The following is a 72,089-nucleotide window of genomic DNA, read 5'->3' as shown; positions in this document are numbered from 1 at the left end:
TCTCGGGCCTGGCTCAAGCCCCTTACGTTGTAGTTGTTGTGATTATTATTCATAAAGACCAAGACGTATTTGCTTCGCCATAAGAGCTAAAGCAGAAGGAATGTGAGTTACATCTGTGTTGTGCTTCCTGCCGTTCCAAAGCACCTTGTCTTGCCACGCAGCTGTGTAAAAAATGAGGACGCGCCCCATGAACTGATGTAGAAAGATTTCAAGGATATTATGTTAAAGGAAAAAGCAAGATGCAGAAGAGAAACAGAAGTCTGAACTGCACATCTATTTGCGTGTATTGGCATAAAAACTTCTGGGCGGGTGGACAAGAAGACAATAGAAATGTGTCTGTGTGTCACCACAGTACAGAGCAGGCAGGATTCAGGGGAGTTCCCATTGCTTTTATTCATTCATTGATTGATTTTGTACCCATTTTAGAGCCTTGCAAACATAAAGGAAGGAAGGAAGGAAGGAAGGATGAAGGAGAGGAAGGGGGGGGAGGAAGGTTTAAGGAGGAAGCCCGACAAGAGGGAGGAAATGAATGAAGAAGGAAAGGACTCCTCCTGTCGGGTTCCCTGGGCGACGATAGTGCCCACAGAGCACGGCCACTTCTAAACAGCTTCTGTGTTTCCTGCACCTACATTTCATGCATGCTCTTCTTTCTAAAAATTCTCTAATTTAAAAGATGTTTTACAAAATATAAAACAAGAAGCTATAGCATTGCTCGTCCGCTTATTCAGTAATAGAGTTATAATTTCAAGACCAACTTTTCAAAATGATTAAAAGAAAGTGTTTTCTAAAATGCCATTCAGGAGATATCTATGCATTGACAAAAAGTTGAAAATATAGCAGCAGTCATACTCTTTAGGAATTCTTCTGAGTATAAAAGGAAAGTGATTTTATATTTTAGTTGTGTTTTTTTTTTTTCTTTTTGCGGTACGCGGGCCTCTCACTGTTGTGGCCTCTTCCGTTGCGGAGCACAGGCTCCGGACGCGCAGGCTCAGCGGCCATGGCTCACGGGCCCAGCCGCTCCGCGGCATGTGGGATCTTCCCGGACCGGGGCACGAACCCGCGTCCCCTGCATCGGCAGGCGGACTCTCAACCACTGCGCCACCAGGGAAGCCCTAGTTGTGTTTTTTAATGCAGAAAAAAAGCTACAAAGAACATATTATGGAGAAATGGCGGTGTGTGAATATGGACTCTGAATTTTCTGATGTGATTGAAACCCTAGTAACTTACTTTTTTGTTAAAATTACTGTCGGTTTGTGTAGGGTTTTTTTGCTCCCTTAGGAAATAAATGCTGAGAGGTTGAGGTGTGAGTAGCTCTGGCACCTACAACCTGCTTTCAAAAGGCTCAGGAGCACGTGTGAGCCTGTGAGAGAGCGTGTGTGTTGTGTGTGAGCGTGTGTGTGTGCGTGTGACTCATGTGCTCTCCAGCACTAAGCAGTGTGTGTACTACGGCCCATGAAGGCACAAGGCGACTTCTCTAGATCCATTTATCATCTTAAACATTCATTTAAAATGTTACATGTTGAGAGCAGAACTCAGCATCCCCTTTCCTATCTAAGTAAAGATAAGCTGTCCTTTGGGTGGAGTTTTCTGAGCCTGGCTCCCATTTCCCCCAGGGAGGCTGGTTCCCCGTCCATCAGAGCTTCATCCCTGGGGTCACCTGTCGGGCAGTGACCACCCCTCCACAGCGAGACACTTTCCAAGGCCAAAGCATTTCATGACAGAGCTGCAAGTGAGCTCTGGGTACAAAGTACCCTCTCACTTTGCATTGACTTGTTTAGTGCCTGATCAAGTAACATAAACTTTATACCAGGAGACTCATGATAATGTGTATACGTGGGAATGCAGTTGTAAAGGCCCATGATACAGGAAACTCCTCCTTTTGAGAAACAGTGTGTGTGCTCTCCTGAAAATTTTGTCTGTCGTCTATAAATAGCTTATCTCTTTCTTTCATATGCTCTGAAATCGCTAAGCAAAATGTCAAATTTTTGTGAGTACTGTCTTTCTTTTAACTTATTCTCACACAGAAAGCAAAAGGAATTGTTAGTCGTTGAGCACTTCTTGCACTAATGGAACCATCATGCTAGGCCTCCATCACAGGAAAGTAAACAGAGCAGAAAGAGAACTTGGTTACCTTGGGGTCAGGTGCCGGGGTCGGGGGGAGCAGGAACCCGCACTGATGCCGTGATGCCCGTGTACTTTGTTCCGTGATGTACAAGCCACCTGCAGTCACACAGGGTGTAGAGTGAGGCACAAATGGCCCCAGGAAGTGATGGCCTGGAGAGGAGTTCGTTCAAAGGATGTAAAAACCAAACCACAGGAAAGAAGGAATGAAGGCGGGGGAGAGGACGATAAAAGATAAAAATACGAACCTGATTCTGTAAGGAACAAACAAACAAACCAAATCATTTACCTTCATGACCTCCAACACTCAAATGGTGTTATTGCACCATTATGATAAAGCAAAACAATTACCCCAATTAGCCAAATTTATCAAGAAAGGCTAAATTGTGTTCGCTATTCTGTGTTCGGTATCCATAGGAAAATTATATACAATGTAGGCTTATATCTTTAAATGATAAAAATATGTGCAATGCTGTAGAAATACATTGAGGTTATATTTGCTACATTAAATGTTAGCCGGCCTATGAAAATCCTTGAGGGGAAAAAATTTATGTCTCTCAATGAACAAGATAAGCAACAATGTTGCTTTTCTTCATTGATACTATAAAATTTATACCTGGTCACAGTTTCTTCTTTTTTGTGCTTCTCCGCTGGGCCCCTTGACAGGCTGAGCCTAAGGATGGCAGCCCAGGACGGAAGCGTCATTTTGTTTGTGTTGTTCGGTGTTTTACTTTTCACGACTACAAGCAGATGATATAAATTCTATCTCAGTTATAAATCTTTAAAATTCGTTGTCAGAAATTTTCCACTAATGATTTGCTCTTACGGAAAATACAAACAAGTGTGAGTTGGGCAAGTGGGAGGGTGGTCAGCACCTTAGAGGCGGCTGGGAGGCTCCCGCCCCCAAGAACTGGTAAAGACGACAGATCAGATCAGCCCAAGCGCCTATCACAGCAGAAATATGCAGCCCAGCCTGAGAGTCATAGAATGTGTCCAGTGACTGTAACATGTGCTATCAGCTGAATTAGTCAGGATGGACCAGGCTATTTAACAACTGAGTCAGGGATAAACTCAGGAAGCATAACGCGATAGAAGTTTATTTCTTGCTCCTATCACAGCGCTGATGCAGCTCGGGCGGCCCAGGCCCCTTCATTCTGTGGCTCTGCCATCCGGAACCTGAGGTTTCCCGGCAATCAGTGGGGCCTTGAGAAGCACAGGATGGGCGGGGCCAGCTTAAACCTTGCATTACTTGGAGATCAGATTCCAGACCCCAGTCCTGCCTGGAGGGGAGCTGGCAAGTACAGACCCCTAGATGAGGACCCAGCCCTGGGCCCATGCCCTCCCAGGGCAAGTCTGCAAGGCAGCAGTGACCGGAGCCCCCGTGCACACAAAAATGTGCGTCCCACCAGCGTCCCTTCCCTGGTTCAGTTCTGTCCCCGGAAGTGTCACTGGTACAGTCTGGCCTCACAGGTCTGCCTCCCAGGGAGGGGCATGGACTCAGATCTGAACGTCGTTTCTGTCTCCCTCAGATGCGCTGCCTTAAACGCTGTGAGCTCGGAGCTTGGTTAACGCGGGTTGGTCCTGTGGGTAAACAACCCCGAGAATGTCTATTTCTGAAAAGACAGGCATGGGTCCCCGGCCTTGAACTTCAGCTTTTCAGAGTCACTCCAGAACCACCGACCTTGGAATCACCTGGGGTGATTTTTTTTCTCCATAGATTTGCGATCTCCGTTCGTGACCTATTACATCAGCGAGGGCCTGGGTGACCATTTCCAATAAATACCAACAGATTCTTATGTGCGCTAACGGAGTGGCTGTCCTCACACAGCCGCTCCTCGAGCTTGTGGGCCCTCCTCGCCCTGCCCTGGGAGCCGCCCTGGACGCTGGCGGCCCACCACCTTCCTGCTTCATAGCTGTGGGCCCAGTGAGCCTGGTTCTCTTTGCTTTTTGTAAGTCTCATTACCCATGACCTGGCGAATATAATTACTCATCCTTCTCTTTAACAGCTCTTTTTTACTTTTTATCTTTTTATTATGGACGATTCAATACGAGGGGCCAAGCTTGCTTCATCTGCACCCCTTCGGTCCTGCTCTCCCAAACACGGGTGACTTTGAAGTAAAGCCATGTTAGTGTGTAATTTTATCCAGAAATCCTTCAGTATGAATTTTTCATGTATAAAGTTTCTCTTTTGTAAAAGCATAACCACCCATCAAACCTTTCAAAATAGTCTTAATTATCATCAGATATCCGGGCAGGATTCAAAATTCCCAGATTGTCTCACATGCTTACTTGTACTTATGCGTCTGAATCAGAATCCAAATACCGTCCACAGGGCCTCTTGCTGGCATGGCTGGAGCCCCTCCTTGGACCCCCATAGGTTTCCCTCCCTTCGCCACATCCACACCCACCTCTTGTAACCTGCTCGTGGTGAAGCCGGGTCACTTGTCCTGTAGAGGGTCCCACCATCTGGACTTTGCTGATTTCATCCCTGTGGTGACATTTATCATGTTCCTCTGACCCCTGTGTTGCCTACAAGCGGTGGCTGGATTAAAGGCATCATCAGTTTCTGATGTGACTCGTGTCTTCCTCCTTCTTCATGAGAGGGAAGCATGTAAGGTCTGCTGTCCCCCCTTCTGTGATGTTACAGTTGCTCGGGGGCCCCTAGTTAGCAGCCGATCTATCTGTCATCAAGTCACCCACCAGCTTCTCAGTCAGTGATGCTCATTACCCAGACTCAGTGACTCCTCAGGTTTACAAACTGGCGTTCTAGCATGTCCCTCCGTTGAGCAGCTAGAATGCTTTCATAAAGAAAGTTTCCTTCATCAACTGTTTGGCTCCTTTTGTATAAGAAAGCAAGATAAATGCTTCTGACCCTTTACCCCTTTCCCAAGCAATGATCTCCCTTCTCTTTTGATGAGGACTGTAAACTCTAAGAAGTGAAAAGGCGTTTATTAGAGGAAAAAATTGGTGTCTCAGGAGGTTTTCCGTGTGTTTGCTAAGCTTACATAGTTTGTCTTTTGTACACGTTAGTACCGATGAGAACAAAAATAAGAACTAATTTTTAAAAAATGATTATTGAAATACAGTTGATTTACAATGTTGTGTTAGTTTCAGATATACAGCACAGTGATTCAGTATATAAGAAGATAGATATATATATATATATTCTTTTTCAGATTCTTTTCCGTTATAGGTTATTACGAAATATTGAGTATACTTCCCTGTGCTCTACAGTAGGTCCTTGTTGTTTATCTACTTTATATATAGTAGAGTGTATATGTTAATCCCAAACTCCTAATTTATCCCTCCCCCACCTCCTTTCCCCTTTGGTAACTGTAAGTTTTCTTTCTGTGAGTATGTTTCTGTTTTGTAAATAAGTTCATTTGTGTCATATTTTAGATTCCACATATATGTGATATCATATGATATTTGTCTTTCTCTCTCTGACTTGGTTCGCTTAGTATGATAAGCTCTAGGTCCATCCATGTTGCTGCAAATGGCATGATTTCATTCTTTTTTATGGCTGAGTAATGTTCCACCATGTATATGTACCACATCTAATAAGAACTAACATTTAACGAGCCAGCAGGCCTTATGTGCTGTGTGGTTGGCACATGCATGATCTCGTTTAAACTTCTCCACAGCCATGAAGCTGTTGCTCTGATCATTTCCATCTGCAGTGAGGAATCCGAGGTGTGAAGGGGGGCGTTGCATCTTGTCCATGGTTGTCCACCTGTGAAGTTGTAGCCCCGGGTTCCGGGTGGTCCAGCTTTGAGCATGGCAGACTGTGAACTCGCGAGCAGCTTTCTGCGTGTTTGTGGGATGAGGAGAGAACAAGGATGCAGCAGATAGAAGAACGTTCCAAAGAAACACAAGTTTTCAGCTATGTGCTGTAGAGAGTGTAGGCAGCTAAGGTGGTAGCATCAGGGGTTTAAGGTCATCTGGTTGGTTAACTGGGCTGAAGTACAGAAGTCGCTCCTGGCTTCTCCAGCCTACCAAGGAACAAATGAACTTGTTTACAAAACAGAAGGTCGTGGAGCCCACAGCTTTGTGCCGGGGACACAAGCCCCACCTGCTGAGACGCGGCATTAAATGCCAGCTTGGTCGGCAGATGTGTGCAGGAGGGGAGCCGCCCGAATGCAGGCAGCTTCCCCGGCAGCACCTGCCTCAATGCTTCCAGAGCACCTGGGACCCAGAAGGGAAGCTCAGGCCCCATGCACACCTGCTGTGCAGGTGATTACAGGGCGTTTCCAATCCTTCCGCTGAACACCTCGCACCACCACTTCATGCACACCTGCTTGGAGTCTGCATCCCCAAGGGCTTCATCCACAGCGCCGGTTAACTTCCTCGCTGTGTCTGTAGTTCAGGGGGGCAGCAGGTCCATCAGTACTGTGCTGACTGCCCCCCTGCTGCCCCAGGTGTTTCCTGGGCCTGAGAGGACGGCTTTGCCTGACTCTGGGGTCAGAAGTCTCAGGGAGCATCTGCTGTCCCCGCCCTGGCTGTTTGCTATAGGAATCTGTCCTTGTTAATTGGAGAGGCAAGCAGGAGGACTCCACTCATGCTAACAGAAGTTCTTTCAGATGTTAGATTACACTTCTTCCACAATTAAGGCTATGTATTTCCCTGACACCAGTCCCAGTGCCATGGTGAGTAATAGAACACACTGTAGATAAGAGTACACCCGGGAGACCTTAGAATCCAAACACCTTCTCACCTTCCAGGGAGCAGAGACCCTGGTTCCACCTGCTCCATCCACCTGTCACAGGAGGACCGAGGTGATGATGACTCACTGCCATGGCTGCCCGTCCCTCCATGTCGCTGTTGACGCCTTTATATCTGGTTTCAAGCGTGTGTGTGCACACGTGTGAGACAGTGTGTAGCTGTGCATGCATGTGCACATGCTGTGTGAGGACAGTGGGACAGAGAGGGGAGGGCAGAGCCATAAATGAGGACAGAGCCCTGTGTGCTTACCCAGATTCCAGTTTGAACAGCATGGTGACAAAGCCTGGCTGAGGCTCCTGCTCTAGGCCTGAGTGTAAGGAAGAACACGACGCTAGGTGCACGTTTTCACAGGCTCTGCAGGCTTTGTGGGGAGCAGCCCAGGGAGGACAGCCTGGAACACAAGGTGCTGGTGAGGTGAGTCCCTGCCAAGCTGCTTCATGCTCCCCAGGAAACTGCCAAGCCTCTTCTTGCAGATTTTCTTCCAGAAGAAAAAGACAGACAATCAGAAGCTTTTTTTAAAATGCTGCCTGACGAGAGCCAAGACATGTTTAAGATCCATGTCACTGACAACTCTCCAAACTCGCTGGCAGGGAGACGGTGTGACCAGGGCAGGTGCCGCTCACGGCTCCGGCTCACAGGACAGACGTGACGCAGGAGGAGTGAACTGCGGGGGGCAGAACCACCTAAATGCAGCCGTCAGAGCTGCCAGCCCAGCCAGAATGTGAATGCAGCGCCTGTGAGGTCGTTGGAGAGCAAGGGCCGGGGACCGAGAGCAAGGACACAGGTGTGAAGTCCCATTCAGGGTTCAGCCTGTGAGTCGAATCTGAAGTCTTTATAATTCTGGAGATCTGCACGGTGGTTCCTTTGTCTGCTGTGGGTAGAAGTTTATGGAAATAAAACTCAATCTAGTTCTAAGAGAGGCCCTGACTTACAAAATCTGTAAAAAAAATCTGATTTTGCTGCTCACAGAATCTCAAAGAGTACCCAGTGTGATAACAATCTCAGCATGAAAACATATTTCTATAGCAACAGATATTTTCTCTTCAATTAAATGAAAGCAAAGCAAAGCATCCTTATCCTATAAGAAAAACAGATAAAGTTATAAGAAGGAAAACCATGGCATTTTTGCTCTCTTGGAATATTCATGAAATGTGTATGATTTTCTCAATTTCCATCTGGTGTCTTTTCTCATATATCCAATGCATATGTCATCTGAACTTCTCACGGGCTTCTGACTTTGTCAATAAAAAATATACTAAAAATAGTGTTCTTTGTGAAAATTGTAGTGAAAGTGAAACAATAACCATTAAACCAGTATTAATTGCAGCTCCACCCCATCCCCCACCATCTCCCTTAAAAGTGACAGGAAACTCTTCAGAATAATAAGATAATTTCATTAATTTCATTAAATGGTTGTCTTACGGAAGTCCAGTTCATGGGTATAAGTTTACTTAATTACTTGGTAAAATTATAAGCTACCTGATATGTTCTTGTTAAGCTAATGAAGCAAAGTTATGAATAATAAGAATGCTTCATATCTATATATACCACTTTTCCTTTTTAAAGTGTTTTCACTTACACTACATAACTTCATTATAGAGTTTGAAGAGCTGAGATAAAACCTAGGAACAAAGCCAATAATTATTCTTACGATTTTAGAAGTACATTCACTGATCTGCATTATTTTTTTTATTTTATAAAAATGTCTCTGAATTCCATGTTTCTGAGTGAGTGAGTGAGTGAGTGAGAAGTAGTAGTACGTAATTGGAGCAGGTACTTCACCAGCATTTCATCAGAGCACGTATTTTGCCAAACCAGATTGTACCATGACCAAAATTCTATGGTGCCTAGATGGACTTGATTGAAATGGCGAAATTTCCCCCAAAATCAATAGAAATTTGAGAAAGTTCAATTAGAACATGCTTGTTTTTCCTCATCTCCCCCCAAATCCTCCCACTGCCCTCCTGTCTCAGCAGGGACCATCCACAGCATCTTAGTTCACACCAGGACCATCAACTCTGCCTTAAATGGGGCCTCTCTTGTGCCATCAGGCGGTCCCGTGGCCCAGAAGCTGCCACTGACACCTCAGTCCCCTCCCCCCCACCTTTACTAATTGAAAGACAGACATCAAAGGAGGAAAACCAGCCTCAAGCTCCTTTGGGAGGGATCAAAACACTTTAATGGCCCCAATGAATCAAAATAAACCTGCAGTAAACCTCTAATCGATGTTTAATTTTTAAATTAGACTTTTTTTACACTTGCTCATGAGAATTGAATAGCCTGAGTTTTGCTGAAAATATTTTACATAAAAACATGTAATTTTCAGTTGATTTGCATATGCCTATATAAATGTTTGGGAGTAGACTCCTCTTTTTTTTTGGTCAAAGCACAATTCCTTTCTTGGGGTGCTCTGGGCAAGCAGAAGGCCATTTTTCCAGGAAACCAGATTTCTGCCTGGTGAACCAGTGCTCTGTGTTGGCTTGGCATTTGAGGATCTAGGTGGTAGCCACCCCAACCCTGAGACTGGTAACTATTTCTAGCCCCTACCATTAGCTTCCAAGACTACACTTTTCCGTAACACAGTCGGCTCCCGAGAGCACAACTGCTGAGCACATTTGCCTCCAGGTTGGAACGAAAGATACACACAGGCTCCACACAACCAAATAGATGTCCCGAGTCCATGAGTTAAAATTCAGAAATACCCACTTGGGAGAGTTTTGTAGCATGGTTATTCCAAATTTTTAAAATCACATTAACAGATTTTATATGCAGCTTAGAAATCCATTCTGCACTAAGGAGTAACACATTTGAAATAACAACATTTTGAAATTTATCTGTCTTCTCTGCTCCAGACACCTGCGAAGTGAGTCAATGTTTATTCCCATTTGATCACTATTGAGGATCTAGGGATAGTATCGTCTCCTTTTTTGTATAAAAAAGTGAGGTGTAGAGAGATGAAGTCACGCAGATAGTAAGTAATGGAACAAGGTTTTGAACAACCAGATGCCTGAAACCAGCATCACTGAGAGAAGTGAGAAAGGATATTGACAGAAAATAAAATTGAGTTGATCTCAGAAGTAGAACTCAAGCACTTTGTGACCATTGAGAGAGAGAAAATGGCTCCAGACGGCTCCACGAGGTGCCAGCAGAGGACGGGCAGGATGCCTGTAGGTACCAACAGACGCTTCTACAGTGTTCAGTGCACAACATTTGGTGTGTAATAAGGCTTGGAAACTGAAGGCAATATATTGCCTTGGAAAGATCAAGGGCTTTGGAGTCAGACAGATCTGGGTCCAAATCCTGATCCGGGACAGACCGGTGTGAGCGAGTGTCACTTCATGATAACGTGAGGGTGACCTGAGGATGCATGAGATAACATACCACCTTCCTGGTTTGGTGTCCACAGAGTGGATCCTCAGTAAGTGGTAGGTATCTACAGATAGAAAAATGTTTTCACCTTGCATTGCTTATCTTAAAAATAGGACTTCAGAAGGGCTTTTGGGTCCTGTCTAAGGGTTCTGAAGGTCAGAGACTGTACCTTTGTGGCCAGTAAGTCCCGTTCATGGTACCCAAGAGCTTCTAACATCCAACAGTGACATTTGGCCACTTCCAAGAGGGAAGTGACTTTTGTCGTGTACTTTAGATATATGGTGATTACAACACAGATGTAATTTTTTAAAAATTTACCAATTATAAAAGTGCATCGCAATATTTTTTGGAGAAAGTCATCCTAAGCTAAGAGTTACGAATCTGACTATAGTATTTATTTCATTCTTTAGGTAATCAATTGATGTCTCGTTAATTTCAAGTGCCAGAATGTGTTATTTTTAATTTTCCTAGCTATCAAGTTAATCAGTCTTAATTAATCTAAGTATTATTTAGGCAGAGTGGCTCACCCAACAGGCGGTGAACGGGTTTCAAACCCCAGGGCTAAGAAACCTACTCTTTGGAAGGTTTCTTCTTCCTCTGCAGTCTAATTAAGCATCAGCCCTTCCAGCGTATACACATATGTGGAAGGTGAAGCATAGTCCTCCATCTGGGGTGTCTATTGAGCTTTGAAGCCTCCACTGAAAATTACAAAAGTAGAACACGGACAGTTGAATAGTATTCCAGACCCTCCCGGGCTGCATCCTACCTTCACAGCCAGCTCCCGACCCTCTCCTTCCCTTCTGCTCGTTCCACCTCCCCCCTCCTTCTCTCACCCACACCATCCCACCAACAGCCCCTCATTCCTCAGCCTTTTGGTTCACCTGTGTGTGCTCATGTGGTCACCTCTTCCACCTGTTCTCACCTGACCCCCAGGTTCTGGCCCTTAGCCAGTCCACTTTGCCTTCTCAACCAAACCTCTTCAAAATGTGGTTTCAGGTCCTCACTTTGCCTTCAGTCTTCAACTAACTGGATGACCCTCCTCCAGTTTCAGCCAAACTCACTAATGTCGCTGAGTTCTGACTTCCAAATCTAATTTACATATTTTAAAATTCATCTTGAGGGGCTTCCAGAGTGCATGTGACATCACTGGTCATGTTTTAGCAAGATTTCCTGTGCATCCTCTGCTCTCCTCTCTTCTCTCTCTGCTCCTTACTGCTGGGTGTCCCACTGTCCACCTGCAGCATCCTTGCTGTGTGCTCCCTTAATCTCCTCCACTACCACGGTCTAAGGGGCCACAGGTGCTGAGGACTCTTAGCCTGCCCCCAGCTCTGACTGTTTACGGATGGCCACCTTGACTTTGATAGTGCCCCAGGCCCACACCCAAGTGTGGTTCTCCTTTCCTCTGAAGCCTCTTCCTCCTGCATCCTTCTGATTCAGGACGTCAGCATCCTCCAGTTACACAGCTAGCATCACAGACGTGTCTCCTCCCTCTAGTTTGTGTTCCTCCTTCAGTGGGTCCTCCTTCTGATGTCAGGTCCAAACCTTCCTCTCCACCCGTCTCCCTTCCTGCCATTCACACCCTGAACAGAATTCTACCATCTCTCACCTGGACCACTCTAAAGATCACCTAACCCACGTTCCTTGGTTCTAGCTTTGGGCTCCTCAAACCTACCCTCTGTACAACGTTTATAATAATCCCCATAAAATCATAACATATCCATGACGCTCCCCTGCTTACAACCTTTCAAGGCCCTCCATCACCTAGGGGATTGCAGTCTCTGCCCCCGTTCCCACCTCTCTTGCTGCCACTTTACAACATGCACCTGACGTATCGGGGTTCAGCTACCCATGGACAGCTCCAAAGACACCTGACTTTGCTTGAATGTGCCTCTGCATTTGACCCCTATCTTCGGTTGGTACTTGCCATTTAACCATCAGCACCTCCCCTAGGTCCTGCCTCTCTACGTCTGCCCCCACCCCACACTCTGATTTCAGTGATCATCTTATTCCACAGCACTCATTTCAAATGATATATCATTTCTTATAGTATTTTTACTTGCTTTGTTTCAATACTAAAGTCTTCCTTAGGGCAAAGAACAAATCCTATTTTCAGCTTTTGCCCCTGAAGGCTCCAGGGCATGCCATATAGGCGGTACCTGGTATTGAGCACTGATTCCCTCCTCAGAATTACTGAAAGTACTTGGAGTATTGACTCCATATGGGGAGTAACGCCGTCCCTGGTCCTTTCCCTCTTCATAAGCATGTATAACTAACAGTAGATACACACAGGCTGCCTATACATTTTGATTTCCTCCTCCTGGCCTATATAGGAGAAAACTTTTGGAGTTCAATATTCGTAAAAGCAATGGCTGTTCTCACTTTGGTTTGTAGATTTGCAGAAGTCCCCCACATCAGAAGTCTGGTTGTACATTTTGCATCTTTGAAGAAAAATAAGGCTGAAAGTGTTAAACTGTTAGGATAATATAGGAAATTCCAGGTGTTGGAAGGGACAGAGATTTGGATGTTTTTAGATTAATGTTCAAAACAAATTAGCATCATCTATGATGTGACTTCTAAGAAAAATTTCATTTGTATCAAAACCGGTGGTGGTCTAAGGCTCTTTTGGAAGAGAAGCCAAAGTTGCCAGGGCAGTTGCTCTCCAACTTTGGCTTCCAAACTACACTTTGCAAGTTAAATATTGGCTTATTTTTCCAAATCGCCTAACTTACTGCAGTAGGTGGACACCTAAAATCTGAATTGAATTTTCCTACTAATGTTAGGAATGACTCTATTTGCTTAGTTTTAAAATATGTCCGGAAGTTGAGATGGAACATAAATTCCAGCAGTGTGAAGGGTCTGGTCCTCTGTTATCTGAAACCTTCCTCTGCTTCCTCAAGGAATGATCCAGTCCGGGAGCGAGGAGCCCTCGGGACTCTTTACAACCCAGCCTCACAGCCTCCTCAGGATAACCTAGCGCTCAAACCGTGGCCCGCTCCCCTTTCCCTGAGTCTCTGCTACCCCCAGAGTGAGGGCAGGTGGAGGGTGGCGGGGAGGGGAGGGGAAGCGCGTGCTGGGTAGATGGCAGACAGGAACTCCGGGTATTGTAATCCTGATGAGGCAGAGTCTGAGTTAATGGCAGTGGGCAGTTGGGAGGGGATTGGGAAGCAGAGGCCTGGGTGGGAGCTGGTGACACTGTGAACCCGAGTGGTGCCGTTAGAGGCAGTCAGTGCAGTGAGTCCCGGGTCTGGAAGCATGGGGTCCGCGGCACGACTAAGCTCAAATCTCAGCCCTTTAACAATAGCTAAGTGTCCTGCGGAGGCTGAGAATGTGCTCTCCGGACCTGGCTTCTCCCTCTGCAGATGGGAGGGATGGTGCCTTCCCCGCAGGGCTATTGAAGGTAGGTTTGGGCAGCTCCTTTGATGAGCCCGGCAGAGCGCAGGGCACAGAGCAAGTCACTGAGCGGGTGCAGTTCCACCCTCTCTCCTGGGGTCTGATGCTTCCTGTAAGGGGCCGGGCCGGGCAGACCCAGCTGTGCAAAAAGCTCTGTGGAGCAAATGGGTGTGGGCTCTGGGTTCAGTCCTGTCTGAGCCACTCGGGCTCAGGTGGCTCTGGGCACGGGTGTCACTTTGTCCCCTGAATCGTCGGGGTCCTCACTGCATGCTTGGCACCACGTGAGGACACATCAGTGTCAGCTGTGACCTCCCCAAGTGGCTGTTTGTGTCCGGAGTGGTGGCGTCTGGACCCATGCCTCACCTCCTGTCTGTAAAGACAGTTTCCTTACACTCACTGCACCCTCACAGCATCTCGGGGGTAACTCTGCATGGTTTTTATATTTCACTAATTTGCTCTGCGCAAGGATATAATTGGGAAACAAAGGAAGGGAAAAGAGAGCAAGAGGGAGGAGGGAAGGGAGGAGGGAAGGAGGGAGGGAGGGAGGATAAACATGCAGAGCACGAAACCCCGGAGGCCCTGTGGCCCCTCTTGTCACACAGGCACCAGGACACATCCAATTACTGCAGGAGAGCGAGGCTGGTTCCACCTGATGGAACTGATAGGACTAAGGAGGGGACAGACTTCCTAGCCAGTCTGTGACTGAGGAAGACAGTCTTTTATTTCTTGAATGACACATGTGCCACCAGGAAGCAATCCCAGGCAATACTCACCCTTTGGCGATGCACCCCGGGCATGACCTTTGACACAGCGGGAAGAGCTGTCTCCCACACTCTACCCAGGTGTCTCTGATCCCAGCACGTTCTCTGTGGAGCCTTCAGTGCCCAGGGCATCTCGAAGGACAGACGGGGAGGAGCTGGCCTGCTGTCTATCCCATCTCCCCTTGGCCCTCAACTTCTCATTTGGGGAACAAAGGGAACACCATTGTACTCAAGCCTTTTCTTTGTGCCTTTAGTAAGGAAATCATCATTAGACATTTCTGCCACTCTCCTCGCTATTCTAGTAACTTATTCAGGACCGGCGAGCCACTGGAGCGCTCAGGAGGTGCACCCTGAATCCTTTCCAGTCAGAGTGAGCTCTCCCCTCTGCAGCCCCTAAAATTGCTTCTGACGGGATTCTCTATCTGGCTCTCAAAACTACAGATCAGCTGGAGTTTGAAGTTTCTGATGTCTGTGTTTCTTTCTTGAGGGGGAAAGTGAAAGGCAAAGTGTGTTAAAATTCAAAGTTGGAAAGGCTTCTGGTAGCCAGGTGACAGGGCAGCAGATGGACCTGTGTCTTTAAGTGGCAGTGATGGGCTGTCTGGTGGGGGGCTCCTGGGTGGACAGGGGGACCTGCCATGTGCCCCAGCTGTCCTGTCTGGGACGCCGGCATCCAGTGGCCACCGTTTCAGCTCTCAGGAGAGTCGGCAGCCTGTCTGCAGGCTGTCAGCCTCTGAACCCCAAACCTCCCCCTCTGGGACAGAAGGAGCTCAGAGTCACAAGCTGAAATTTCCAAGGCAGAATAGGTAGCTTCTGCTGGAAAGGACTTGTACCTGAGCGGAGTTAGCTGTATGTTCTTGAGAGTCATTCACCCTTCAAATTCCACAAGGACAAACCCTGCCTGGGGCACAGCCGAAGGGGCTGGCAGTGGGATTACATCCTCCGCAGCAGCCAATCCCCTCCACTCCTCCGAATCGTACCTGCCGGAGGCCATTGCCAACTCGCAGGTGCTGCTGGGCGCTATTCAGGAACGCAGCCTGAGTCCTTCCAGGTTTTTGTTTGCCTCTGACACTGGCGCAGACTTGAAAGCACCCAGGCTGCAATGGCTGTCTGATTGTGGGATTCATTATCATCAGAAGGAGAGTTTACATCGGAACGCGATTTGGTCATGGAATGCTCATCTCCAAAACGCTGCTGTCTGAGAGATTTGCAAGGCACTGGATCTTTTCAAGCCTGCTAGCAGCTGGAGCTCAGCAGCAGCTTCGGATGGGTTTTGAATGCTAATCACTGCAGTACCCAGTTGTCGCCGAGTCTTATTGCTGAGAAATGCCATCGTGAAACCATCACCGGGCTGAGATGCTTTCAGAGGGGAGGTAGCGAATACTCCAGATCCAAGCCTTTCTGCTCCGTGTAACAAACCGACTAAGAGCCTTAGTACCAGTGTCCTCGGAGGACATTCAAGGTCACACTGGGCGGTGTCTGGAGTTTTGTTGCAGAAGCACTGAAGGAAACCATTATAAAGTGATTGTGTGCTTAACGTGGTCTCTGTGGAAGCGGATATCGGCTCATTGATTAATCTGGGGCAAATGCAGGAGGAAAATTAAGAGAGAGCACAGAAACAATGGGAAAGATTTACTGCTCAGATGTGCTTCTTCATGCTGGCGTTGTTTTTATTCCTGAATTCCAACGACAGCTCCTGGATGGGCTGAGCTTGGTGTGGACCTGGGGACAGCCCACGGCATCTACAGATGTGCCTTTCTGCCCATCCCGCTCCCACGCTCATACATACCTGCAGGGTCGGGTGAACAGGTGCAGGACTGGGCATAGCAGGTCAGCCGGTCCCTCCTCGTCAGCGTGTCGCCTGGAGGAGGGCGGGGCTGCCATCCACGCTGTCACTCCTGTTAGCAGGCAGCGCTGCCAGCCCCTCTCCGCCTCGGGCGTGTGTGGTGAGGCAAGCATTTCATTCTGACCCTAACACGTCTATCACGTCCGTTTCTTCATGTGCAAAGGAAAAAGATGCATTAATCTCTAACAAGCCAAATTGTATACTACGTCATAAAAATTATTTGAAAAAATATAAAACATGCTCTGAATGTGCTTACCTAGCGGTACCGCTTCTATGTTACTTGGGCCATGGTCGTTAGGACCAGCCCTGGGCCTTACCAAGTCTGACATCATGGTTCCAGTGTTTTTGTCGGCATAAGAAAACAAGCCTGAGAATATTCCAGGTTGTCACCATCGGTGGTGGGATTGGACAAACATTTAGGTTTCCTTATTTTTCAAACAGAAATGATAGAGGTCTTCTGGACGATTCATTTTTTGAAATGACCTTTTTATAAAATCCTTGCATGGCATTGTCTGCCTTATTTGAACTCTCCTTTCCGTTTTAAGCCAAATTTATTTATGCAATTAAAACAAATTTATCAAAACCTCATATTAAATTTATGTACTTAGAATATATAAATATGTATATATTTATGTGTGAATATATGAATATTTACTTATTATTATATTTATATAGTCATAAATAAGATCTATATATTTAACCTAAGGGCTTTTTTTTAAGTTTACCCAAACCACCATTTCAGGTCTGCCTTCCTGGCAATACATATACATATTTTTAAAATTAGGAGACTGAAGTTTTCTCTCTTTCTTTTCTTTATCTTCTTCTACCCTTTTCATTTTTAAACTGTGCTGCAGCCTCTCTAACTTCTCTATTTAAATCTGGCTCCACGGAGACCCTTTTTATCGGGCCAGGATGCTGCAGTGAGTCAGGTTCAGAGCAACAGGAAGGAAGCCGTGCAGACGGGACTATTTTTGTGATTTGCTTTTATCTATACTGCTATTTAGATCTCTGTTTCTCATACAAGAGGGCTGGAGTGTTGGAAGGACCAGTTTGCACCCGTCAGAGGAGAACATGCTGCAGACTCCTTTCACGTCCTCAGGGTCACTTCCGCAGCCCCGGAGCCCTCTGGGTTTTCAGTTTTATTTTTACATTATAATCTCCCTGAAGGCCGTTTGTCCAGGCTCTGAGTCTGATGAGGTCACACCTTCAAGATTATACACACAGTAGCTTCCCAGAGCCAGGGTTGTTCTCGACCCCCAGCCCCGGGAGGTTCCACACAGGTTATTGCCCTGTAAGTTGTGTGTGTATATCTGTGTGCATGCGTCTGTGTATGTACTTTTTTAAGACAGAAAATGTTAAGATAAGTACAATCAGAGATATTATACTCATATAATTATCATATTTTCTATCCATTACATTTTCTACTTTTTCCTAGAAAAAATTTACAGGAATGATTATGTAATGAAAGGTGTAATTCATCACATTATTCTTCAGAGTTTGCAGCGCAGAAGCATGCAAGTCATTGACGCTGTGAAAGTTTATTCTGTACTAAAGCTGAACATCAAGGCACTGGCTGCCCTGCGAAAGCCAGCGAGACGTTAGAAATGCGAAAGCACATTATAAATAGCCTCCCTCCTTGGGTCCTTGAAAAATTCTGCAAGTGGATGTAAGTACATGAACAGGGCATTTCCAACTTCCAAGCGGGCTGTACTTCCCCAGTTCATGGGCAGGGCAGCGTTTGAAGGTCACAGTGAGATTCCACCAGAGATCTTCCCATCACCACACTCACCCATGAAGCTTCATTTGTTCCTTTTCCTCCCAGAGCTGGTAAGCCACAGCCTTGGAGATGCAGCACGAGATTTTTATTCTCTCATCTTGCTGTTCACTTTATTTCTTTAAATAATTACTGTGGATTGGATTGTGCAGTGAACAATACATTGTTCGTTTATGAATTGCCGCAGAGTACACAGTGTCCTCTGATGCAAGGAACTGAACATGTCCAGATAGACAGACTGGCAACCAGCCTGCCCAACAGCGGAAATGGGAGTCGATAAGTCTGTCGGATACTTTTGACCTGAAACTTGTCCTTCCTTGAGGTGGTGGGGTTATAGGTGGCGGTCAGGGGAGAGGAGGGAGCCCCTCGTCACACGTGGGGCTGAGTGGGTATAGGAGGGAGCCCGCGGTCCCGCGCGTCCTCACCCACAAATGCCGGCCAGGCTCCCCGACAGCAATTCCAAAGTGAGGGCGCCTGTGAGGTGCCCACCCCCCAACGTGCTGCCCCTGGCGCTCCGCCCTCCCCAGCTCTTCCCACTCCAAAATGACCAGCCTCGGACGCCCACGGGCAGGAGTGAGGCCTGAGATGCTTCCGGAGAAGCCGTCTGGTCCAGGGCAGACAGTGTCAGGAGCCGTCCTGCTGGCCCTTCCTGCGTGGGAGTCCATCCCAGAGACAATCTTACCCCTTCTCCCCAGCAGCGTCTGGTTTTCTACTTCAGAATCCACAACTCGTCTAAAAGTGATGAGATTTGGGTTTGCCCCTATTGAACGTGAGCTTGCGGAGTGGTGGGAACGGGGTCCCCAGCTCTCTCGGGCACGTGGGGTTCTGGTAGGAATCTGGCCACATGATGCAGCGTGGGCACAGGTGGCAGTGGGCTCCCTCCTCGATGGACCATGAGTCCCCGATGCACATCCACCAGCTTCTCTGAACAGAGAGCGGGTGTGTTTCCTGTGACCACTGCTCAGGCAAAGGCGGGCTCTTACAACTTCTGCAGAGTGAATTATATGCGTGTGCATGTGTCCCATTGCAGTGATGGGACAAGAGTGACAGTGAACAATGCTTTGGGGAGGAAGAGCGCGTCAGTGCCCAGGGTGGCCTCCCAAACGCCCACCCCCCGACACTGTATCCATGAGCGTTTGAGGCCAGTGACCTGGTTCTGTAGAAGAGATGGTTACAAGTAACAACACAAGACGAAATGCTAAATCTAGAAAGGGATCCTCGTCATCCTGAAATAAAACTTAACTAGGCAATAGACAGATACAGCAACCACACCTCATTCTATGCTGTGCAAAGAAAGCATAAACTACATTAATTCTGAAAGCATAAAACTATATTAATTTTTTAAGAAAAAATAGACAAAAATATTTTCTAAGGAAAGATGTTAGTTTCCTATAATGCCTGGAAAAGAAAAGATAAACTTTACAGTAGACTAAAACCTTAGAATTTCAAAATAGCAGATGAAGACATGCTGAGGCTTTCTGTTATAACTTTTACATCCTCTGAAGTACGTCATTGGCGCTGCATACCCAGAAATTCTGTGGTGTTTTAAAGTTGCTCTGTGACCTTTCGAGCGTAAACAGGCTTCTGAACGTAGATTTCACTCTGGTTCACGGGGCACTTTCCCGCACTTGACTGAAAATCCAGGTCCTGGGTCCCAAATCTCACTTACTCGGCTGTCCTGGCCTGTGTGACATGGCTATTTGTGGAAATCAAACAAGAGGCAAAAATCCTCAAAGAATGAGGATTCATGACATTCCAATGGGTATGATCAGCCCTGCAGGGTTTTTAAAACTATTTTAAGGAGCCGTCTCTTCTCCTGATGTTAGGGGTTTAGTGGGTGTGCCCCTTCTGGTGAGCAGTTTGCTTGTCCGTCGACATTAAGAAACAGAACATCCCAGAAGCACATGGCCCAGTAGCTGGACCTCTGAAATGCGTCCCACAGAGATTCTAGAAAACACATGTACATATGGGACAAGGGGGTGCATTCTCTGTTTGGTTTGAAAAGGTGGGGAGAGGGCATCCTGAACATATTCTGAAAACATGCTGCAACCACAGGGGCTATGAAGCAGACAGTAAATGTTAAAATAAGTTTAATTTTATTGACATGAAAAAAATACCCACACATGTTTTTTTAATGGAAAGGCAAGTTATAGAGAGCACCCATGTGTGGTCCAGTTACACATAAATGTTTTCCCATGCATATACATGTGCATGTGTGTGTGTGTGTGTGTGTAGAAAGGGACGGATGTAACCATGCCCTTAAAATAATAGCATTAGTTATCTCCTTGTGGATGAGATGTTCACTGATTTTTGTACTCTTCCCACAGTGTTTTAGTATCTTACAAGGACATGCCTCATGTTTACGAAGAACACAAGTTGTATTGAAATCAACATAAAATTTTTTGAGATGATTCTGGAGAAACCAGAAGTTCTATAAAGATATAAATTTCGGTTAATTTTAAAAATGCATCTGATAATCTATTCCAACATGTAATTATCAGACTCTGGGTATTCAAAAGTGATATTCAAAGACATCGATTCATTCATTGTCTTGTCTTAAACTAAGCGAAAAGAGCAAACACCCACAGAATTAGTGCACGACTGGTCCACAGCCTTTCTGCAATTAGATGAAGTTGTCTTTCAGAAATCCCTAATCAGTTCCTGACTTTGTTTTTGAAGTATAGTTGATTTGCAATGTTCTGTTAGTTTCAGATGTACAACAGTGTGATTCAGTTAGACATATATATGTATACTCTTTTTCAGATTCTTTTCCGTTATAGCTTATTACAAGATATTGAATATAGTTCTCTGTGTTCTACAGTAAGACCTTGTTGTTTATCTATTTTATATATGGTAGTTTGTATCTGCTAATCCCAAACTCCTAATTTATCTCCCCCTTCCACACCACTTTCCACTTTGGTAACCATAAAGGGGAGTCAGTTTCTGTTCTGTAAATAAGTTCATTTGTATCATATTTTAGATTCCACATATAAGTGATATCATATGATACTGGTCTTTCTCTGTCTGACTTACTTCACTCAGTATGATAATCTCGAGGTCCATCCATGTTGCTGCAAATGGCATTATTTCATTCTTTTTTATGGCTGAGTAATATTCCATTGTATATATATACCACATCTTCTTTATCCATTCATCTGTCCATGGACACTTAGGTTGCTTTGATGTTTTGGCTCTCATAGATAGCACTGTAATGAACATTGGGGTGAATGTATCTTTTTGAATTAGAATTTTCTCCAGATATATGCCCAGGAGTAGGATTGCTGGATCCTATGATGACTGTATTTTTAGTTTTTTAAGGAACTTCCATACTGTGCTCCATAGTGGCTGCACCAATTTACATTCCCACCTACAGAGTAGATCACATGCTGGGCCACAAAGCAAGCCGTGGTAACTTAAGAAAACTGATATCATATCAAGCATCTTTTCTGACCACAACACTATGAGTTTCTGACTTTTAATCTGGATTAAATTTTCAAGTGTCTGAGGACACATTTTTCAAGCATTTTATTTAATCTAAGTTAGAGATGACTTCACACTTAGCAGTGATGTCCATGAATGTGTGTCAACACTTTCTTGTTTTGAAGGCCTTAGAGGATTCTCTTCAATTAGGGATTTCAGTCTGCAGATACACACGTGTTATAGCAAATGACTGAATATTAGGAAGAAAGAAGCAAGATATTTTATTTCCCCTGTGAGAGATCCCTTCCTAATCTGGTTCATATGATACTTTACATTGTACTTTACAGCTCGTATCACATGGTACAGAAGTTTGGAATGTTACACTTCAAAACAGAACAAACAAAACCAAAATAAACCAACGAACCTGAGATGATTCACACACACTTTTCCTTCTTAAGAATACAAGTGGCTTTAATCAAGAAAACACTTTTTCTTCTCAAAGTGACGGTGCTATTTGCCATAATGATAGAAGGCTGATCAGTATTTCCTGATTGTTCTGTTTTGCTCAGTCTTAAGCCTTAGCATTTAAAAAAGTTTCTCCTTTGTGTAAGGATGGATCCTCCCCAGGCTTTGCCAAGGTCCTCTACATGCATCTTATTTTACACGTGCATGTTCTTCGCCTGTGTTCTTGGCTCTGTTGGCTACTGTTTGAATAATGACAATGAAAATTTAGGGCTAATGTGAAGACTCTAGAATCCATATCTCTTCTCCCAGGCTGCGGCGTTCTGAGGCCTGGACACGTAGGAGAAAAACAAACACGCTGTATCCCCCTCCCCACAGGAAGTCTCCCCAGACCCCCACACCTCTTGGGCAGACAAGAGGCTGCTCTCTAGGCCACATCCTGATGCCTGGGCTGTAATTATCTCCCACTAGAATCCAAGCTCCTGGATCAGAGGAGCCGGTGGTGCTGTAAGTGCGGTTTGTAGCCTGGGTCCCAGCAGTCAGAACCGAGCGCGGGAACAGCCTGCACACTCAGAACCGACCGTGTCTGATGTTGTCCAGGAAGAAAACCTGCAGGAGGCTTTGAGGGGCAGCTCTGATTTCTCACCAGCTTCATAAATACTGTGCGATATATCAATGATTTCTTTGGACCCTGAGGAAAACCTAAACAGTAAAAATTATACAGATTGACTAAAACTGAAGGTTTCATGACCAGAAATGAATAGAGAAAAAGCAGTATTGATTTTAAACCAACAAAGAAATCGGTGATGCTGACACACAGGGACTCCCCTGTGACTGACTTGTAGGGTCCTCGGAGGGAGAAATCGGCTCCCATATCTACATCTCTCAGCAACTGTTACTTAGAGCTGAGAAATGCATTTGCCTGTCAAGAAGATTCTCAGCCTGGGCTTGAAGACTTTAACAGTTTCCTGGATATCAGACCCGATCTTGTTGGTGGAAAGTGGAAGAATTTAGATTCTTCACTCTTTGGTAACACATTAACTCTTTCAAACCACAGCCCCGTCTGAACACAGGAGAGCACAGCTTCTGAAATGAGAGCTAAGAGACGTGAAGTGGCAACTTTACTCTCTGGGGTGAACAGGTTCCTCTCTGAGTCTCAGTTGTTGCATTTTTCCCACTAGAGTCACAGATTGGAGGCCACTAGCAAGGAGCTTGGAGAGTACCATCCTGCTTGGCCCGCACAGCTGGTGACAGCGGAGTGAAAGAGGACTCCCTGCATTTTTCTGGACCTCCTTATCTCTTTCTTTCTGCTCCTTTCATAATTTACTGATGATTGCACACCATCACCACTGCATAAGCAAATCTTTCCCCACAGAGTAAAGACCCAACATCCTTATCTATGCATCCCCCATTCATCTATCCATCCATCCATCTATCCATCCACCCACCCATTCATCTGTCCATCCATCCACCCATCCACCCATCCATCCATCTAGCCATCCACCCATCTATCCACCCATCCATCCATCTATCCATCCACCCACCCATTCATCTGTTCATCCATCCATCCATCCATCCACCCATCCATCCATCTATCCATCCATCCATCTATCCATCCATCCATCTATCCACCCATCCATCCATCTATCCATCCACCCATCCATCATCCATCCATCCATCTATCCACCCATCCATCCATCTATCCATTCACCCACCTATCCACCCATCCATCCATCTATCCATCCACCCACCCATTCATCTGTCCATCCATCCATCCACCCATCCATCATCCATCCTTCTTTTCCTTTGTGTATTCATTCATTCATTCATTTCTATATTTAATCAACAAACACTTTAGGACTTCTGTCATATTTGGGAGAGAATGGTAAACAAAACAGGAAAGTTCCCTGACCCTGCAAGTCAAGATACTGGTAGATGACACAGACAACTTGATAAATGATTAGAATAAACTCACAAACACTACCTCAGGGAGAGAGCATGGTGCTGTGAGAGCATGGCTGAAGGGAACCCAACATTGTCTAGTGGATCGGAGACATCCTAGGATTCATCCAGGAGCAGAGGAAGCAAGAATTGAGCGTGAGGACCTAAAAGCAAGAGAGCCATGGCAACTTGGAAGAAGGGTGAGAGGTTCACCCGGCCAGACGGCTGCCGTGACGGGGGTGGTGAGGAGCGAGGTGGGAGGGGCTCTTCTTGGAAATCCATGGTAAGCGGTTTGGACTTTTAGCCACAGATGAGGGAAGACGCGGCTGACTTGAATCAAGTTGGGGATAGACACGGTCATACCTACTGTCTAGTGATGAGGCCCCAGCTTCCACCTGGGGAAGTGGGTGTCAGGGTGTGGACTGGAGAGGGAAGCTCTCGGGACATTTGCAGCACATTGGACAAGACGAGTGGGTGGTCATGGCCAAGCTGATCATGGGGCAAACGGGGACACAACCTGGGAGCAGGTATTCAGGGGCGGTGGACATGCTGATGCGGAAGCTGGGGGGAGGTGTGGCTGCTTCCCAGGTGGAGCCCCTGGAGGGTGGCGATGCGGATACTGACAGAGTCTGGGGGAAAGGTGGTGAGTTTCATGTTGGAGATGCTGGCTTTGTACGTTATCACTGCACAAATAACAGGGAGCTTTCGGCTGGCTGGATGGAGGGTCTAGGTGGGCCATAGAGCCTGAGGGGAGCAAGGAGCAGTGTCCTCCCAAAATTGAGATGTTTATTCTACTACCAATAGATGAATATTGTGATGCAAAATTTAAAGAAATTCTTCTTTTTTTTTTTCTTTTTTTAACTCTTGAAGCATTTGTTTTGTGTTTGTTGGGGCCCTGAGTGCGTCCATAATCCCAGGCCCCTAGCAGAGGGTCGGGAAGTGCAGCTGAGGAGTTGAGGGCGCTGGATCCACAGGGCAGTTTGTGGGTTCAGGGACCCCCTGGACACGGTGCATCCCTGCTCCTTTCACTAAATCACATCAGCACCAGGTCAGAAAACAGAAAACTCGAGGTGTGTTGTGATTTTGCAGATCAACTGAAAAATCAATCAGTTATTTGTGCTTTTCTAAAATTAAACACCTACTACGTTGAGATATGAGTGAAGGGCACTCACCAAGAAAAGGAGTTTGGGGCTCAGTACGTTTGTGTGATTTTGAGCTATGCTGGGTTGGTTCGAGGGAATGCCTTTCCTTGGGAATTAATCAAGAGAAATGACAGAATTAAGAACGTAAAAGATTAGAAGATAAGTACATTTGAAAATTACTTTGTGACTTTGTTTCCACTGAATTTTTTCCTCTTTTTTTTCTTTTCTTTCTTTTTTTGCTAAATTCTCTACTTAGTTGTAGAGAAAGTTCCCATATTTTTTTCCTAATTTGAGAATGCCGAGTGAAACTGGGCTTGATTAACATTAATTGCATGTAGGAGACTCAGGCTTCAAGCTGTAATGAGCCCACTTAAGACATCACTTTATACTACGTGCTGTGATCTTCTGAAACGCATAGTGGTCTCTTTGCAGATAAGCACAATCTGTGTAAGGTTAGCACGCCAGCCCTCGTCTTAAACACTCAGAAAGTGCCACCTTCTGATGTGTGAATTCTGTCCCCAAAAGAGCCAATCACAGGAGGAACATGAGGAGAGGAGAATGCTTCTCTCCCCTGTTATGACGCATTTCATAAATTAGCAATTGTCAACAAATATGAAGGAAGAAACTTGTGGCCAAGAAGAGGGGCAGAGGATTAGTTTTAAGTCAAGTTACCAAGAAACCCACTAAGGATCCAGCCACAGTGAGCACTTCTGATGACAGTAGATGCTTTGAAAAGACTTATTTTTTTTAATTCAAATAGTTCTGTAGACTTGGTCTCTTGATATGACATAGATTGGCTCCTAAGAGACCCTTGGGCTCTCCTAAAAATTGACAAACTATTCAGAGTCACATTCCAGAATCAGAGGCCCTGTGCTTTCTGCAGAGGATGTGGTATCTAAAATCACAGCTCTCGTACAGGGAACCAGGAAGTCTGGGAAGGCCCTGGACAGCCTGGCCTGATAGACGCCCCATAGTCTCACAGTTAACTCTGACAGTCACTGCTGTTGGAAGCGCTGCCTGCTGCCCCATTGTAGACGAGGCCAGCTGGTCATTAACAGATTCTGTCTGTCCCCCCACTGCTGAAGACACACGTTAGCCAAGCTACGGGTTTGTCACCTCTGCCTCCATATGCCCGAAGGCTGAGGGCATTTATAAATCTAATCAGCAAGTAAATAAACTCTCCGTGTAGCTCCTTCACCAATAAAATGTCATCTTTCATAAAAAACAATTTTAAAATATTAAGGTGACATCTGCACTGAACATTACAGATATGCTTGAGTTGGCTTTTTGTAAGCTACCGGCTAGGAGCCTAATTTGGCCTGATGATGATGTCACAGGCTGTTGATTTACGTGCACCTTTGCTCTGAGCAAGTCTGCTAAACAGTGTGCACGTAACACTGAAGCCTTGGCCTCTTCATAGCAGCACCTCCTGCCAGGTCACGTGTGAACTGCTGTGGACACTGGGTGAGTATGGTCCAGCCGCAGGGCTTCTCTCAGTTAGGATGAGGACTCAGAATAGCTTTGCCCCCATGATAGGCTGTTCGTGTTAAAGACACCTCGTCTCTGCTCATAGAAGGCTATCGCAACACAAGATGTCCCTCTTTAAGCTCTGTCTTTAAAGAATACTTAGGGGTGATACATTTTTCCCTTTGAATATTGACTAATTCTTTTGAACATTTTTAATATTGAAAATTCTGATTAGATTCATAAACATTAATGAAAACCATTTTAAAGGTTTTTTTTTCTTACCTGGATTTGTTTTTGAATTTTCAAAAATAAGCTTATAATAAACCGAGCAAACAAAAGCACAAAGAAACAAAGATAATATTATTCTCCTCATCCTGTCTAAAAGTTCAAGTTTAATTGTATCCACACACAAGTGTATCTATGTCAATAGAAAACAGTTTTTTCTTGTGAACAATGGGATTACCATAAAGCTGTTCTCTGCAGCTTCCCTTTCTTACTTAATTGTGTATCAGGACATCAGTCTGATCAAAATATCATGGTCTATCTCATTTTTTTAATAACAGCAGAATACTCCATGGTATGGTTTAGCCTTAATTTATTCTACCACTCATCCGCCAGTAGACATTTGGGTTGATCCCAGCGCTTTGCCGCTCCAGAAAGCATCTCTGTGCATCTGTGCCTGGATACCTGTGCTTTCATTTCTCTAGGAGGGATCCCCATACACTGGGCTGTTGGGTTGATGGGAACATCATTCAGAATTTGAATCAGTAATATCAGATTTCTGCAGACCATCTTATAGAGAACTCTTCTTCCACCGGCAGCTGTGGATGTTATCAATCTTTTGAACTTTTGCCGATTTCATTGGTGAAAATGTTGTATTATTTTAATGCACGTGTACCTGACTGCTAATAAGCCTTAGCATGTTTTATTTACTTTGTGCTTCCACTTGTGTGACCTGCCACCTCTGTTTTTGACACTTTTTCTACCTGGTTATCTTATTCTTGTCATTTCAACTCTCTTTACATTTGGGGGATATCAATTCTTTTTCTGTCATGTAGTGTAAATATTTTCTCTGAGTCTATCATTTGACTGCTCACCACACTTACGGTGCCTTTGGCCATACCAAAATTTTAAATTTTTGTGTAAGCAAACCTGTTAATTTTGTGGTCTATTTATTTGCTCTGTTACTTTAGAAGTTCTACCCCATTTTAAATTAATAGTCACATAAAGCATTTCCAATGCATTTATAGTTTTTCTTAAAAATGTAGAACTTTATTCAACATGGAGTTACGTGTGTGTCCACTGCAGTGTCAGTTTGTCTATATTTGCTCCTACATGGATGCCGACTTGGTGGGCGCCCAGCTGAGCGAAACCACTTTGCTCACTGAGAGGCAAGGCTCTCTTTGTCACCTATTATTTGCCGTACGTATTTGAAGCTGTTTGTAAGCTTCTTATTCCTTGTAGATGATCTGTGTTGTTTTTATTTTTTTCTATTTCTGTGCCAGTGCAATATGGATTTGCTAACGTTAGCTCTATAGTAGTGAGTTTTAATATCAGTAGGGCACGACCTTTACTTGTTTAACAATTATTACATTTTTTTCCAAGTGAACTTTAAAATACATTTATCAAACACTCCACCTGCCCAAATTAACCTATCCAGGGGCTGCCTGGAGAGGCACCAAGTTATGCTTGTGGGTTCAGTCACCTTTCTAATCCCCTTTTCTCCTCCCAGAGCATCTGTGTCTCTCCACATGTTCAAGACAGACTCTATTTCTGTTGATTTATGTCTGCCTTCAATTTCTGTGTCAATGTGGTGACTGCTAATAAAATGAAAAGCTGTTAATTGTGGTATATTTTCTTGAATCCAACCACCTCATTGAGTTCTTAGTAATTTTAATATTCCTTAGAAATTTTCTCCTGTTTCCATGGTATGAAATCCTTTCATCTGCAAATAAGCATCCTCTCTTTTAATGTTTATGCACATAATGTTCGGCAGTTAACTCACGTGTTGACCCCTAAATAATGTGACTACCACTGGTGGTGATGGACACCTTTTTCCTGATCTTTGTTCAGTGCTATTAATATTTTACCCCTGAGTTTGACCTGTGCAGTTGGAATTTGGTAGCCATTTGTGTATATTTTATGTTGAAAATTGCTATAAAATTTTAGCTGTTGCTTTTCCATCATCTTTTTTTATAGTAGTTATTAATTAATTCATTTATTTTTGGTTGTGTTGGCTCTTAGTTGTGGTGCACGGGCTTCTCATTGCGGCGGCTTCTTTTGTTGCAGAGCACAGGCTCTAGGCGAGCACAGGCTCAGTAGTTGTGGCACGTGGGCTTAGTTGTTTTGCGGCACGTGGGATCTTCCTGGACCAGGGATTGAAACCGTGTCCCCTGTATTGGCAGGTGGATTCTTAACCATTGCATCACCAGGGAAGTCCCTCCATCATCTAGTAATATATTTTTAAATTTATTGGTATAAAACTGATGTTGATAATTTTGTTTAAATAGATTGTTAAAATGGACATATACAACTAAGATATATTAGACATATTATGTCTTTTACACAGAATAATCCTCACTGCCACTGACCATGGATCACACTATCATGGATCATGTCTATATTGATTCTTGCAGCAATCCGTAAAGTTAGGCACTGTGAATAATACTCTTCCCATTTTGAAGTCGAAAGTTTAGAAGCAAAGAGATTTTACTGAAATGTCATAAATAGAGAACTGGGATCAAATCCCAGAACTGGTGATTTTTCTGGTTTCTGTTACTATCTTCTAAACATCCAGAAAGGAAAGGTTTTTTACCTAGAACTTTTATGATACTTTTCAATAAAAATAATTTCATATATTAATGAGTTAGTTAAATTACCACAGTAAACCTCTTAGGTAGCATTATTAATACAATTATTTGGAAAAACTCAGACAGGATTAATGATTTACTTAATTTCATGAAACTTATAAAGAGAAAACTGAGTTTAAGCTCTGTTCTCTGACTCAGAAGTCCAAAATCTTCCCGTTACATTACTAAGCAAGTACAGGCTGTCACGTGGATGCAGGAAAATGTAATTATGGTTCTAACCTTCCGACCCGCAGACGCACGCATGCGTGTGCCTTCATGGGTGTTTCCATCATTCTCTGCTCAGTGGTACGTTTGCCCAGTGGAACCCCACACCAGGACACAAGAGCACAAACTACCCATATCTGAACAGCAAAGCTCAATTTCACAGAGGTTATGTTGCAAGAAAGAAACAAGACACAAAAACGTGCATGTTGTGTGTTTCCATTGTATAAAGTTCGAGAACAGAAAGACTAATGGACATCAGTGGAAGTTCCCACAGTGGTCGCTGCTTAGGAGGAGTAGGAAGGGACATTCTGGAATGCCGACTGTGTTCTCTCTGGTTGGATGTTTTCTAGATTGACACGGTGATAATATGGGTACATGCATAGTGAAACATTATAGAGTTGTACACATAATACTAGATCATGTTACCCAGTTTACTGCATGGATGGTAAATCTAGGCAAAAGAGCTTTAAAAATTATTTGCTTTGTATTTAGATAAAAGGTATTGCCTTCGGTGAGGGGGTCCTTTGACTGGTTGTGAAAGAGACTTTCCTGTGGTGTGTATGCACGTGTGTACACATGTATGTACCAAAGTCTGGTGATGAAATACGTATACAATTTAAAGCAGAATCTACTTATTTGGTTAACGTTACATGGCAGTTTAGCTCTTTAGAAATGTACAAACCCAAAGAGTTATGTGGGGTACAGGGTACTGAAGGTTTCCATATTGCTGGTCTAAAATGTGTGGAAACGTCTGATGTGTGTGGTAGGGAGATGACGGTGCATGTTGATTATAAATTCTCTGAAACACACAGAAAGGAACTTTCAGTCATGAAGACACACTTGTTGCCTGCTCCATGCTCTAAAAAAAACTCAGCACACAAACACGTGAATTTGTAAAATGCATAAATTAAGACGTCATTTTGGACATTCTCACAGCAGTAGGTCCAGCACTTGCCTGACAATGTCCGGTAGAAGAAAAGGTCGTTTCTGGAAAGAACCTCATCAGAGTGAGAAAGCCTGCAGCAAAAGTCTTGTTGTCCTCTGTCGGCTCGAGTAGATTACAAATCCACTTCTGAATCAATCCCTCTTATCAGGATAATGTCTCTGTTGACTTTCTTAGGCCCACCTGTTTCTGACCAATTCCATGTGTGTGGGAGGAAGTTACCCTGATAAACACAATCCAACCAGGGCCCACTCCTTCCCCTGGACCCCGATAGAATATATGGGGGGACCCCAATGTCTACTTCAAAGGGCAATGCTTCCAGTCACAGAAGCATTCTTCACAGTTGGAACTATAGGTTCCTTTAATTCAGAGGAAATCGAGTGCAAACATCAAAATGCATCTTGTGTGCTATCGAGCATGATCGTTTGTTGAGGACCAGCACACCGTCTCTAGGTCTCAAGGAACCCACAAAAGGGGGCCCCATGGCCTGACAGTAGGTTGACCAGAAAGACAAAGAAGGGACTTTCCTCCCAGGGGAGCATGAGGGGGACCAGGAATAAGAGGAGAGCTGGGGTCCTGCTCTCCCTGCCCAGTGAGAGCCATTGTCCACAGAGAGAGACACTGTTCCCTCACATCCTGAGGTCTGCACTCCATATGAGAATATTTTATAGCTGCGCGTAAGCCACTTATGCTTATTATTGATTCCTGGTCTGTGGCGCCGTTGCTAGAATGGATGCGTCTCTTTGGATGCTTGGAACGTCACTGGAAATTCAATCAGATTCTGCTCTGGACTCACTTCGTGATACTTGAGGTTATCTAGGCTGATTTGTAACATTAATGTTCTTCTCCACTTTACTTCTCTACCCTTTCCTTCTGATTCTCTCCTTTAGCTGCAGCACAAATATGTACCAGAAAAGGATGCCATTGTACAACGCTCGTAATTATTTCTTTTGAAAACTAAAATATTTCATGATATTTCTAATTACTTCCTAATTCATTTTTTTGTTACGCTTAGGTATACGTGTCTTGGAGGGAAACACAGGGTGGGGAGTATTTCACAGAACTTTGAAAACTCTCCAGGATTTCCCTGTCCCTCGGCTAGGTTTCCACTCTTCGCAGTAACTACCCCAGACACTAGCCCTTTTCTTTCACTCTCTGCTCCTCCCCCGAAAGCTGCACAAAGCCCTGTCCCTGTGGCTCTGGCCCTTCCTTGCACTCGGGGAGCTCTCTCTCTCTCTCTCTCTCTCTCTCTCTCTCTTCATCTCTCTCTCTCCCTCTCTCTCCCCACCTCCCTCCCTCCCAGCCCCACAGTTCTTCCTAAAAGGCCAGGAACCCACCTGACAAACACAGAATCCCCAGATGATGGGGAAGGATAAAAAGCTGTGTGCAAACCCAGAATTCTCTTGGATGGGGATCGGAGGAGGAACAACTCCTAGCTCTCACACATTTGATAAATTTTGTCCATGTCCCAGGATTATACAACAGCCCAAGTGCAGTTAATTTACATTTTTCTTGAATATTCTATTTTGTTTAGAAGGTTGGGACTCTTAAAGACTTAGACCCTGTGCATGAATTACTCTGTAAAGCATCGGTGCTGTACAAATGCCAGACACTCACTCCAACCGCTATGCAGAGCAATGCGGCCTTATTTTTCTAGCCCTCCCGTTGTCATAATGCCCGGCCCGCACAGACATTCCGTGACAGTCACAGCTCCTACACCCGCAGCGTTTACTGTGTTCCAGGCCGGTTCTGGGCACTGTGTGAGTATTAATGCTTGGAAACTTCAGAGCCCCTATGCAGGAAGTAATGATATTATTCTCATACTGCAGATGAGTAAAATGAGGCACAGAAAGGTCACATAAATCGTCCAGGATGACACTTACAGAAAGAGGCATCGCTTGGATTCAAATCTAGACAGGCTAAGGCTGGCGCCCTTACTTCCACGGTGAATGCTTGGTGATTTTATTTTAGCTCCGGATGGTAAGGTAACGTAAATACTACAAGCAAATCCAGGCAAAACTGGTCCCAGATAGAGATGCCGAAAACTGTTAAGAGGAGGAAAATTTGAGAAGAGTAAAGTAAGATCTTACCTCTTCTCATGGGTGCTCCCAGGACCCTGGGGGCCCTGTCCTGCTGAGGCGCTATTTCCTCTTCCTTTTCATCTCAGGAGGAGGAAAGAATCAGGAATGTGAGAAAGAAGGACGTTGAGATCCCCTACTACCGGCTCCCCTCCGTGCCTCCAGCGGGTGGCCAGGGGTGGACAGGAAAGTGTTGGGACGGCACGGTGAATACTGTACCCACCAGAGCCCCAAGTGATTTCAGGGAGACGATAAAAATGACTGTCAAGTCCAGTTGTTTTTAGTGTCAAATAATTTTTAAAGAGTTAAATTATAGAATGATAAAACTTTGACAGTAAGTCAGTTGGACTTGCTCAGAGGCAATTTGACTTCTAAAATCAACAACTTCCTGGGGTCCCCGTGTTCGCAGGCGCCCGGCTGGATGTGGCAGTTACCGCCACCTGGTGGCTGAGAGTCTAAAACGCCAGTAGCTCAGAGCTGACTTCAGGTCGAATCTGCAAGAGGGGTCAGTGGATTGAAATACCAGCCAGGGAGCCGGCAGGCAGTGAGAAGGGATAATACCATTCGTGTGTGTGTGTGTGTGTGTGTGTGTGTGTGTGTGCGCGCGCGCGCGCGCGCATGTGAGATGCAGTCTTTTCCACATTCAGGGGAGGAGTAACAAGGTCTAATCATCTACTATCTACAAATTCCCCAGATTCTCGATTTTCCGTGTCTTTTGTTTAGCTCCAGGCCTGGCCTGTGGTTGAAAGGGCACCGATTCCTGGCCGCCACTCGCCCCACCCCGTTCTTCACCAGCATAAGCACCTGTATTCAGTGCGTGATCATTTAGGGTTAAGAGAGTGAGATGGAGAACAAGCACTATATTGACTTTGCAATTATTTCATAAAATAAAAATAAATAACAGAGCCCTTACTGGAAAGTTCAATGTAGTAGAAAGAGGAGAGGAGCCATAGGTAAGGAGTCTTTTTTGAAACGAGTTAAGTTATAGTCATGCTCTTAGGCACCTTTCCAGCAGGAAGTGATTACTCCTTGTAACCTGCACTGCACACGGGGAGACAGGCCCAGGTGGCCCTGGACGTTCCCAGAAATAAGTGGTGGACGGTGACCTGCCTGGGCTGGGTTTGCAGGGCACAGACCGCGTACCATTAGGGCCAAGATGAGGAAAGCAGGGAGCGCAGTAATCAGCACACGTTCCTCCTGGAAGAAAGGCTTGTAGCACTGAACTTGATTATTAGTAGAATCACATTTTAACGAGGCGGTCAGGGAGGGCTTCCTGGAGCAGACGCCTCTGCCCGTGGCACGTGCAGAGTGGCATCCTGCCCGGATCTGTGATGAACCTGAGGGTGGTTCCTCAGGCCCACCTCCAGCTTCCTTGTTTTCCTCACCCCTTCCTTTCTTTTACACACACGTTTCCCTTCTCGGTCTACAGGCGCTTTAGCAAAGCAAACTTTCTCATAAGTGACCCACAGTCATGATTTTTTTGAACACGCACTTTATGGTCGATATGTTGAAAAGTTAATGTTGCCTAGTTCAGATATTTGAAATAATAAGTTACAATTAGATTAAAGAAAATGCACATGTAAAAATGTATATGCTCGAGTCTCATTTCCAACAAGATGAAACTGATATCAGTGTGTCCCGTGCTCAGGCTAGTTGTGATGTCAACCACTGTCACCACCAAGGGACAAAGAAGTGACAAACTTCTTCTAAACCCAGACCAGCCTGGACACGGGGCCCTTACCCTAAATGCTGTGCCACGCTGCTTCTACTGCAGGATTGAAATGAAGATTTTTCTTACAGTGTGGAAAAATGACCATTTAATCCCTGAAGCATGTGTTAGAATTCAAAGCCATTGCCAGTGTCCCGCACTGTGATAAATTTTTAATATATCCATTACACAAAAACCGAGTTTTTAGTTTCCCTTAATTGCTTAGTGGTTAATGACTTCCAAATAAGATGAGATATTTATGAGTTTTTACCTTACGCCACATCCTTCACAGATTACTATTTATTTATGGTAAACATGAATTCCTAAGTGTCTCTTTATGTAGGTAAAAAGCACTCTGTAATATTTAAAGCACTATTACTATATTATGATTTGTTCCTAGAAAGTTGTTCTCTTACTTTTCTTATTCATTTGTATTTGCCCATGTCAAACATGGAAAAATGTGTGTTATAATTTTCTGTGGGTACGAGGCCCCTGCCTCTGGGTCAGCAAAGGGCTTCACTGTGATGGCAGCCCAGCCCCCTGGTGGGCACAGTACGCTCTCACCCTCAGATTCTTAACTTTACCAGGTGGCTGACTATTTAACCCAACGGATGTAAGAGCAAGAAAACTGGGGCAACTCAGCTCCCTGAAATACGCTCCCAGTTATACACAGGTCTCCTGATTCACTCGTCTTTCTTCTGGAAGATGGCTTGTCATTCTATTTACCTTCTTTTATTTTATGAAGTAAATGCCAGTGTCCTACACTTGAAACAACAGTTGTAGAATGTGTATTTGGAATTTTTTTGTGGTAGTTGATTTGGGCTGGGGAGGGAGTGGTATCTGATGAGTGATTGCTAAATGTAGGTGATTTGTCCTTTATGTTGTAGCCATTCAAGTTTCATTTAAAAAAAACAAAAACACTCCAAGAAAAATGGCGGAATTATTTTATATTGACTGGTAGTACCCTGGGGGCTGTGCTCGATGGAATTTGTTTTTATTTCATTGTAAGATTTAAAATCTGAGGAATGTTCAAATATTTCAAATGGCAGCCCACCATCAGGCCAGTTCACAACCCTTCTTTATTTAAATTAAGGCCTCCCTATTTTTGGTTGTATGGCCACTAGTCATCTAAGTAGAGTTTCTTTGGGAATTTCCAGAATCATTGATTTTAATAACTTTACTGAGCCTTCTGTGTACCTTCATAATAACGTGAAGACATCGATAATTTCAGTTTTTGCGTCAATTATTTTGCTTAAGTTACCTTCAGTTAGGTCTGCAATTAGGATCTGATTTTCTCAGTTATTGTTTTGATTGATATATTTGAACGTATTTTAAGTAGTTCTTCACCTTGAGTATCTTGAAGCGAGCGAGTCTGGAACGCGGGGCCTGTAGGATTCCGTGATGAGTGACTTTTTCATCTTTCTCTGGGTTCAAGGGAAAGCTTTTGCATCCCATAATTCCTGCTGTAACTCTCCACATAGCCTTGGTATGAGATAGCTACTCAGAAATCATTATAACTGACTGAACATAGCGATAGAACAAAAACCTGGCAACAAGCAATTATGTTAATCATAGGGTGCGGGGTCTACATGAGCTGTGTGAGTGTGTTTGTCACTGTGTCGAGTTCGTACCCCAAACACAAGCAAAACAGTGATGATAAGCATAAAAGAATGAGAATCCTTTGCTGACTGTCCACGGCCCAGCGCGTCATCTGGGGAGCCGCCACCATTGCCTTCCTGTCAGCAGACTCCTCGCTGCTCTTTGGCTCTTAATTCCAGTATGTTTAATATTTTCTTACTTTTATCTGATGATCTTCCTCCAATCATGATTTTCTCGTTCAGTTCAGTTAATACAATTAACTCAGAATAATGAGGGATTAAGGAAAAGTTGCATCCGAAGGGAGTGCCCATAAATTGTGTTTATAAATCTTAGGACCCTAATTAGGTCCCGCCAGGGACTTGGCAAGTGCTGTCTCCTGCGGGGCCCCGGTCTGCCGCCCCCGACTCCCCCCCGCAGCCCACTGATACCCGCAACGTGCACAGGGGCCGGAGGTCTGCAGGGCCCCCAGGGTCCCCCAGGAGCGGGGAGCTCTGGACCACCCTCCACTGCAGCCAACTTTATCTGGCTTGGTTCCTCGTGATTCTTCATCATGTCTTTTACCAAAAAAGGAAAAAGCAAGAAAACTATTTTAAAATAATAGGACGACCACACCTTGTGTTGTAAAGATCACTGCTGTGCTGCATTTGGACTAAGGTAGAAGACATTCACGAATCAGTGAGGACATCGTTGCCTGCCGGCTCAGGGAAGAGGCTCTGGGGGCTTAAATGGAGGAGCAGGTGGAGGGGATAGAAGAGGTGAGAGGACGGAGTGGGGGGGAGCATCGCAGAGGGACGGGGTTAGTGGCTTCAAAGGACCATTTCCTGCTCTGCCTAGTGGCTCTGTGGGCTGACCACACACCCCGGGTCAGTCTCCCTTACAGCTGCTCCTGCCTTGCTGACAGTTGGCAGATGTGGCCAGGGTTGTCTGAAGATACCTGGTACCATGTCCAAGGGCCTGCTTCACTCACGTGTTGCCACCGGGCCAGGAGCTGAAACGGGTGAGGGGTGGCTGCAGCCCTCTCTCCACGCAGCTCCTCCCCACAGCTGTCCCGGGTTCCGCCAGGCGTGGTGGTCTCGAGATAACCAGAAGCTTTACCCGTCTGGCTTCCCCAGGAGGGATAGTTCACGTGGACCCGTACAGAGGCAGTAAGACATCATATAGCCTCACGGAGGAGCCACACAGCATCAATTCCGCTGCACCGCGCTGATCGAAAGAGAGTCATGGGCCTGGCGAAGCCTCGGGGAGGGGACCACACAGAGCAGGCGTCCCAGGAGGCAAGGCTCGTCAGAGGCCAGCCCTGGAAGTCCAGTTACATGGCTTGCAGAGGAGTTGAATACGGAAAGTGATTGCCCGTGGCTCCAGGGACCACAAGCCTGAAGGGTCAGAGCCATCGCTGTGGCTGAGATCACCCAGGATCAAGGGTAGAGAACGAGAAGAGGACATGGGATTGAGGAGCGCCCGCATTTGAGAGCTGGGCATGAGTGGGAAGAAAACAAAGAAATGCTCTTTAGGAAAGTAAGAAGGATTCAGGAAGCCTCCATATCATAGAAGTCCAGTCAGCTTCAAGCTGAGGACAAAATATCCCCTCCACGAGAGTCTCAGTCCCCCGATGGGCCCAGCCTTACGCATGGCTCTATCCCCACCCCTGGCACACGGCCTTTCAAGAGTAGAAGGCGCTCAGTAGATGCTGGATCGAACAGCTTCACGGACGAGTCAGATCCTTCAGACTCCTCCAGGTCCGCCGACCAGGCCTAGTGCAGCCACCACCCCAGGCATCTGTTCCTCACCTGCACGGGACTGTGCTCAGGGCAGCCTTCATGCCACAGTCCCACCCAGACCCCAGACTCTTCTTCTCCTCTCGTCCCACATGGGACAGAGCTGCAGGAGGCCAGGTGACCTCTTCCTACGCTTACTCAGCCCGTTGCCCAGGCCCTCCTCTTGGTGGACACTCAATAAATAATTAGCAAGTTAACTTGAATTGCCTTTTCAGTACCGGTTTAAATACTTGGCTGGAGTTGCCATCTCCGCAAGGTCACGGTTTCCTCACTGAGTCCCAGAAACCATCAGTGTCGAGGTACAAGCCCTTTGCTGAGCCCACGGTTCTCTGACAAGTTTATAAAGACACGAGACGACACAGTCCCCACCTTGAAGTTGCTGCAAGTTTTGCTGTAGAAATTTTATAAATTCATCTCGTAAGAACAAATATATCTGACACCTACTCTGTGTTGTCTGTTGGGGTGCTTAGGAGACAGCAACAAACTGACAAACACACATGGCTTTTCTGGAATTTACATCCTAGCAGTACCCAGATAATAGCATTACAAGTAACTAAACCACACTGCATTTCAGAAAGGTCTCAGTGCTGTGAAGGAAGAAAAGCAGATGAAGAGGGACAACGAGCGCTGGCCAGAGGGGTGGGTGTGGAACTGGGACAGGTAGGCAGTCTCGCAGGAAAAGAGGGCGCAAAGCCAGCCTCCCAGCACCAGAGGACATGTGTTCCAGGCAAGGAACAGGCAGGGCACGGACCCTGAAGCCCCAGGTGCATGAAGAACACAGAGAGTCTTGGAACCCGGAGGAGAACGTACATATCCTGACTTAAAGAAAAATTATGAAGGAAGAGGGTTGGTGCTCCAGGCAAGAAAAGAGAGCAAACAGCCGAGGACATGGAAATCACGGCGATCTGCGCACGTGACGAGGAAATCTGGAAAGTCTAGACGTCCCCCGAGCGCCGAGCTGCGCTTCACTGGTCTTTTCTGCTCCCGCCTTCTTTCCGGAGATCTGGGATCTGGACATGTGTATCCTCACTCATTCCCTGAATCATCATTCGTTCATTCAAGGAGGATTTATGGAGGGCCTCTGATATTCCAGAGGGGGGATAGTGGACTCGACGCAGGGCCCCTGCATGTATGGTCTCCTGTGGTAAACATACATCAAATGCCCAAAAAGTCAATCAATATCTGGGTACCAAGTGTGGACAGTGTCTCAAGGAAGAAAGGTTAGCAGACAGGATGGCAAGGAGCCCGTCTGGAAGGGAAAATCGTAGAGGCTCCCTGTGGGAGGAGGCGTCTCTTCTGAAACCTGAAGCAGGGGGACGAGAAGTGTATTCAAGTCTCTCATTTACCAACATAAGCCCGACTCCCAGGAAAAGCGGAGCAGCCTTCACAGCCACCGTCGGGGAGAATGTTCTGAGTAAGGACACTTCCCTTGCGAGTTGGCGCAGGGCTTTTCTGTTTCTGTCTGTACCGAGAAACGGCGCTGGGATTTGGAGGAAGAAATGATCATTTGCTCCTCCCGTGGTACACTAGTGGCCGAGTAGAGAGTTCCTGTGAGCCCGCACACGGGGGTACGCCCCATGCGCTCCCCTGATCTGGACAACTGAGGCAATCATATCTGTATAACTTTTATGAAGGTGAAATGAGACAATGTCTGTGAAACGTCCTGACCCAGAACGTTGAGCACATTTTCAACGTGATGTGGGCAGAACCTTACCAGCACTTATGAGGCAGAAGGATGGGGTGCAGCAGCCACGCTGGGGGCGCCCCTACATCCCTCCCCGCTTGTTTCCAGCTGGCTTCCTACCAGGAGGCTCGCCCAGGTGGACAGCCCATCCTGCCACCCAGTGAACTTGCAGGAGCCCCCCCTACCATCCCCGGACGATGCAGTGGGCCTCCAGGGCAGGAGCTGCTCTGCTGGGTCAACGTTAGTGCTTAGAGCGTAGGAAGCTGGTCTGACTCCTAAGCTAGTGGGAAGATGAGGAAGTCACTCCCCCGTTCTGCTCCCAAAACGGAGCCACATCTGGTCTCCAGCGTTTGTCTCACTCAGGTGCAAACTCAGGAGGAGCAATCAAGACAGAGACTCACCTGCTCCCTCGGTCCCCGCAGGAGACAGTGTCACCGCTGCCGTCACCATGGTGATGTCACGGTGACGGGGCAGCGGGTGTGTCCCAGGGTGTGGCCGGCTGTGCAGTCACCACCATGGTCACCACATCCGCCCCACACAGCGTGCTCTGCAAAGAGACTTACTCCACCGACCTCATGAACTCGCCGGGGTCCAGGTCACATGGCTTCCAATACATCTGTTGGAGTGAGACCGTCCCCAGACCTCACCCTGCCCGGATGCCTGCAGGATGTGATCGGCAGGTGTGCGGAGACCTGCTCAGTCCCCATGATGACTCCCCTGCCCAGGCCCCGGACGCAGGACCCCCCAGTCCTCTGCAGACTTGCGGGCTGCCACATTCCTGGTGTGTCTGTCAGGTTCTCTCTGACGGTGGCGCTCTCGCTTCTCGGGACGCTGGCCAAAGGCCCACGTCCCCGAGGTCCCTGCCTCAGAGAACACCCAGGGCTTCTACCCGGAAAGGGGCCACTCCTGCCGTGGCGCTGCACCTGAGCGATGACAGAGCAGGTAAGTCACTCACGACCCAGGGAGCAGGCCCAGCCCCGCAGCAGCCAGGAGGACGTGCCCGTGGGACCCGCGCGAGGCTTCCGGAGCCCAGGCAGACTTGCTCGGTGTGGAGGTTTCCCTTCTCCTCGGGACATTTCCAGACATCCATACACAGACGTGTGGTGAGGGTAAATGTCCTCCCGCGGTCCAGCTCATCTCGTGCGTCTCTGCTCGGGGCTGTATCCCACCCTAGGTGATGCCACAAGCATCACCTGGCGGTTTGCGCTGCGACCCCGTGAGCCCAATAAGACGTGCCCTGCACACCGCAGGCGTGACTCCTCTCTGTTAGGAAGGCCTTTCGGTGAACGCCCTTGTTCTTCCACACTCGCAAAAGTAGACGTGAACGTGGTTCCCAGCTCCTTAAGGAGGCGCCTTGCGGGGCTTGCGCTCCCCTCTTTACCTCATCGAGTGTTTGCTAAATCTCCCCCCACCCCCCCATCCCCTCTGGGAGCGAGGCCTGGGGTGTGGCCGCGTGAGGGGGATGGACAGACAGCCCCGCTGCGCTCCGTTCAGGTGGAGACGCCGGGGAGGCCGCGGCCCACCAAGCTCAGGAGCTCTGAGCCGGTGGCAGAGCTGAGACGCGCGTCTTAGGGTCAGTGTCCTGTACAGGCTGTCACAGCTGCCACCGGACTGAGCCCCTGAGGGAGAGGACACACGGGTCCTGGACTCTGATGCTGCTCCGGGTCGCCGTTGCTGTCACCTCCCCGGCTCCAGCCGCCTAAGGCTCACAGCGGTGGCCCCCAAGGGACTAGTCCTTGGTCAAGGGCAGTGCCCCCAGGGTTACGCCCCTTCCCGGGGGACCTTCAGTTGGTGGGCCCTGGGGGGGCTACACCAGCTGTCAGAACACACCTTCCGGCCAGTGTGTGCAGCGCGGGGGGGCGAGCAATTCGGGGCGTCCTTCCGTGGAGCCCTCCCGGGGTAAACGCCCCAGGATGGCCCTGGCTGGCGGCACCGGAAAGCGTTCACAGCTCGTGAGGACTCAGTCCTTATAATTAGGGCTTTGCAGTCAGAGCTTTCCCACAACTTTCCGTGGTTATTGTAATTACCTCTGAGGGGCAGCTTCGACAGCAGTGAAGTGGAATCCACAGATTTTCAGTGACAGGAAGTGTCCGATTCGAGCTGCACCCCTTTGCCCTTGTTATGACCACTGCAGTGTACACACGGGCACCATCACAATACTGGCAGGACAGCAGGCAGAAAGAGCGAGGGCTGCACAGGCCAAGTCTGGAAAATCGTGCATTTAATAGCAAATCTCAACTACAGCGATCTCTAATGCATTGTACGGTGTCGCCAGAAGTATAGCAGGTGTGGCAAATACACTCCGCCGGTCTAGATAATAGAATAGGTATTCAACATCCAAAAAGAAAAAATAATTGCCGCAGGGCTATAAAATCAGATGGTTTACACGTTTAGATAAAACAAAATAAAAATAAGGATGACATAAATAAGTGACAAGGAAAAACATATGTTGAATTCATACAGCAATCTTTGCAGTAATTTAGGTCAATCCCATTTGCTAATGCCTTTGCCGAGGAGTGGCTTCTGCTGGCTTTGGCGTCACTGGTGCAGTAGGAGAAGGCAAGGCATGGAAGCTGCCCGTCCACAGGGCTCCCTGGGAAACTGGGGTCGGTGGCAGGGAAGGCAGTCCTCCTGAGAGAACGCAGGTAAGCAGGCCTCGGGAGGCGGTCAGGAGAGGATGGGGCTCGACGGAGGAAAGTGTGCATAGACTTGAGGGGTGTTTGTGGGTCGTGACAGGGGACACGACGCTGAGTGTGTCCCTAAACACCTGCGCAACCTCTGGGGGTACTGAACCCAGGGGCAGACAGCGGGGCCAGGCTCCTCTGTCCCCTCCACCTGCCTCCCCCAGCCCGGAGTCGGGGTGCAGGGTCCGTGCCTCACACGAGGGCCTTCTGAAGCCGGGAGTGGAGTTCTCCACTCACCCGTATCCAGAGCATGCAGAGGACAGGCCAGCCTGCGAGTCACGTTGGCAGGAGTGAAGCTTGGCCACCGGCCGGCGACACCTGCATCCTCCACAGACATCCCGCACAGTCTTCGGGAAGGAACAGACTCTGAGAAGGTTCTGGACGGGCTGATTCATCAGCGTCAGTGGTGGCGCCTTTGGGGAGTCTAGGGAGAGGCCCGGTCATCGCGGGCGTTTCCTGTTCGTCCACGTGCTGGGGGTGCGGCCGCCCTTCCACCCCCTCCACTGCCACCCCCATGACACCCCGTCAGCTCTGAGGGCCCTCTCCCCTCCCAGAACTAGAAATCAATTCAATACAGTCCTTTATTCTCAGAAAACTAGCTCCCAGTCACTGTAGTTGCTGTCATTTACAACGGCGTCAAAAATTAAGAAATGCTGAGAAGACCCTCAGAGTAAAGAAGATTAAAGCTCTTCGGAAGGTCCTCTGTCCTGGGGCTGGAGCTCAGCTCTGCCTTCTGAGACCAGCGGCGCCGGCAAGCTACTCTGGGGGTTTTCGATGCTCAGCTCTTCACAGAGCTGGTGAACTTTTCTCTAGTGGGTCAGACAGTAACTATCTGAGGCTTCACCAGGCAGATGGTCTCTGATGCAGCCCCTCAGCTCTGCCTGGTGGCACCAAACAGCCACAGTCAGCACAGCGGCGAGTGGGTGGCTGTGTGTCAATAAAACTTTATTTACAAAAGGAGACTGAAGTCCAGATGTGGCCCCTGGACCACTGATGCAGAACCCTGCATGACTGCATGAGGTAGATGGTGTTTGACATCACTGGTGGGGCTCCCTGGGGAGTCGACCCCCCGCCAAAACCTGCACCGTCATCTTAGACCTCCAAATCGTATCCACAATGTGTACCCTTGTTTGCCAGCGCTGACTCTCCCTGACCCATGTGCAGGTCCTGGGCTGGTGCTTCCTAAGCATTGTTTAGTGGACTGTAGTTCTCAGCACAGCTGTGGGAAGTAGGCGTCGTGGACTCTGCTGTATAGACGAGGAGCCTCAGGCCCCCTGAGGTCAGCTGATGGGCAAAGACCACACTGGGCTGACCCACGGGTGCTCCCTCTGGCCCCACGGCCACCCTCTCAGCCACCACGCTGACCTCTGGGCAGTGGAAGGCCCTTCTGTCCCCAGTAAAACCACTGGCTGCCGGATGTAGGGCAGGCTTAGGAGCACATAATAAACCCAACCCTGGACCTATTGAATTCACAGTGTCCGGAATATATGTGACTTCAACTGCTTATATATTTTAAATGTTTCCAGAAGCTAGGAGGGCGTGTCCTGAGTACTTGAGCGTAGCTGTCTAAGTCAGGGAGATTTCACTCATGGGGACGGATCTTATTTTAATCAGGGTCTTATATATAGAAGCTATACTGAGTGCACCACCCAGTGTAAAGGAAAAAAAAAGCAACCAATTACCATAAACTCTTTATCTAGCTCTCTCTAGCATATTCCCCTAAAAAAGGAAACGTGGGTTTTCCCAAGGAAGCAGGTGCACATAGGGTGCTCGCTCATGGCCTCAGACCAGCACTGAGAGGGCTTAGGCTGGTCCCCCCAGTGAGACAGCCACATGGGGTCACACAGAGACTCGGGCTTCCTCTAGCCAGTCACATGGACACAAGCCACAGAGCTCACTTGCAACCTGAAAGTATTTAACTTTGGTTTCAACCAACAATTGCTTTAAAGAAGTGTGCATCCCTCATTATTTTCAATGATTCCTCCTGCCTTGGTAGAAAAATGCATCACACGTATTTAGCCTAATCTTTTTATTGAAATGCATTAAGCTGTTTGTTTGTTTTCCCTGAAATGAACCGCAGAAGGCACACACAGAACTCCATCTTTATTCCGTGTTGTTTCATAAGGTGATTTGTTGGGGCCTCAGATCTGGCCGGAGTCTCGGAACCGTTCACCTCCCCAAACATCTATTCATCCTGCAAACATGCAAAAGTACAAAAGCGATGAATAAGGAATTCTTGAGAGTATATCACACCTTCCTGTTAAAAGATTTGAAAGCTCTATGAGAAACACGTTGTCTAATCCCTATTAACTCTGTCCCCACTGATAAGTCTTGCTTTTTAAAAAAAATAGCCCCTTGTCATAAGGAAAAAAAATCCAAAAATAAGAGCACAGTGAACACAAACAGAAAGCAATTGCTCATATGCCGCGGGCAGAAATGCAGAGGAGGAAAAACAGAGTATTAACAAAGTTTTATTATTCCTCCAAAGTTCAGGATAACAAAAGAGGGAGGAAGAGAGGCCATCCGTCCGGGAGCAGCCTGAGGGTTTATTTATCGCTCTCTTCTCAGTCATGGTGCAGCAACACCTGTTCCTGGTGTGGAAAATAAACCCTCCTCCCAGTGCCTCTGATGCCCTGTTCTGCCTAGTGTCTCTGATGCCCTGTTCTGTCTCCTTCGAGCGGGTCCTGGACCGCAGAGCACGAAGCTTCAGGTCTGCCACGGTCCATGGCGACATACTTATTTCCTTCCACTGATCCCACACGGGAGCTTTTGCAAAATGACACCGTTAAATCACATTTTCTGAAGATTGAGTCATTCTTGCCTTAGGTATAAAATGTGATCATCAATAAACAAAAGGAGATGACATTACAGAATATGAGAAAAGAAGTAGGTAATTTCCAGTAATAAAAAGGGTTACAGATATGACCTAATGTATTGTTTTCAACGTCTGACACTGAGGATTTTATAATTGGGCTGAACGACCTGTGAGCCTCCTCTGGAGGGGTAAGATTTCTCCTTTAAGCAGAGTGACGATTGCTGTGGATTGAGAACTTTGGATAAGAATAAGTAGACTTAAGAATTCTCCAGGCACGGTATCGAAAACCTCTCACTGCCCGTCCACTCTGGACCCCAAAGTCTCCATCCAGGCTGGCCCCTGTATTGCGGATAATGGTGCCCAGTGGAAGAGGCTGGGCTGGGTCCTTCCTAAGTTACACTCAAAGGCGTTACTGTTGTGACTGCAGAAGGATGACCTAAAAACTGGACAAACCATAAGAAACAGCAGGTGTCAGATGCGTAACTGAGAGCAAAGACCTTCAATGTCTGTGATGTCCGCTTAGGCCCCAGGCAGCCAGTCCCAGTGCCAGTGTTGCCGTGGATGAAGAATGGCCACTGCTGGACCGTCCTCTGGGACATCTTGTCCACTTAAAGTGTGCGCAGTGGCCACTCACTCAGGAAGATGCTGGTGTTTGAATTTTCCCTTCCAGCTTTCCCCTCTTGAGAGTACTACTTAATTCTCATTTGAAATTTTAACTTTCCGATTCTATCCCTAATATGGCGTTTGGGTCCAGCACCTTGATATTACTTGGAGTGGCGTTCCTTCCACCTTCAAAGATTGTCGTGGCGGCTACCAGAGGGCCTCGCCTCTGCGGAGCGTGCTACTGCACTACGGGCTGCTCTGATTCGTCGTTTGCTGGTTGACTGCTTTTTTCTTGTGATTTCGTCCATTTTGAGCTTATGATTTGCCCACTCTGCACTGAGCCTGTCTGTGCGGTTTTAGGGCAACTTGAACAGACCATTTGTTTTCATGTTGATAATAGTTTTTAAAAAGTCCCTCAGTGACTCACAGGGGGATGAGAAATTCGAACCTCTCTTAAAACGATTCTCACACCTAACTGAAAAAGATTGGCCAGAGGTGATCCCGTCGTGTCAGTTTCCGCCGTTGCCTGAGGAGTGGGGAAACCAGGTCTGTATTCACACCATCCGTTGTGTACAAACTTCATGTCCACCGCTGGGAGGCACCCCTTTTACTTCTGCTGGAAACCAGTGTGAGGGTCGCTTCTATTCCTCTGGAAGGAGGCAGCCCAGTGTCTGCAGGACGGGTGCCCCCAGGAGCAGGGAGGGGAGAGAGGGGGCAAGTGGGCCTGGGCTGACGCGCTCCTGACTGGCTGCTGGGGACACGCTTGTGCACACGCACACACACACACGCGCGGGCACACGGGGAGGCCGGGGAGGGCCGCAGTGAAGATGGGAGGCCACTCATAATCGGTCCAGGTCACCTGACGTGACGGCTTTCAGAGCGTCGGACGATGCCCCTGTGATCTCGCGGCAGTGGCCAAGCCGTCACTCGAGGCTGTCTCCTCTCATCCGGCCACACCGTGGACTCGGAGCTCTGGGCTAATCTTATCTAGGGAGCTGGAGGCGACGCCCTGGGGTGACACGCCGCGGCCTCACCAGGTCACAGGACCCACTGCCCGCCTTCGAGGACAGCAAGGATGAAGCCCTGCAGAGGGCCCCTGACGCAGGCACGGAGAGGCTCATTGTGGCTGGCGAGGGGGGATTAATTTTTTTGATGTGGGTCCGTGTGGAGGACGTTGTAAATATGTTTGTCTTGTGGCTGCTTTGTTGCAGTGGTGGGTGAGTGTTTTTTCACCGCAAACATCAAAATCCTCACACGTAAGTCACCCCATGCAGAGATTTCTTTGAGAATTAAAGGGAAATATGCAGACTTGTGAACGTGCGGAGGAATTTTCTAAACCTCCTCTCGGGGATGGTGTCCATAGCAACAGTAGGCTCTGCTGTGAAGGAATTCTCAATTAGCACTAAATACACGATGCTGGTATCACATTTCCATGCACAAGGTAACCATTTTTACAGGGATTTTAAGATATTTTATACTTTATGACATTTTACATGAAATAAATAAAATCTATTTTTACACTATATTTATTATGTATAGGACTTTCATACTGATGTATACTCAACTGGAGAACTATCTTACATATCAGGTCTGAGGTCTGGACGCAGTTAGATGCAGTAAAAGGACAAGGGCATCTACTGAGATGAAAGAAATCTGGGCTCCATCTGACCCTGGACAATTGGCTTCACCTACCCTGGACTCAGCGCTTGAGGGTTCAGTTAATTAGATTGTTATATTCCAAGAGGTATTGTCAAGTGAAGAGTGCAAACAGCAGAGCAGTGCAGAGCAGACAGACTACCGTTTGTCATAAAAAGGAGAGGATGGGAGCCTTTTTTGTCTGGATACGCAGAGGCTGTCTGACGGTCCCTAAGAAACCGAGAACAACGTTTACATACGTTGGAGGGCTGAGAATCGGGCAGACGATGAGAGATGAGAAAGGAAAGATTTTTCACAGTAGATCCCAACTGCTGTCTGGTTTTAAACCATGTAAACTACTTACCTATGAAAGTTTAATTCAAAAAGAAAATATAGATACGTTTCATCAGCGGCCCAAACCAATCAGTAGATGACAATTCTCACAGCAGTTCTGAGGTGTCGTTCGAGCATTTACGGCCCCACCAAGTATGCACGTGGCTTTTTGCCAGGAGCGCGCACAAAAAAGTCAGGTTTCCTGCCCGGGAGGTCTAGGGGGCATAAAAATAACAGGTTCATACACTGGTGGTGTATCAGCCTGTGGGGATTCAGAGGAACTAAGATGACAGCCACGGTGGGGCATGAGAAAGGTTTCTTAGGTACGTGATCCAGGAAAGGACACACCTGAGGATGAAGAAAGCACGCTCAGTCTGTCTGGAATCAGGAACCCCCCCAAGTATTTGGAATGGAGAAGCTTAACCCCAGATCCTGCTTTTCGAAAAGGTTATGATGGTGAAGCTGTCAGATGAAGGAATACAGTAATCGTTGCTGTTTTACAATTGATAGAACAGATTCAGTATGAAGGACTTTAAGTGCATTACCTCTTTTAATCTTTAAACCCTGTCAGTGGATGGATGGATGGGTGGACGGGAAGGTGGAGGTATGGATGGATGAATAGATTTAATGTTTGGGAGAACTCACTTTGTTTTACTGTTAAAATTTCATTTTACCGATATTAAAACTGGGGCTTAGAGGGGTAAAGCAACCAACATATGGTCTGTGAAAAGCACACAGTGCAGAAGGATTGGGTCCTTGACACAAAGCTTTCATGCCTGACCACTTGGAAACTGCATGTTAGCCTCTCGCCCTGCCAATGGGTGAGAGATATCTCCTACATATAAGTGGCTTTCTTTTTTTTTTTAATTAATTAATTTTATTTTGGGCTGCGTTGTGTCTTCATTGCTGTGCACGGGTTTTCTCTAGTTGCTGTGAGCAGGGGCTACTCTTCGTTGCAGTGCACAGGCTTCTCATTACCGTGGCTTCTCTTGTTGCGGAGCACGGGTTCTAGAGTGCAGGCTCAGTAGTTGTGGCACGTGGGTTTAGTTGCTCCGTGGCCTGGGGGGTCTTCCTGGGCCAGGGCTGGAACCCGTGCCCCCTGCAGTGGCAGGCAGATTCTTAACCACTGCGCCCCCAGGGAAGCCCGGTTTTCTAAAACCTTTGATATGGAACTCACTTTCTCTCAAGGCCTATCCAGAGACATGCACATAATGTATAAAATATCAATCAAATTTACTCAGGAATTATTTTAAGATAGCGATGGCTGAATGTCCAGCTCGTTGAAGGGCGGTGGATAATGCTGCCGGGCAGCCAGTTTGCAGGAGTGATTTCCTTGCCTCACCTGGTCCATCTACACACGGCCTATGTGGGCAGCAAAGACTTGTGCTCCAGGTGGGCCTGGATGGAGAATATTGTTTTATGTTAAGTCTATGTGTTCATGTACTTATATTTCTTGTCTTTATTATAAAAAATACGGCGAAATGTTATTAAATTGGGTCAGCGTTTAATTTAGTCTTAGGTTCAACGTGGAGACACAAGGTGATATTCTATTCGTACTTCCCTCGTATGAGTTTTGAGCAGGACTTAATAAAGAGAGTAATGAGTAGGGATAGGTTGAGAAGAAATAAGACTAAATGTCAGAGACAGAAATGGGGCCAGCAGACGTGAGATAACCAGAAATAGTCACATCTGACACCAGAGAACTAAACTGGTTCCATTGAATGTGAATTCAGTCGGCTCTTCTGTATGTGTGCAAACATTTTTTCTAAAATTTATCTTTAAATTTTATTTTAAAATATAAAATATTTTATATTTTCTTTAAATTTATATTTTAAAATATAAAATATTTTATATTATTTATCTTTAAATTGTTATTTCAACCTCCCACGCTGCTGGGTCCCTCCTTTTTCCTCAAGATGTTTACCTCAGGTCTCAGGGGCTCGAGCATCACTGACGTGCGTGGGGGCAGAGGCTGAGGAGGAAGGGGAGACCCTGGTTTCCCTGATGTCATCGGCCAGAGCGCCCTGCGATCCCTGAGCTGTGTCATCCACGGACGGTGGTCCACCGCCATCTGCTGAGGCTGGCCTCCCGGGAGGGTCCCAGTTTTGGGGTGATTTCTCCCAGACTTGTCTCTGCAGTGAATCCTTCCCTGTTCTACTACAATTTTCAGTTCAAAGACTAGAAGAGATTTTCCCTACCTTCTGCTGACCCATCTCTTCCCTGAGATAAAGGCGTGGAGAAGCCCAGCCTCCCGGGAGATGGTGAGAGCTGGGCCAGGTTAGGAGCAAGGGGTCTTTGGAGCCTAGATCCACTCAACAGATACTGCTGTTTCTTATTGATCTGAGGTCTTTCCAGTTTCCTTAGGCTCCTGGATTTCCTATCTATGTTAATGGGCAATTTGCCTACTTAGAGTTTCTGGAAGGGAATAAAATGTAATAATTTAAATAGGTACGTGAAGACCCTCGTCTTCCTGAGGTCCTGTGTAGGTTATGAAGCTCATAACGTCAGCTGCAGGGCTGCACGTGGTTGCCTTGTAAGGACGTATCCTTGACCTTGGCAGGCTGTCTGGCGATCTCGGGTTAGTTGCTGACAAAGGCTGTACTATTTTCACCCTTTTTAGGATATTTTAATCAGCGCTTGAAGTGAAACAAAATGGATTTTACTGAGTAAATGTCTGTACTCTACCTTCTCACCACATTAAATAACAACTAGCTCTTATGCCTGGATGTAAGTGGCGTAATAACATTTTGCTTGAAGCAAGTGCTGGACATCCCATATGAGAAGCTTGTTTTTCTTTGCATTAATTCTCTAAAGAATGTTCCAGTTTGAGATCTGTTTGCTATGAATCTTTTACAGGCTTTTATGTATTATTAGACAATCGTTTCCTAATTTTTTTATCATCCCTACATTTTTTTAAATGAGGAAAAAAAAAAGGGGGGGTCCAAAATTGAAATATAAAATCCTCTGTCAGGACCGCAAGCAAAATGTTCAGTTTTATTTTGATATAAGCAGACCTGATTCCCTGCTCAACAGGCCCAGCACACGACGAAGGTCATAAGGGCCTGAGAAGATGACATGGGCAGGGGTGTCAGTCATGTGGCAACAGTAACTTAAACTACAGGAGTGATCATTTCAGCCAAAGAGCCATGTTGTTGGGGGAAAAAAAGTGAACAAAGGAAGTAGGTTTTAGACCTTTGGGAAGAGCAAGGTGGGCCGACCCTGTCTCGTTTCCAGTAAAGCCTTTAATCTGCTGCCTAGCAGAGCTTGCGCTGAATCCCGTGGTCCCTGCTGGGCTGCTTTGCTCTCTGCAGGTCTGGAGCCCTCGGGGCTGCTGCGGAGGACGTTTCCAGCGGGTGGCCCAGCTCCTGGTGCCCTCGCTCTGGACCCTGCCACCCCCCTTTGGAAGGTACTGGCGCCATGGAAGACAAGCACAAACCTGACTTTCCCGCTGCCTGTGCTTCTGACACGACTGACCTCTTGGCCTCGACGAACTAGGAGGTCAGATCAAGGCTTTGGTTTGGTTGTTTTTGCTTTGTTTATTTTTACAAAGGCCGTCACGTGTTACTCTGTGGAGGTTGATGGACCCGATAATTCTCTGCTGTGGAAGCTTTCTTGGGCTTTGCAGGATGTTTAGCAGAAATCTTGGCCTCTACCCAGCAGACCCCAGCAACACTACGCCTCCTCCCGGGCTGTAACACCGTAAATATCTCTAGATGTGGCCAGTGTTCCCTGGGGGCACCGTTGCCTACGGGTCAGGAATATGGCAGAATCAGGGCTCGGGATGGTCTGATGCAATAATTTCCTTCAACTCTGCCTTGATCGTGTGACTTGACACTGCTGAGGGGGCCGCATCTCCGTATCACATTCTTTTACGTTCAGACTCTTGAAAAAGCAGAAAATATCGGTGTGGTTATAAAGACAATGTCTGTCTCCGGAAAGAAAGAGAAATAATTTCTAAAGGCCATGAGAAAAAGAGGCACATGGGTGTCCTTGATCCATGTGCTCGTTTATCAGAATATTATGTGCCCAGAGAGCGTTAGGGAGTGGTCAGGACACCTGTGTCCGCTCTCTTGTGTCCGTGGAGGCAGATGAGTCACACCAGCATGCAAACGTGGACAGTCACGTGCAGCCTCCATGCACCGCTTTGGGTCACTGTGGAAAAGTCCTCTGTCAACCCTAGAGCTCTATGTGAATAGCAGTGTGTGTTTGGATCTCTTAGTAATCCTGCGAGTGGTCCTGATGAGACAAGAAGATACATAAGCACAGCATCCGGCCTCAAGAAGTCTGTCCTCTAGTTGAGAAGATGAAATGTCAAGAGTGAGAGAGAGGAGCTGGGTGCTCCATGGCCAGGACAGACGCTGCCGGACGGGTCCTGCGGGACAGACGCTGCCGGGCGGGTCCTGCGGGACTGACGCTGCCGGGCAGATCCTGCGGGACAGACGCTGCCGGGCGGGTCCTGCGGGACAGACGCTGCCGGGCAGGTCCTGCGGGACAGACGCTGCCGGACGGGTCCTGCGGGACAGACGCTGCCGGGCAGGTCCTGCGGGACAGATGCTGCTGGATGGGTCCTCTGGGACAGACGCTGCCGGGCAGATCCTGCGGGACAGAGGCTGCTGGGCCGAGGTGAGGGCTGGGCGTGGTGAGGGCTGGGCGGGGTGAGGGCTGGGCGACGTGTGGGCTCCGAGACTGCAGAAGTCTGTCTGGAGCCACAGACACTGCAGACTTGGGGGGCGTATTTAAATCAGAGTTGCACAGCCAGTGCGGTCCACCTGTGGGAGTTACTGCGGCGGAGGCCCCCTTCCGACCTTGTTTTGGAAGAACAGAAAGGCCTTCCTTCCTACCGAGGTGCCACGGATGCTGGTGGCGGCTGGTCGCAGGCGTGGTCCTCCGGCCTTGAAGGGAACCCCTTCCCGGAGGCAGCCTGACCCCTACCTCAGGGCCTCCAGGGAGGATCCCACCGCGCGGCGCAAATTTTCCATCGACCGTGAAAGGCTGACTCTTCACCTGACGTTGCAGAGACAACACATACGCCCAGTCCCCCCAGCCCCCGAGAAGAAGCGTCCGACGCCAGCAGGGGCAGCAGTGACACCGGGGCGACGGGGAAGGTGCGGGGAAAAGCGGAAGACACTGGCGGGTCAGGGAGGACTTCCGAGTGAGCCAGGATGCAGTCAGTTAGAAAGACCACGCCCAGTTTACAGCAAGCTCGCTTTGGCGTGTCAAGGACACAACTAAAGGAAAGGGGAGCAGGTTGGAGGCCTCTCCAGGGCCATCTCCATCGCACTGCCAGAAAGTCGGCCCTTCATCCTGGGGCTCCTGCGTTCCTCCCAGGGGCCCCGAGGCACAGAAAGGAGAAAACCCCCAAGAAAATGCACAATGGAGACTTGTGTTCAAAAGCGAATCCCAGCCCCTCTGTGTAGGACAGAGGTCTCTGCCCCGAGGGCCCTGTCCGGCACCCAGCAGGTCCTCCTGAAGCATGAGCTAGTGGACAAAGTCATGCCAAACTGCTTCCACATTTGCAGCGGAGACCCAGCTGTAGTTGAGAATGAAGGCCAGCATCCCCGCCCTGGTCCTGGCCGCCCTCGGAGAGTTCCATCCTGGTCATCATCACCCCCATGAAAGGCCAGCAAGTGTCAGCTGCTTTCTGTCAGGGGCAAGACTTAAGTCACAGCCCACAAAGACAGAAGCATTGCGGGTACAGGTGACCCTCCATGAGGTCAAAAATCTGTGTATATATCAGGCCTCTGTATCCACGGTCCACGTGTCGGGATTCAGCCACCCGCACATCACGTGGTACTGGGACGTGTACCATGTGAGAGCATCAATGTGCAAGTGACCCATGCAGTTCAAACCCAGCTGCTCAGGGGTCAAGTGTGTCTGGGAAATTTGCGATTGGCTGGTGTGGATACAGGACGCGGATAACTTTGAAAGAATGAATTAATGCCGGATATAAGCCAACCACAAGGAAGGAGACAGGGGAGGCGTTGCCAAGAGCGGTGTTTCTGGAAATGAGCAGAGGGAGGCCGCCCAGCACACACACCCCCCAAGCACTGTTGACAGTGGTTTCGGGCACAGCGACCAGGGCGCACACGGTTACCGCCGTAGCACCACCCGGGAGACCTCCTCAGGCTTCACTGCAGACCCAACCTGCTCCTAACCAACCAGGGTTTTGAGTGAGATCCCACTGCTTTAACAATAGAGCAAATATAATGTACTGTGGTGTCCTAAATGGGAGGGGAACCCGAAAGGGAGGGGATATGTGTATACGTATGGCTGACCCATTTTGCTGTGCAGCAGAAGCTCACACAACATTGTAAAGCTACTGTACCCCAATAAAAACTAATTTAAAAAAACAATAGTGCAAATAGATCCCAGGAATTGTTCAAAGTTAAATCCTTTAACCTGACTCCTTTACTGTAAATTCCAAATAACAGTACATTTCCTAATTCCCCACGTGCGTGAAGCCGGAGGACTCCTCTCTTTTTGTGAAGTCATTTTTCGTATATTTGGTCTCTGCTGAGGCACCTGATAGTATCACCACCCCACTCTTGATCATCCTCGTCATTAAGTAAACGTCTGCTCACGTTCAACAGAAATAACAAAAATACTTCTTTGGACAAATTTATTTTGGGAAAAAAACTAGAAAATATTTCTAGGCGGAATTGACTCTATATTGGGACGATAGTTGAAAGGATTCTTCTCTTGTGCGACAGGTCAATGAGGTAGGCCCTCCGCCGCCGCCTTTAATAGGGCACAAACCCCACAGAACTGGTTGTGATTAAAAGTTCAAATGGCTGGTGATGGACTTCAGGTCAGTGCACGCATCACTAGGGATGGTGACCTGTGCTGCAGCTCTAATGACGCAGAAATCCGTCGTACCTTCCCTGACAGCCCTTCTACAGCTCACTGTCGCTCGTCCCATCAGTCAGCCCACTTCTAATCAGACCCCCTCTTAGTGCAGATTGGACACAGGTGGCAGTGCCGCCACCCGACTGCGTCTACTTCCTCCCCATCCGGTACCCGGGATGCTCTCAGATCAGGTGCCAGTTGAATAGGTTGGGCTGACTGCTCCCCAGCGACACCCAGGCCACAGCCTGCTGTGAGTTTAGTGTCCTGAACACAGAGCTGTAAATCACAGGACTGAGTGTTTTTTAAAATAGAATTCTTTGCTGTGAATTTGTTTTTCTTGGTTTTATCTGGTGAACTTGCTCAAGAGGACAAAATCTTATGACGTTCAACCACTTTCCCATTGGCTCCTGGACTGATTTTCTGGTGCACTTTTTCCTGCCTTCTAGAGAAATTGGTCGTTCATCACTTTACCTTGGTGGGTGGGGTGCCCCTGCTGATACAAGCAAGGCTTCTCCACAAAGGGCCTTTTCCCCTCTGGCCTTCCCCTCTCATGCTGCACACGGCTCAGCTCTACCACTGCAATAAGTAACGTTTACTTACAGCTCACCACGTGCCAGCCATTCTGCTGGGTGCATCTAAGTTCATTATTTCCTGTTTACTCTTCATAACTGTCCTGAAAGTTGGATACGTATACCTGCATGTAGAAATGAGATTGTCTGAGATTCCATCAGAAGGCTCAGGGAGGTCCACCACGTTGACCATGACCACAAAGCTGGCACGTGGCCAAGGCCAGGTCATGGGGGCAGAGCAGACCTGCTCTTCATACTGCTGTGGTTTCCACATTAACAGGCTCTCACGAGGAGCCCCTGACCCCAGAGGCCTGGTGACCACAGCTCGGGTGGAGCTCCGGGATGGGCAGTGGTGTGGGCACTTCTCCAGAAGGTGCCTGGGTGTCTGTCAAGAACAACCTTTGCTCCTCCAGCGTCTGGACTGGGTTAGAAGGTAGATTATTCTTTTGCCAATTATTTTCTTTCACAATTACATCTCTGTATCCATTGTCTGCTGCCGTGTAACAAATCACAACAATATTTAGTGATTTCAGGGACCTGCCCCTTGATGGTCTCAGTGTCTGCGGGTTGAGGACACAGCTGAGCTGGACCCTGTTTCAGGGTCTCTCACAGGCAGTGGGCAAGGTGTCGGTTGGGACTGCAGGTACCTCAAGGCTCACCTGGGGCAGGACCCACACCCCTGCTCCCTCGGGACGTGCTGGTGAGGGTCAGTCCCTGGCGGGCTGGACTGAGGCCTCAGCTCCATGCTGTGGTTGGCTAAATGCAGCCCTCTGTTCCCAGCCACGTGGTCCCATCAGAGCTCACAGATGACAAGAGTTGAAGACCAGCAGCAGGTGAGACGCTGGTGCCCTGTGGCCTAGCCTGGAAGGGACATCCCATATCCTCTCTTGCTGTGTTCTGCTCTGATAAAGCAAGCCCCCTGGGCCCATCACACCGAGAGAAGGGCATCTGTCTCCATGGGAACACCTGGGATGGAGGGTCACGGCAGGAGGAGAACCACCTTTTTCGAGGGCAGGAGTTAGGTCTTCTGTCTCCCTCCGACACAGTGCCCAGCAGAGTGCATATCGGTGATCATCACGTCGGCTTCTTTGCTGATCTACACACATCCTCCCTGACACACACGCTCTTGCTTCCCGGGCACCAAGGCTGGGTTTCTCTTTTCTGATCAATCCTGTTCTCCTGGAAAGTATCCAGGTCCCTTTCCTCCTCGTTGGGGCTGAACTCTGCGACATTTCAGGATTCTAGATTTCTGGGTAGGTGGCTGGCAGCTGCTGGAAATGGGCAGAACGATACCCAGTTTGATGTTAATTCAGCGACTTCGGGCAGCGTCGCTGACGAGGCTCTCTGCCTGGGCTGCCTGTGTCTGTCCCTCCTGGAGAGCGGGGACGCCAGAGGTGTCAGCTCACTGCCTATCCCGCAGCCCACGCCCCACACACAGGGCATCCTGCAGCCAATCAGACCGCGGGTCAGGAGTCTAACCGGTGGGCAGTGCCCATCAATTAACCGGCTGCTGCCCGGGCAGAGCTGGGAGAGCCCGGCACCCGGGAGCATCATAGCCTTACGGCAGCAGGTGGGGACGGCAGGTATTTCTGCAAAGCTGCAGCCCGACTGGCTTAGAGGGTGTTGTGTGAAAACTCAAGGAGATACCGTCCGCACTGTCTCTGCAGTAATGATGGGGGCTTCCCAGGGGGCAGGCTCACAGTGCCTGAGCCACCAAGGCCGCTGGATTCTCCTGAGGACTCACTTTCAGGGGCCAGTGTCCCGGAGGCAGCTCAGGGTCAGACCGCCGAGACGTCCTTATGGGAGGGGTGGCAGGGGAGGCTCTCAAGGCGCCAGCAACCACTTCCTCCCGATGCCCCTTTGCCACAGGCTGGGCTGGGGGTCTTGCGCGAGGACAAACCTCTTGGGGGGCAGAGCTCTGGAGCTTGTGCTGTTCAGCACGTCTGGGAGCCACTGGCTTTATTGCTAATCATGAAATGACCCTCCTTTTCTACGGGAAACTCCTGGAGATGCCGCCTGGTTTTCTGAATGGTTGTAAGACCATCTGACCCCAGCGTGAACTTGGGCTGCGTGAATGGCATTTTGATAAAATCACGGAGCATTGTTTCTGGAACTCTGTCCCCTCACAAGCGTGACTGTTGGTTGTTAAGTTCCAATAAAGCGTTTCCATGTGATCCTTTTATGATCATTGAATGTTAGAATGTTACACACCACATTGGCGGGGGGAAGTTGTTCTTTTGCTGTGATTAATTCTAAAATAATTTCTGAGCTATTTCTGAAAAGAAACATTCTCGACTAATGGCAGAATTTCTGCCCCAGTCAGAGTTTCTGATGTGTGGTCTTGCGTTCACAAGAGATGCTGACGACTGACATAGTTACCTGCAGAATCGTTTGCTGAAGTAAAACTTGAAGAAAATGAGTGAATGTACAAAAAAACAACCAGCAGGAAGCGATGGAACCATATATGTTAACTTTATTCAAAATGCATAAGAGCCTCCTCCGCTGGCTGGACCCCCAAGCTGGGGAGCCTGACGTGGGGCTCAGTGCTTTCACTCCTGTGGGAGAACTTCTGTGGTATAATTGTTTTCCAGTTTGTGGGTCGCCCACCCGGTGGGTATGGGAATTGATTTTATCGTGATTGCAGCCCTCCTACCATCTTGTTGTGGCTTGTCTTTGGATGTAGGGTATCTTTTTTGGTAGGTTCCAGTATTTTTTTTGTCAGTCGTTGTTCAGTAGTTAGTTGTGATTTTGGTGTTCTCGTAAGAAGGGGTGAGCTCACGTCCTTCTACTCCACCGTCTTGTTTGGGACGGACATGCACAAACTGCTATATTTAAAATCAGTAACCAACAAAGACCTACTGTACAGCACAGGGAACTCTACTCAACACTCTGTAATAACCTAAATGGGAAAATAATTTGAAAAAGAATAGATACATGTATATATATATAACTGAATCACTTTGCTGTACACCTGAAACTAGCACAACATTGTTAATCAACTAGACTCCAACATAAAATAAAAACTGTTTAAAAAAATGACATTAAAAAAAACACACACATAAGAGCCACTCAGCCCAAAGGTTGAGTCCCATGTTGAGTCCATTGATGGTGACAGCAATGCCATCGAGGTGGCAAATTTTCAGACCACCTGGGATCAGGCCCAGATTTTTTTGAGGGACAGCTGGCACAGTAGGAGTGGAAGTCAGGACCACTGCCTAATCGGGGAGCATTTTCATGGCCATTGATGAAGTTTAGAATCGAAAATGCCACTGACTGGAGAAAGATCCCCCTTTATCCCTGCTCTCTCCACAGTGGAAACCCATATTTTTTATGCCTTTATTGAGAATTATTCCACATGTTATAAAATTCACCCATTAAAAGTATGTAATTCAGTGATTTTTAGTATGTCCACAGAGCTGTGCAACTCTCACAGTAATCGAAGGTTAGAACTTTTTCAACACTCCAAAAAGAAGCCCCTTACTCTTAGCCCCACTCCCTTTCCCTCTCCCCCAGCCCTCAGTAACCACTAATATACTTTCTTTTTCTACAGATTTGCCTCTTTTGGACATTTCGCATAAATGGAATCAAAGAATACGAGGGTTTTTTGTGACTTACTTTTTCATTCAGCATCGTTTCCAAGGTTCATCCCTGGTCTAACATGTATCAGAACTTCTTTCCTTTTTATGAATGAGTCGTATTCCATTGGCTGCAGATATCACAATTCATGTATGCCATCATTAGTTGAGGAAAATTGGAATTTCCCACACATTTTGGCTATTACAAATGCTTTTTCAATGAACATATATGTACAGGTTTTTGTGGGGGTGTGTTTTCATTTCTCTTGGATAGAAGTGACATTGCTGTCAGATGTTAATTCTACGTTTAGCATTTTTAGAAACTGTCAAGGTTCTGACGAAAGTAGCTACAGTATTGTACATTCTCACCCCCAGTGTGTGAGGTTTCCAATTGCTTCACACCCTTGCCACCATTTGTTCAGTTCCTTTTTTTTTCCTTTAAAAAAAAATATATATAGTAGCCATCCTAATGGGTGTGCAGTATTATCTCACATGGATCTGATTTGCATTTTTTCTCTGATGACAAATTTTGTCCAGCATCTCTTTGTGTGATTATCAGCCATGTTTCTATCTCCTTTGGAGGAATGTCAATTCAAAGCCTTTGCTCATTTTCAAAATGGCTGTCTTTTTATTTTTGCATAAAAGGATTATTTTATACTCTGGATGCAAGTCCCTTGTCTGAAGGATGATTTGCAAATACTTCTTCCTCTCTTTGTCTTGTTTTTTCACTTCCTTGACGGTGTCCTTTGTCACACAAAGGTGTTTAATTTTGATGTAGTTCAACTTACATTTTTGTTTTGCTTGTGCATTTGACGTAGTGTTTAAAATACCATTGCCTAACCCAAGGTCATAAAGATTTACTTATAAGTTTTCTCCTAGGAGGTTTAAAGTTTTCACTGTTACATTTAGACCTGTGACCCATTTTGAGTTCATTTTTACCTATGGTGTGATGTTAGCATCCAACTTTATTCTTTTGTGTGTAGATGTCCAATTGTTCCAGCACCATTCATTGAAAAGGCTGTTCTTCCCCATTAAATAGTTTGGGCACCTTTGTCAAAAATAAGTTGACATTTGGGACTCCCCTGGTGATCCAGTGGGTAAGACTCCGTGCTCTCAATGAAGGGGGTCTGGGTTCGATCCCTGGTCTGGGAACTAGATCCCGCATGCATGCTGCAACTAAGAGTCTGCGTGCCGCAACTAAAAGATCCCACGTGCTGCATGAAAATCCCGTGTGCCTCAACTAAGACCCGGTGCAGCCTAAATAAATAATTTTTTTAAGAAATAAATAAATTGACCATAAATGTTATGGTTTACTTCTAGCTTCTCAATTCTCTTCCACTGATCTACAGGTCTATCCTTAAACCAGCATCACACTGTCTCAGTTACTTCGTTAGTGTTTTTGGTAGTAGTTTTTGAAGTTAAGGAATTTGATTCCTCCAACGCTGTTCTTCCTTTTCAAGACTGATTTGTTTATTCTGGATCCTTGCATTTCCATATGAATTTTAGGATCAACTTAATAATTTCATTAAAAAAAAACAAAAAACAGCTGGGCTTTTGATAGAGTCTTCACGGAATCTGTAGGTCAATTTTGGGAGTATTGTGCTCTTCATAATGTTGTATCTTCTGATCCATGAACATGGGATGGCTTTCCATTTACTCAGATCTTTAATTTCTTGAAACAGTATTTTGTAGTTTTTAGTGTATATATCTTGCCCTCTTTAGTTAAATTCTGAACATTTTGTATACCCTGCATTGTGTGGCCACTGGATTCTCTGCTATCTTTTTTTATTACGTTCTTGGAATTTTTTATTTGTTTCTTTACTCCTATGTCTATTTTTATGCCTGAATTCCTTGGTGTCAAGCCCGGTCGGTATAAATTACTGGTCAGGCCAAGATTTTCCTAAACGCATGGTGTGGCTATCTTTTGACCTCTGCCGAGGACTCCATGTGAGGAGGCTGCCAGTGACCTCCAGGCCTTTGACTCTGCGGGCAGGGGGAAATTCCACCCTCTAGCCCTCCTGAGTTCTTGTGGCTGGACTAACAAAATTGACACGGGGCAGATTAACAGGAGAAAAAGAAATTCGTGTGCAAGGAGGTCTCATAGAAATTGGGACCTGAGAAGTGGTCAAAGCAAACAGCGTTTATACCTCTTATACAAGAAACAATACACTTATGAGGAATTGACAGGACAGAAAGTTGCGTTTGGGTGCTCAGTTAGGGAAGAGTTTGGGCTTCGGGGAGGTAAATTAAAGAGGTGACAAAGTTTGTTTTATACAAGCTTCTGGGCTGAATTCCCCCTCTCTCGTGGTAAGGGTTCCTTCTACCTTCAGATGCACAGGAGAGATTTAGTTCCTGCTGCAGGGAGACAGACAAGAGGGTCAGAGCGTCCCTCTTGTGTTGGCCATTAGGTAACTTTAATTCAAAATAACCACTATACCCTGTTGGCACTCTTGGTGGGGGGCGGGGCGCGGCCAGCCCTTGGCCTCCTCAGTTCTTGCCCCTGCTGTGTGAAGCCTCAGGGCCACTCAGAGACCAGCGGGTGATGTCTTTCCTTTGTCTAGTCTTTCCCAGATGCGCAGGCAGCATTTTAGGCCCCAGGGCTCTTCCAAAGTTTCCCTGTTACTAACCAGTTCTCGAGGGTTTCTCTCAAATGACCTTTTTTTTTGTTAATTAAAAATTTTTTTTATTGAAGTATAGTTGATTTACAATATTGTGTTAATTACTGCTGTACAGCAAAGTGGTTCAGTGATACATGCATACACTTTCTTTTCTTATATATATCCTTTTCCATTACGGTTTACCAGACGGCCTTTTAAACTCCAAGCCGGGTTTCTCTTTCCCGGTCTGGATCACAGCCTCGGGCAGCTGAGCTCTTCCCAGCATTTGCCATTGTTTTGGTGACACCCTGAAGGAAGGCCTTCCCCACTACTGCCAGGTAGGAATAGAGCTTCCTCAGGGAAGAGCAAGTCCAGACAAAATACTGACTGTGCCCTGAGGGGGGCGCTTTTCAACGACCCCCAAGCCAATCAACTATCTTCATTCTTGCCCGCGTTTGGCTACTGTGCCGGCGAGCTGGGAGGAGGGGTGGGAACAGACCCGGGTTAAAATGTCGCTGACTTTCACGATCTTACCAAAATCCGGTGGCTTCTCTTGGCGGGACAATCTTCAGTTTATTCCATGGCTTTGGTTAATGACCCCAGTTCTGAATGGTTGAGTTTATTTTCTTGCCAACCCATAGGTTTTTCATTCTCCAGGTTTTCGTGATTTTCATCAGTGTAATTCGTCATATCGTTCTAGCTGCCATTTGAATCATATGTGATTAAATAATACAACAGAGGTCCTGAGCAAAGCTTTGCTGCTTCTTCTGCCATGGATCTTACAGTTTGAATCTCAGGACTCCGTACCTGAGGATACCTTGGCCTTGTCTTTCTCTCCCATTGTGATAGGCTTCAGTCTTTCCTACCAGATGGAACGTTCCTCAAGAACTGGTTCCCATATTACACTTTCCTCCCACTTCTACAGCTTTGGCTGGAGATTCTTAACCTGAGAGAAGAGTGGCCCCCAGGTGACCGTGACTTTACTGGAACCAGCCGCATACCCTGAGTGTCTGGCATGTGGATACTATATTCCCACCATCAAGAAACACTAGAGTTTCATCAAAGTCAGAAGGATGACTGACCCCCAAAAAACTCAAAATCCTCCAATAGAACTTCTGCATTAGAAACATATTTTTCCTTTCCTTGTATTTCTGATTCACCAGAGTGGCCAATAACTTTTTCATCTTAAAGACAGCCTCCCTCCCCTGGTACCTACTTCCTTTGTTCCTTCCATTTCCTCCTGCACAGTAATACATGTTTCTACCATAAAACACACCTGTGCAGGACAGGGGTAATGCATGTGGCCTCCAGGGCCCAACTGTCCAGGTTTGAAACCAAGCTCCGCCACTTACAGCCCATGTGGTCCTGGACATGTTTCTTAACCTCACAGTGCTTTCATTTATTCATCTGTAAGTTTGGGAGACCTCAATGGCACTGTTGTAAAGATTAAATGAGATTGTGCCTGTCACAAAACGGACTCTCAGTAAACGTTATCTCTGATTGTTATGGCACTTTGCAGTTCAGGTTTCCAAATGCCCCTCAAGGCCTCCTGCACAAGATGGAAATTAATCAGGTTGATTCCTGATTTCTTCATTAACTGAATGTGGCTTTTCCATCTGAACAACTTTTTCTAGTATTTTTATGGACTCCAGTTCAGCTGTTTCATCTCGTGGTCTTTTAGGCTCACATCCGCCTCTGTCCCTTTTTTGTTTGTTGTTTTATTCTTTTTTGAAAATTTTTATTGGAGTGTGGTTGCTTTACAACGTTGTGTTAGTCTCTGCTGTACAGCAAAGTGAATCAGTTATACATATACATACGGCCACTCTTTTTTAGATTCCTTTCCCATATAGCCCATTACAGAGTGTTGAGCAGAGTTCCTTGTGCTATACAGCCGGTCCTTATTAGTTACCTATTTTATATATAGTAGTGTGTATATGTCAATCCCAATCTCCCAATGTATCCCTAACCTCTCTTACCCCCTTGTAATCATAATTTCTATATCTGTGACTCTCTATCTTTGTTTAACATATTCCTTCTAACTGGATTGAGAGAAAATTTCTCTTTTACTTCTAACCGTATTCCAACTAACCTATGGGTTTCTCCAAGCCTTAACTGAAATCTTCATTTGCGGGTTGATATCTCTTTCTCTGGATTTATCTATAACACAGACTTTACCATTCATTTTGGAAAGCAATTATTTAATGAAGATGTGAGCACATCCCATGTATGTTGCAATAAACTCAAACTCACAGCGGCCGTGACATTTAGGGCAGCTAATAGGAGACTTTAGTGAGTATTTATCATTTCTATTGACCGAGACTGAATAGGCCAATTCAGAGAAAAGAATATAACTTTTGTGTGCAGCAAAAAATAAAATAGTTGGCATGTTTTTTAAATAAATGGAGTAAGAGCAAGGATTGTTAACTGGCCCAGGTTATAGAAGTAGGAGAGATTCCTGTCATGGTTCACAGAAGTTTTCCAATCACCCACAAGATAAGTGAAATCATTTTAAAATTGGCTTATTCTACTTCTATTTCTATTGCCCTTCAGCTTTTCAAACAGAGTATAATTTAATCCACATTCACTGAGTGATTTCTTTTCATTAAGCCTGTGCCTTGCTTGGAGCATGTGAAGCTACCATATAGTCAGGACCTTAAGACCCCTGTGGGTGAGACAAGTAATTTCAGTGGAAGTTGTGCAGATGGTAAATCACGAGGACAGAGCTGCAGGAGAGCAGAAAGCAGCCCTGCCCCCAGCCCCCGAGGAACAGGGAGAGCATGAAGGAAGGCTGTCCTGGAAATGGAGGTGACACCTCAGCTACACCCTGGAGGATGAGTCAGGGTGAAAGAAGGGACATTCCAGCAGAAGAAAAACGTAAGCTTGGCAAAGATGCTTAACCACACAGCGTGTGCGGGTGAGAGTCACTGAGACGTGCTGTCCAGAGCAGAGGGGACTGGAGGGCAAGGCTGAGAAGGGGCTTCTGGTCCTGTATGGAGAGGCCGGGCAGTGAGCCAAGGAGCGTGGACTGATTGATTTCTATAAACCCACTGAGGGAGTTTAAAAGAGGACAAAGCCGATAGTAACTGTGGTGCTCTGTGGAGGAGAGCATTGAGAAGGGGGACACACAAGGTAGGTGAGCAGTGCAGTGGCCTTTGCTCCTCTAGTTGAGAGAAAGTGAGGCCCTGGACTCAGGCAGGAGTAATGGGACCAGAGAAGATGGGCTGGTTGGAGAACATCAATTAGACCAAGAGTGTGAAGGAGAAGAAAGATCCGTCATGTCTCAGGTTGGTGGGGAGGTTGGTCCTTTGCAGAACTGACGGCAGGAAGAGGACCCTCCGTGGGGAGGGTGGTAGGGTCGTGATTAGCTCAGCTTGGAACATGGTGGACCTGAGGACCCCGGGAAACATCCAGGTAGGTCATTTCAGATATTTGGATCCAGAAATATGAAATTCACTGAAGTGTTCAGGACACACTTGAGAATTATCAGTGCTTAGTTGGCAGCAAAACTCTGAGAGGTGATGCCAATGCCAAGGGAAGATGAGAAGAGTTGACCGAAGCAACAGACCTGGGGGAACAATGCTTCCAAGGGGCCGTGGAGTACGTAGAGGGGGATCACCAAGGGGAGATGAGAAGAGTTGACCAAGGCAACAGACCTGGGAGAACAATGCTTCCAAGGGGCCGTGGAGGACATGGAAGGGGGCTGGCCAAAGGCTACCACGGGAGCCAGCATAGGGCGGATTTCACAGAATGTGTCCTTTGGGTAATTGTGCAAACCTTCCAAGGGAAGATTGACACAAACTCTTTTTAAGGCGTGTAGTAACCGACGATGTGACAGGGAACCAGCTTGTTAAAACCTGTGTTTTCAACTCTGTACATCCATCTTCTGACTGCACATCTCCATCTGGAAGTCCCAGATTTACGTCAAAACCAAACAAAACTGAACTCATCTTCCTCTCCTAACCTGCGGCTCTCCAGTGCTTCTGGCCCCTGTGAATCTCCATCCTCACTGCCCGTGCGCAGTGCCCTCGAGGCCCTGGACCTGGACCCCATGCCTGGGTTGTTGCCATGGCCTCTGAACGAGTCTGCCTTCTTCCAGACCCACCTCCCAATCAATTCTTCACATGTCAGCCAAAGGGAACTTCAGACAATGCAAAGTCTATGATCTACATACTTGAAAATCTTTCACGGTCAGTCTGCTTTGCATTAGGACAAAGGTCCAGCACCTTCCCCACCCTCTTTTTCAGCTTATTCCAACTTACCCCATAGGTCTCAATATGAGAAGCCTTCCCTCCCCTCCAAAACTGAGAAGTCTGTCTTTCCAGGTTGAGCCCATAGCAGCCTGTGGTCCCAATACTGCAGCAGTATTTGTGATATTGTGTGCTAACGACACTTTTGTTTGTCAGTGTCACCCAGTAGACAGTGAGCTCATTGAGGACAGGGTCAGTCCTTTGCTTCTGTGTTTTTCCCCAGGGCCTGGCTTGTAATACAGCACATGAGCATTGGGTGAATACTGGATTGAAGTCATGAATCAATGATGATTAAACATTACCCTAATCTAATTATGAGTGGAGCTCTCACAGTGGTTTTATTAACCATTGGCTCCTATGACTCTATGCATTTTAAAGTAGTAGGACAACATTTCTTTTAAAACCTTTCAGAAATTCAGATTGGCTTTCCCCCAATTAGCCGGGATTTGTGAGGTTTTACCGCATATTAACATTTTTATTTCCATGGCACAAATCAGAAGGCCACCAGAGGACCGGGATTTATCTGTGTGCTTCATTCTAAAGTAACAGTTTTTATTTTTTCAAACTTCAGCCCGTATCTTCTCTTTGCACTGGTGTTATTGTTAACACCACTACCAGTATTAATCCTTCCTACATTGTATTAGTATCATTTCATACTTTCTGAAGTGTTTTGATAATTTTTGTCTCATTTTGATCTTCCAAATAATTCATTAGGACTGCAGATAAAGTATAATTATAGACATTACCACACATAGATATCCAAATAGGTGTTAAATGACTTTTCCAAGGACACCCAAATAAATAATCATGTAGATGAAACCAATATATCTAGTGCTCATTCCATTCGTGTGGCTTCTAAGTCACTGTGCTCCACTCAGGAATGTCTGTACTGTATAAATAACTTGTCACACATGGAAACAATCTTGTCTGCTCTGACTCACTGTTTTGTCAAGTACTTTATTAGATGGCATTCCTGTTTTATCCAAAAACCTGGGTTCCTTTTAACCAAATAATTTTGAAGATGAGAATATAATTTTCATGTTGAGATTATTTTCATGTTGGTGGTGTTACAGGAAATACTGTTATCTTTCAGACACGTACTTTAAGGTAAATTGTTCAGGAACATGTTTATGTACAGAGCAAGTACTGCCTTACATTTATATTTGTTGAAGACACAATGCACACCCTTCAGAATTTTAGTGGATTTGAAGATCCACTGCTTCTTCCCTTCCGGTGAACTCTTTCCTGGAACGCTTTCCATCACTGCACTGGGAGGTGATGGGAGCGACAGCAGCACGGTACCAGGTTCCCATCCTGCTGTGCTATCCTGCTCTGTGACTCCGGCTCAGTTCCAGTCTTTATTTGCTCATCTGTGCAGTGCGTTGCTTTCGTAGATGAGCTTTCAGACTTTTTAGCCATGGGTCTCTTCTTTCTAACACAGGAAGGTATACTGATATACAGATATTTATAAATTATGATAAATATGTATGATAGACATGTTTATATGTATATAGTATGATATGTGGGGTTCCTGTGGTCGGGCTTAGGCATCGCCACTGGATCCCCACTCGCCACCCTACCCCCTCCAAACCATGGGGGCATCAGAGATCACAGGGTAAAATGCACCGGACTAGGTGACTTCTCAGATCTTTTCAACCGTTAGCCTTCTCTGAAGCTATTCTCTTGATATGAAAGTAAACCTCTAAGAAGTTGGTGGTCGTCATCTCTCCAACACCTCGCATCGTCAGACTTTTAAAAAATTGCTGTCAAGTGGTGGTAAAATAGTATCTCATCTTTGCATATCTTTGATAAATAATTGTTAACAACCTCTTCATGTATTTATGATGGATGTGTTTCCTCTTTGGCAAAATGCTTGTTAATGCTTCCTGCCCAGTCTCTCATCATACTGAGTATGCTTTTCTTATTTATTTTTATGTCTCTATATATTCTTTATGCAAATCAAGAATATGTCTTCCCCTAGTTTATAATTTGACTTTCTCCTTTTTTAAGGTGTCTTTTGATAACAAGTTCTTAATTTAATATTGTCAAATTCATCCATCTTTTCTTTTATTGTCAATGATTTTGGTGTCTTACTTTTTTTCTTACTCTGAGACCTAAGAATATATTCATCTATATTTTTAAGTAGAGTTTCAAGGTTTTGTTTTTAATATTTAACTCCTCAATCCACCATGAGTTTACTTTGTAGAAGATGTAAGAATCCAACTTTATCTTTTACCATCAGATAACCATTTTTTTCTATTCCGTTCATAGGAGTGTGTCTCCTTTTTTCCTCTTTTGACAAGGCTTCTCCATCCCAAATTTCCACCACGTAACAGGCACCGGCCTGTTCACAGATTTCGTCCTAGTTCATAGGTAATTTGCTAACACTCATCAATGCCATCCAGGCTTAATTATTACACCTTCAGAACAAGTTCTGATGTCTGGTTAGCAATCTGTCCCTCTCTGATTTCTTCTTCACAGGTGTTTTACCCATTACTGTTCCATATAAAAATATCAAGTTTCTTACACAACTCATTTGGTATTTTGGTTGAAATTGCGTGACCCATGAATTTGAGGAGAACGGATGTCATCACAATATGTGGTTTGTCTCTCCATTGATTTACATCTTCTTTAGCATCTCTTAATAAAGCTTTATCATTCTCCCTGGACAGGTGTTGCACATCTTTCGTTAAATTTATCAGTTACTTTATGTTCTCTCTTACTAACATAACTGTTTTCTTGAATGATACTCCTGTAAGTTACACAGTACGTATGCAGCCACCTAACTACACCCTGGTCCATGTCTGTCAGTCCTTCTGAGGACGGTGGCAGTGGAAGCGAGATCAGGCCTCCGGTGGTCCCCCTCTACTCATCCTCCCACACTTGGGAGGGCCGCCCTGCCCCCACCCCAGACAAAACCACCACACACAAGCCACTTCTGAACAGCACCCCACCCTACTGTCTTCACGTGTGGGTGTTGTTCCTACAGTGCCTTTTGGAATTGCTCTTGCTGTAGGCTCAGTGGTCTTCCCAGTTCAGCGCTTTGCTAAAAATGAGAACAGAACATTAGTTAACTTCGCAGTAAATGTAGAGAAGGTGTATGGACAATAGCATCTTCGACAATGAAGAAAGAGATCTACAGAGGGCAAGGGATGTGCCTGTCACCACACAGCGGGTCAGGGTCAGGGCCTTCTTCAGAGTCTGTTCTGTAGGACGGGATTCCAACAGCCCTGCCCCAGGGCTTGCATGAATTAATATTTATAAATTACTGAGAAAATACCTGGGACTTAGTACGTGCTCTGGGAGCTTTTCTGTTATCATTATCGTCCTATTACTCTATACTAAATTTGACCACATATATCCAGTTTAATGAGATAAATAGGATATGGATCTAACCTTAGTGCAAGGTATAATTTTGGCGTTACATGAAAAGTTTAAAAAGGGTTTTGGTTTTTAAAAACTGTAGATTACATTTTGGGGAATTGAAAGAAGGTCTGTGGGAGAAAGTGACAATTGAGCTGGGCCTAATTAAGTGAGTAGAATTTAAACTAGCGGATTTAATGGAAAGTAGATGAGTTTACGGGAGAGGGCTGGTCTGGAAAATAACGTGAAGCAAGAAGCCAGGAAAACATACATTTTTGCAAAGAGTGAAGCATTCCTTCAACGCATCAGAATATGAGTTTCCTTGCTGTTCTTTTGTGCCTAATATCTTCTTTCTGTTATAACTTCCAGCTAAGGTTCTAAATCGTGTGTGTGTGTGTATGTGTGTGTGTGTGTGTGTGTAAAAGAGTTTGATAAACCTTAGCAAATTATTAAGGTCTAAAAGAAGCAGCATTTTTATAAGTTCATTAAAAAACAGTGTCAACTGATCCAATTACGTAAGCAAATACAGGATCACATCGGCATAGAACGCAGCAGATAATTATTAGGGAGGAAACAAGACGCCTGCTGCTAAGCCAGGGTGGACCTTTCTCTTCCTTTACGGACAAGTGCAGAGAATCGCACAACGTTACGGAGGTCGGTAAATTCAAGTTGGGGGAGGGGGAGTAAAACCGAGGCCACCTGGATGCATAGTTCGAAATGTCAAGACAGTTTGAGGCAAGTTATCAATTCTATAAAACGGCAGTTGCTTTAGGAAGGGCTGCCTCTTTGAAAGGATTGATCCAGGCAGAGGGGAAGTGAAGTAAGTCAGACAGAGAAAGACAAATACTGTATGATCTCACTTGTATGTGAAATGTAAAAAATACAACAAACGAGTGAATACAACAAAAAAGGAGTAGACACACAGATATAGAGAACAAATTACTAGTTACCAGTGGGGAAAGGCAATCTAGGGGAGGGGGAGTGGGAGATAGAAACTATTGGGTGTAAGACAGGCTCAGGGATGTATTTACAACACGGGGAATATAGCCAATATTTTGTAATAACTGAAAATGTGGTGTAACCTTTAAAAAGTGTCTAATTTTTTAAAAAAAATTTAAGGACTTATACACATAAATTACTTAATTAATCAAATGTTTGCCTAAAAAGATACACTTAGGAAGGTGGGAGATATGATTAGACTGTTAAGGTTTAATAATGATATACATTTTAACTTTGAATATATTTGTGACTTTGTACATATGTAACTCTGAATTCTGAACACCATAAGAGGTTTTTGTTAACCTTTTATTTGAACCTTGTAACTATCTGTAATTTGATGAGTTTTTAGAAGTTTATCCATTTCATAATTTTTATTTTATTACAGCCAATGGTCACATATTTTATATGTGAATCTCAGCAAGGCCGATGGGGTGAGTCGTTGAGGGAAGCCTGTGCTTTCCCTGAACCCCAACATTGAGCAAGGTGGGGGCACCTGGGCAGCACCCCTAAACGCTGGTAAAGTCGAGGAGGCAGTAAGAATGCCCGGGGTGGACCTCAGTAGGAATCCTCAAGAGGTTGAAGGCAGTGGGGTGAAACCCTCCAACATCGAGGGAGGATTACTCCGATCTAGATTTTTTCACTCAGATAACATTATGGAAATAGGAAAAAAGAAAGAAGACCTCCCAAGCATCTTTCTTTGGGAAGCAATGGAGGGGAACACAAAATTGTGGCTAGGAGTTTGGGCTCAGGAATCCAATAAGCAATTATACTGTTAACAGGTGAAGAGAGGAATGTGCTGGGCACTGACATCTAAGGCACCACAGAGAAGAACCCAGGACAGAAGAGTGAGGGGCCACGAGAGACACAAGGCTCGCACTTTATTTACCAGTTGTCTCTTTTACAGAGGCGTAATTTTTGCCAAATTATTTTTTGTTGCATTGCGTTCTAAAGATACAAATGTAAGTAAAGCATGGTTTACCCATGAGAAAGCCTCCTGTTTACTCCTATAAGAATCATACCCCCAAGGGGAGGGTCACAGAAGAGAAAGAAGAGGCTGTAACATCAAAAGGCAGAATTTGTGTCAAAGGGAAGAAAGATGGGATTGGAAAAATGTGGTATGTGGTGAAAAAGAGAAGTAATCGAGTGGAAATCATTGTGGGCTAATCACCCAGGAAACAGACAATTGAGACAAAAATGAGAAAATTCATTTTCCTCATTGGTTTTAGGCATAAATGTTAGTATTCAACACACAAATCTTATTTAGAGTCAAGTCAAAATAAAGATGGGGTTTTAGATGACTATTCTTTAGGAGGAAAAAGTTTTTAAAGAAACGTACTGTGTTGTCTCTGTACTTTTCTTGGAATGCAGTTTTTCTGTAAAAGAGATGAACAGATGTTAGACTTTGGGTGTTCAGTTAAAGATGGCAGACCAAGCACATTAGCTTCTTCTCTCTCCTGAAATCCCACTAAAATGACAGAAGAGTCATGTTTATCAAAAAAAAAAAAAAAAAAAGAAGAAGAACAGAGAGGGGATAATGGCGGCCCCATTTAGAGCTGGAGAGCAGAGATAGGAAGAAGTGATGTAGCAGAGCCCAAGGAGGCAGATGGGCTCAGAACCACTCTCAGGACCCTCGGTCCCTCCAGGATTGGCAGACTCAGGCCCCATGGGAGGCAAGGTGAAGCTGGACTAGAAACTGGCAGATTGGTTGAAAGGTTAAAAGCCAAGTAGACAGCAGGGATAATTTCTTTTCAGCAGAAAACTCCAGGTTTACTCTTTGATGGAATAAATCAGAGAGTCTCTTTGGGGAGATGATAGAAACAGCTGAGGGCTGGTTGCTACGCAGAAAGCTGGAGCTAAAGGAAGTTCAGATATTGAGACTGAGCCCCTCAAGGTCCCTCCTCTAACCTGTACAGCACTTACCGTGTATCGGACACAATCCCGATGACATTACACTTTTAAAAAATAGTTTTATAAACTCCTCAGTGGTAACCACTTTACAAATGAGGAAACTGATACAGAGAAAAGATTCGGTAACTTACCAAGAGCACACAGGTAATAAATGGAAGGGTTGGAATCGAAGCACATGCCGTCTGGTTGCAGAGTCCGACTCTCACCCACTACACACAACTGATGGGCCCTGGGAAGAGCCTGTCAAACATCCTACACAGAAGCCCGAGATCCAGATGCATCGTCCATACGAGCAGGGCCTCTAGGAGAATTTCTGATGCTGCCCCGGGAAGTCTGAGCAACAGACAAGGACCCCGGATGCCTGAGAAAATCCCGTAATATGACAGAGACCAGAACAAGCCAACAAACAGAACAGAAGAGGGATCGAAGCAAATTGGAGGAAATAGAAAGTATGCAAGAGGAAAAAAGAAACTCCCATTAACTTTCTCAGATTATGGGAGACAACTATTGCATTTACTAAATGAGAACAAAATATTTCCTAATTGGAAGAGGGAGAAGGTGATTCAAATAAACAAGAGCGCTCACTTTGAAAGTAAAAATGTGAGTGTTGAAATTTACATTTTAAGAAGTTTCACTAGAAGG

This window comes from Grampus griseus (genome assembly GCF_964374135.1).
Source record: "Grampus griseus genome assembly, chromosome: 15".
Taxonomy (NCBI): domain Eukaryota; kingdom Metazoa; phylum Chordata; class Mammalia; order Artiodactyla; family Delphinidae; genus Grampus; species Grampus griseus.
The sequence above is the reverse complement of the archived record's forward strand: the minus strand, read 5'-3'. Positions refer to the sequence as shown.